The sequence below is a fragment of the Musca vetustissima genome, unplaced genomic scaffold, assembly GCF_032173495.1.
Source record: "Musca vetustissima isolate MV318-11 ecotype Yass unplaced genomic scaffold, APGP_CSIRO_Mvet_v1 utg21362, whole genome shotgun sequence".
Classification (NCBI taxonomy): domain Eukaryota; kingdom Metazoa; phylum Arthropoda; class Insecta; order Diptera; family Muscidae; genus Musca; species Musca vetustissima.
Window position 1 is genome coordinate 168289 of NW_026879706.1, and position 65038 is coordinate 233326.

Genomic DNA, 65038 nt, shown 5'->3' on the forward strand with positions numbered 1-65038 from the left:
TTTTAGGGGTCCCTATATGGCGTGGATTTTTTAAAGAATAGATTTTAGGGGTCCATATAAGGCGTGGATTTTTTAAAGAATAGATTTTAGGGGTCCATATAAGGCGTGGATTTTTTAAAGAATAGATTTTAGGGGTCCATATAAGGCGTGGATTTTTTAAAGAATAGATTTTAGGGGTCCATATAAGGCGTGGATTTTTTAAAGAATAGATTTTAGGGGTCTATGTAGGGGTCCATATAAGGCGTGGATTTTTTAAAGAATAGATTTTAGGCGTCCATATAAGGCGTGGATTTTTTAAAGAATAGATTTTAGGGGTCCCTATATGGCGTGGATTTTTTAAAGAATAGATTTTAGGGGTCCATATAAGGCGTGGATTTTTTAAAGATAGATTTTAGGGGTCCATATAAGGCGTGGATTTTTTAAAGAATAGATTTTAGGGGTCCATATAAGGCGTGGATTTTTTAAAGAATAGATTTTAGGGGTCCATATAAGGCGTGGATTTTTTAAAGAATAGATTTTAGGGGTCTATCCATCCATATAAGGCGTGGATTTTTTAAAGAATAGATTTTAGGCGTCCATATAAGGCGTGGATTTTTTAAAGAATAGATTTTAGGGGTCCCTATATGGCGTGGATTTTTTAAAGAATAGATTTTAGGGGTCCATATAAGGCGTGGATTTTTTAAAGATAGATTTTAGGGGTCCATATAAGGCGTGGATTTTTTATTTTAAAGAATAGATTTTAGGGGTCCATATAAGGCGTGGATTTTTTAAAGAATAGATTTTAGGGGTCCATATAAAGCGTGGATTTTTTAAAGAATAGATTTTAGGGGTCCATATAAGGCGTGGATTTTTTAAAGACTATTTTTAGGGGTCCATATAAGGCGTGGATTTTTTAAAGAATAGATTTTAGGGGTCCATATAAGGCGTGGATTTTTTAAAGAATAGATTTTAGGGGTCCATATAAGGCGTGGATTTTTTAAAGAATAGATTTTAGGGGTCCATATAAGGCGTGGATTTTTTAAAGAATAGATTTTAGGGGTCCATATAAGGCGTGGATTTTTTAAAGAATAGATTTTAGGGGTCCATATAAGGCGTGGATTTATTAAAGAAAAAATTCTAAGGGTCCATATAAGGCGTGGATTTATTAAAGAAAAAATTCTAAGGGTCCATATAAGGCGTGGATTTATTAAAGAAAAAATTCTAAGGGTCCATATAAGGCGTGGATTTATTAAAGAAAAAATTCTAAGGGTCCATATAAGGCGTGGATTTTTTAAAGACTATTTTTAGGGGTCTATGTAAGGCGTTGATTTTTTAAAGAATAGATTTTAGGGGTCCATATAAGGCGTGGATTTTTTAAAGAATAGATTTTAGGGGTCTATGTAGGGGTCCATATAAGGCGTTGATTTTTTAAAGACTATTTTTAGGGGTCTATGTAAGGCGTGGATTTTTTAAAGACTATTTTTAGGGGTCTATGTAAGGCGTGGATTTTTTAAAGACTATTTTTAGGGGTCTATGTAAGGCGTGGATTTTTTAAAGAATAGATTTTAGGGGGTCTATATAAGGCATGGATTTTTTAAAGACTATTTTTAGGAATCTATATAAGGCCTGCATTTTTTAAAGATTTTTTTTAGGGTCTTCATTTTTATTTTTTTTTTACATTCCCCCAAGTCACTAACCACCTTTAGTTTTATCGTTTCTCCCCTTATCGCCGATTATTAATAGGCATATTTCACCTTATGATCTCCTATAATAACTATTACACTTAACACCTTAATACCATCAAAAATTTATGGACCATATTAACTTCTTAAGTGGCCCGGCCCATAAAAAAACATAGTAACAAACAAAAGCCCTTAATCGGCGATAGCTGATATCGATAAGGTTCCAATCTAAGGAAGTAATAAAAATACACCTGCTTCTCACGTGTGTATGTCTCCATCACATGTTCGTCTGATAAGCGGAATTAAAAATGTCCCGCAGTAATAAAAAATGATTATCAAAATACTATCGACATAATTGTGGGTGGGTAGGTCTTAGTACCCTCCATTTGTCATACAATCTAAATTGAAATTGAAACGTTATACAAACAGATAAATTTATCTTTGCTTTGACCCCAAAACAACAACAAAAACATATGTTCATGGTTGTTGTAGTTGTTGTCATTTCAATGACCATGTACCCACAAAATATCTCGATGTTTATTTGGTTTATTTACCAGCCCCCAAATGAGCATCAATGTCAGGTATTAAATTAAACCTCTCTGGAAAAAATGTAATGCGGCGGATTATATTTGTGTTTGTGTATTATATACAAACACACACAAATATTAGATTGTCAATATGTCTGCAGGGATGTGATATGCCATTAAGGATATTAGGGTGGTGTGATATTCGGAAAAATATGTTTTAAAAAATCCACGCCTTATATAGACCCCTAAAAATATGTTTTAAAAAATCCACGCCTTATATAGACCCCTAAAATGTATGCTTTAAAAAATCCACGCCTTATATAGACCCCTAAAAAATATGTTTTAAAAAATCCACGCCTTATATAGATCCCTAAAAATATGTATTAAAAACTTCACACCTTATATAGACCCCTAAAAATATGTTTTAAAAAATCCTCGCCTTATATAGACCCCTAAAATGTATGCTTTAAAAAATCCACGCCTTATATAGACCCCTAAAAATATGTTTCAAAAAATCCACGCTTTATATAGACCCCTAAAATGTATGCTTTAAAAAATCCACACCTTATAAGGACCCCTAAAAATATGTTTTAAAAAATCCACGCCTTATATAGATCCCTAAAAATATATGCTTTAAAAAATCCAGGCCTTATATAGACCCCTAAAAATATGTTTTAAAAAATCCACGCCTTATATAGACCCCTAAAAATATGTTTTAAAAAATCCACGCCTTATATAGACCCCTAAAATGTATGCTTTAAAAAATCCACGCCTTATATAGACCCCTAAAAATATGTTTTAAAAAATCCACGCCTTATATAGACCCCTAAAAATATTTTTTAAAAAATCCACGCCTTATATAGACCCCTAAAAAAATGTTTTAAAAAATCCACGCCTTATATAGACGCCTAAAAAATGTTTTAAAAAATCCACGCCTTATATAGACCCTTAAAAATATGTTTTAAAAAATCCACGCCTTATATAGACCCCTAAAAATATGTTTTAAAAAATCCACGCCTTATATAGACCCCTAAAAATATGTTTTAAAAAATCCACGCCTTCTATAGACCCCTAAATATCTGTTTTAAAAAATCCACGCCTTATATAGACCCCTAAAAATATGTTTTAAAAAATCCCCGCCTTATAAAGACCCCTAAAAATAGGCTTTAAAAATCCACGCCTTATATAGACCCCTAAAAATAGGCTTTAAAAATCCACGCCTTATATAGACCCCTAAAAATATGTTTTAAAAAATCCACGCCTTATATAGACCCCTAAAAATATGTTTTAAAAAATCCACGCCTTATATAGACCCCTAAAAATATGTTTTAAAAAATCCACGCCTTATATAGACCCCTAAAATGTATGCTTTAAAAAATCCACGCCTTCTATAGACCCCTAAAAATATGTTTTAAAAAATCCACCCCTAAAAATACGTTTTAAAAAAATCCAGGAGGACCCTGAAAATTATTTTTTTTTAATTTTTGTCCTGTTAACAACATAACCTCCAATGTTATTAACATTGCGACCCCTGTTAAATAACATCAAGTTTGGCGAACTTTTACGCACCTTTTAATTTAGCCTCTCTCTCTCTCTCTTAATTGCAATAATCGCTTATAATTATTGTTGTTGTTGTGTGTATTACATTACCCCAGTCGGAACGACCCATCAACCTACATACCGAACTTTTCATGTAATCCACGTTTATGTCTATTTGTCTAACTGACTGTATGTCGGTCTCTTCGACATTATAATGTGGTAACATTGACCAATTACTGTAAATTAGCTTGAATACCATCACCACCCATGGCTATCTTCAGCAGCGACTAATAATGGTGGGCATTAGACACGTAACGACACGCTGTAACACGTTCCTCGTGAGCGACTCAACATTAAGTTGAGTCAGACAGACATGGTTGTGGTGGGTTCATTCAAAAACCACATTTGTTGTTGTTGTTTTTATTATTCTGACTTCTGTGGTGCCTCGGTAACTAAATGGTCGTTAGGGAGGGTATTTGCGGAGGTCCTCGGCGATCATGTGGCTTTTCTCTCTCCAACCAGCCAGCCAGGCATTTAAGGTTAAATTGCCGTTTTATGAGTGGGTGGGGTCTTTGAATTTAATTGCCGGCTGCGGCAGCTTCTGGGGGGTCACCAACAATAACAAACTGTAGGTAGTAGTGATAGCTTAGTTCGTGCAGCTTAAAATGTTTTGTTTTCCCACAGCGATAATAAAGATGTTAGTTAACATAGTTGTGTTGTTGTTTTTTTTTTTTCATTTTTTTATTTAAATATAATTTTGTTATATCAACAAATTTTATTTCATATCTTCATTAAATTCAATTCATGGACTTTCCGCATTTTTAAATTTTCCGCCCCATGGCTACTCCCATTGTTTACCTCTGAGGTAAATATCAACTTAAAATTTTATTTACTAAAAATTAACAAACAAATACTATATAGAATTTGCGATGTTATATTCAATTGATTGGGAGGGTTCTCAAATCAAATATCTGCACAGAAGTTGAAAATTTTGTTTGGGCTTTTGAAATGGATTTAAACAATAAAATACACGGAGAGAAATTCTGGCAATAAATAGAAAAGATATATAAATTATGATGATTTTCCAGGTGTTATTTTCCGAGGATAGATTATATATTCGGAAATCTTGTGGTCGGTGACCTATAATGAAATTTTGTGGAAAATATTTTTTTCATTGGCATCATCCGCCTAAAATGGTGACCAGCATGTCATATTGGCCCTAAATCAATATAACCCAAAAAAGTATTAATAAGGTCTTAATACTTTAAGAAGCCTACATTGGACCATATATTTCATTGCTAAGTTTTGTATTATAAGCTTACTTTTGGTCGGAGACCTCTAGTGAAATTTGATGGAGAATATATTTTCCATTAACTCCAAGTCTCTAAAATAAACTACCACATTTAGATGATATATGTGTTATATATATTTTGTTGATATGTGTTATATATACAGATTCCTTGTGGTCGGCAGACCTCAGTAAAATTTTATGGAGAATATTTTTGTCATTGTAAGTAATTCCATAAAATCAACTACAGTGGGACTAATTGGCACAAAATCAAAATAACCCAAAAAAGAAATAGAAAAGTGTTATATTTTTGGAGACCTATATTATATCTCATATTTTCTTAATCTATATCATGCATGCAGATTTTTTGTGGTCCATGACCTATAGTAAAATTTGATGGAGAATATTTTTTTCATTGACAAAAACTCTCTAAAGTGGACTACAGTGGGCCATTTTAAACCATTATCAAAATAACCCACAAAAGGGGTATAAAAGTTATATATTTTTAGTGGACAACAATAGACCCTATATTTTACCGATATATTTGATATATTCAGATTTCTTGTGGTCCATGACCTATACTTAAATTTGATAAGGAATATATTTTTCTTTGGTTTCATCCCGCCAAAATGACCTGCAATGGGTCATCTTGGCCCTAAATTGAAATAACCCTAAAAAGTAGTCGTAAAATAATATATATTTTAGAAGCCTACATTGAACCTTATATATTCTTGATATATGTTTAATATTCCGATTTCTTGTGGTCCATGACCCATAGTAAAATTTAATGGAGAATATTTTTTACATTGACAAAAACTCTCTAAAGTGGACTACAGTGGGCCATTTTAAACTAAAAATTAAAATAACCCACAAAAGGCGTATAAAAGTGATATATTTTTTATTGGGAAACATTAGACCCTATATTTTACTGATATATTTAATATATTCAGATTTCTTTTGGTCGGTGACCCACAGTGAAATTTGATAAGGAATATATTTTTCTTTGGTTTCATCCCTCCAAAATGACCTGCAATGGATCATTTTGGCTTTAAATTGAAATAAACCTAAAAAGTAGTAGTAAATTAACATATATATTTTGAAAGACTACATTGAACCTCATATTTTCTTGAATTATGTTGCATATTCCGATTTCTTGTGGTCCATGACCCATAGTGAATTTTTGTGGAGAATATTTTTTCCATTAACACCATGTTCCTAAAATACCCAGGAACGGGTCGTTTTAGCCTTAAATCAAACCTACCCAGAAAATAACGTATACAATATTTTCTATTTAAATACCTAAAATGTTAACCGATATTTTACAGTTATAGGCTCTATATATACAAATGTATGTCACTCGATGATTTATAGTAAAATTTTCTGGAGAACATTTTTTTTCGATTGACATCACTTTTCCAAAATCATCCAAAGATGGTATTTTTAGCCTTAAATCAAAATGTACTCAAAAAAATTCAATAAATAGTCTTTATTTTTATATCGAGATTTGTACCGATATTTTTATCGATAAATACTATATATACCGATTTCTTGTGTTCGGTGACCAATAGTGAAATTTGATGTAGAATATGTTTTCCCTTAACATCATTCCTCTAAAATGTCGCACAATGGGACATTTAGGTCCTAAATCAAGATAAACATTTAAAATAAATTACTAAATACTTTTTATGTTTAACTAATTGTGTACCGATATTTAAACGATAAATACTATATATACCGATATCTTGTGTTCGGTGATCTACCGTGAAATTTTCTGTAGAATAATTTTTCCTTTGACATCATTACTCTAAAATAATGCACAGTGGGAGATTTTGGCCTTCAATCAAAATTAACCTTTCGATTATTTTAATAAATACTCGTTATTCATAAATACATATTAGCACCGATATTTTAACGATAAATACTATATATACCGATTTTTTGTGTTCAGCAACCCATAGTGAAATTTGCTTTAGAATAATTTATCCCTCGACATTAATCTTCTAAAGATACTCGAAGTGGATCATTTTGGCATAACATCGATATTAACCATTAAATTAATTAAATCATTCATATATCGACATCCAAACCGATATTTTAACGTTAAATACCATCCGATCCGATTTCTTCAGTTCAGCGACCCATAGTGAAAGTTTCTGCTGAATAATTGTTCTTTTAATATCATTCCTCTAGAATCTCGCACAATGGGATATTTTTGCCTTTAATCAAAATTAAGCCGATTTTTTTAATATTTTATTTATTAAACTATTATATATACCGATTTCTTGTGTTCGGCGACTCTTAGTAGAATTTGATGGCAATAATTTCTTCCCTTGACATAATTCCCCTAAAACCTTGCTCAGTAGGACATTTTGGCCTTTAATTAATATTAGCCTTTAAATTATTTGAATAAATATTCTCTATTTATTTGTCTATATTTGCACCGATATTTTAACAAGATTTATTATATATACCGATTTCTTGTGTTCGAAGGCCTATAGTGAAATTTGATATAGAATAATTTATTCCTTGATGCCAACCTCCTAAATTGAGTGTAAGCCCTTCAAAATCCCTTCTCTTTAGAGGTATTGCTCTGCAGACTATTTTAGTTCTATTATTACACTTAATATGGTACTAAAAAAGGTACCGAATATTTTTATAACACACTTCTACATAATTCTACACTTTGGTACGTGCTTATAACAGTAAATGTGCAAATTAATAACATGGCCATGATAGGCCAACACAGAGAACCAGAAAATTAAAAAATAGTCTTTTCTTGCATATATTTCAAGTTTTCAGATGGGCTTGCTTCGATACAGTCACCTCTCAATATACTGATTTTTTTTTGTTTTTTGGTTCGGTTACTTATATGGATGTTACCCATTCATTGGTGAAGACATTCAGAAGTTATTGCCTATAGAGTTCCCTTAAAGGATCTTGTGTCTTTGGAATGCCCTTAGAATGGGGTTTCCATTGGAGCAGCCTTAGAAGGGTCTTCTATCTATTTCAGAAGAATCTCTTCTATCTACAGAAGACCTTCTAAAGGATCTTCTATCAATAAAACAGTACTTGAAGACTTTCTTTATTTATGAAAAACATCGATGGGTTGGAAGACCCCTTGAACAATTAAAGCCCTCTTGAAGGGCCTTTTAACTATTGAATACCACCCGAGGAGTAGAGTTCCCAAAAGTTCTTCTACCTACAAAAGACCTCTTGAAATGTATTCTGTTTTTCAGCAGATGGTTCCCCGAAGGGTCTTCTAAACAGAATGCCTTCTAAAGAGTATCATAACTATAACAGACCTTGAAGGATCTTCTGTCTTTGGAAGACACCTAGAAGAAATTTTTCCTTGGAGCTGCCTTAGAAGGGTATACACATCTATTTCAGAAGACCCTTTTCTAAATATAGAACACCTCTGAAATAATCGTCTATCAATAAAGGAGTACTTGAGGACCTTTTTTATTTATAAAAAAACTCGAAGGGTTGGAAAACACCTTGAACAATTGAAGCCCTCTTAAAGAGCCTTCTAACAATTGAATATCGCCTGAGTAGTAGAATTTTTGAAGGTTCTTCTACCTTTTATAGACCTCTTGAATTGTATTTTTACTTTAATAGAAGGTTCTCTGAGGGGTTTTCTAAGCAGAAAGCCTTCTAAATGGGTATCGTAAATATAATAGACACCGTGAAGGATCTTCTGTCTTTGGAAGACGCCTAGAAGTAGTTTTTTCTGGGAGCTGCCTGAGAAGGGTATTCCATCTGTTTCAGAAGACTCTCTTCTAAATAAAGGACACCTCTGAAGGGATCCTGTAACAATAAAATAATACTTATGGACTTTTTTATTTTAAAAAAATCTGGAAGGGTTGGAAACCCCCCTTAAACAGTTGAAGACCTCTTGAAGGGCCTTCTGGTTATTGAATACCGCCTGAAGAGTACAATTACTGAAAGTTCTTCTACCATGAATTGTATTCTTACTTCAATAGAAGGTTCTCTGAGGGGTTTTCTAAGCAGAAAGCCTTCTAAAAAGGTATCGTAGCTATAATAGACCCCTTGACAATACAACAAACACCAGAACATCCTTTGAAGAACCTTCCATTTTCAAAAGAATTCTATCTTCAGAAGGTTCTCTGAGAGGTCTTCTAAGCAGAAGGCCTTCTAAAGGGTATCTAAACTATAACAGACTCCTTGACAATTCAACAAACACCAACACACCATTTGAAGAACTTTCTACCTTCAAAATAATTGGCTTCTAACTCTGGAATACATCTAAAGAACCATCATCTATCTATAGCAGGTCCCACGATCAACCTTCTGTCAATAGAAGAACCCCCAAATGGCCTTCTAAGAAAATGCCTTAAGAAGTTTCCTATATAGATATCATCTATATAGATATCATTTTGAAGACATACCTAACGACCCCTAGAAAATCTCTATACCTAAAAGATTTGTATTTCTAGAAGTAGAATATTTGTAGAATATTATTTAAGGAATCTCCTAACTATTAATATCATCTTGAAGGCGAACCTACAAGTAGGACACCCTTGTGTGGCCTTCTATCCCTAGAAGATTTGCATATCTAAAAGAGCCCACAAATGGCCTTCTAAGAAGATAACTTAAGGATTTCATCTTGAAGACATCAGGGGTCTTCAATTCCTAGAAAATCTCTATTTCGAAAAGAGTTATGCTCCTTAAGGGGCCTTATAACTATAAATATAATCTTGAAGGCGAACCTAGAAGGGTCTGAAAGGTCCCTTAGAAGGGTCCTCGATATACAGCAGATCCCTTGAAGTATCTTCTGTTTATAGCAGAACCCTAGAACGGTTTCCTTAGTAAAGAGTGATTTGTTAAGAGCTTGATAACTTTTTTTTTAAAAAAATGCATAAAATTTGCAAAATCTCATCGGTCCTTTATTTGAAACATTAGATTGGTCCATGACATTTACTTTTTGAAGATAATTTTATTTAAATGTTGACCGCGGCTGCGTCTTAGGTCGTCCATTCGGAAAGTCCAATTTTTGGCAACTTTTTCGAGCACTTCGGCCGGAATAGCCCGAATTTCTTCGGAAATGTTGTCTTCCAAAGCTGGAATAGTTGCTGGCTTATTTCTGTAGACTTTAGACTTGACGTTGCCCCACAAAAAATAGTCTAAAGGCGTCAAATCGCATGATCTTGGTGGCCAACTTACCGGTCCATTTCTTGAGATGAATTGTTCTCCGAAGTTTTCCCTCAAAATGGCCATAGAATCGCGAGCTGTGTGGCATGTAGCGCCATCTTGTTGAAACCACATGTCAACCAAGTTCAGTTCTTCCATTTTTGGCAACAAAAAGTTTGTTAGCATCGAACGATAGCGATCGCCATTCACCGTAACGTTGCGTCCAACAGCATCTTTGAAAAAATACGGTCCAATGATTCCACCAGCGTACAAACCACACCAAACAGTGCATTTTTCGGGATGATGCGGCAATTTTGCTTATTTACGTAGCCATTCAACCAGAAATGAGCCTCATCGCTGAACAAAATTTGTCGATAAAAAAGCGGATTTTCTGCCAACTTTTCTAGGGCCCATTCACTGAAAATTCGACGTTGTGGCAGATCGTTCGGCTTCAGTTCTTGCACGAGCTGTATTTTATACGGTTTTACACCAAGATCTTTGCGTAAAATCTTCCATGTGGTCGAATAACACAAACCCAATTGCTGCGAACGGCGACGAATCGACATTTCACGGTCTTCAGGAACACTTAAACAGACGCAATATTCTCTTTGTACGCATTCGTGTGGTTGGTTTAATGTCCAATAAAGTAAACTGAGTGCGAAACTTGGTCACAATCGCATTAATTGTTTGCTCATCTTATTAGACCATAAATCGGACGTAAAGCGCGAAACACTTGAACCGAACACTGATTTTGGTAATAAAATTCAATGATTTTCAAGCGTTGCTCGTTAGTAAGTCTATTCATGATGAAATGTCAAAGCATACTGAGCATCTTTCTCTTTGACACCATGTCTAAAATCCCACGTGATCTGTCAAATACTAATGCATGAAAATCCTAACCTCAAAAAAATCACCCTTTATAAAAGATTCGTTATAGAGCCTTCGCATTATAACAAATCATAATGAAGGCTAACCCTTGAATCTCTTTTTCCTAGAAGATCTCTTCATCTGCCTATAGAAAATTAATGAGGGGTCTTCAGTGTATATGAGACCCACTAAAATGTCTTCGAAATTTAGAAGAGCATATTGAATGTCTTCTATCATTGTGTTTATAAGACCCCTCAATGTGCCCTCTTGAGGGTGGAATTTTTTTGGAACAATTTTCATTGTTTCCGAATAAATTTCGAAATTTCTTTGTTTTGTCGACAACAACAACATCCAAAATGAATTATCTGTGAAATCAAATCAATTTTCCTATTTTTGTTCTTCACGGTAATGAGGTGGAAAATTATTATAATGAGGCTATTGATCTCACCACCCTGGTAGGATCTTTTGTGTTTAAAAGACCCCTCAAAGTGCCTTCCGTCTATAGAATACCCCATGAGAGATCTTCTGTCCACAGAACACCCCTTTTTCTTCTTTGAAACTCATTTTCCAAATTTATTTCAAATTTTCTTTGTTTTCTCGATAACAATAACAACAACATCCACAATAAATTATCTACGAAATCAAATCAATTTAGTTCGTTTTTTTTTCAAAAAAATTAGGTGGAAAATTATTCTAATGAGGTTATTGACTTCTCCGTAAAAAATCTATTAATTTCCAGAATTTTGTCACTCTACCCTCTTCACCACCCTCTTCAAATACCTTTTATTTCTATTCCTAAAAAGATTTTAATATTTTACGAAATGAAAAATGAAAATTATGACAAAGAGGTATTTGACCTCTGTAAAGAAAATTTGTCCACTCAACTGAGAGTAAAAGTAAAATTTTCTCTCAGTGTAACTGAGAGGACTTTGATTTGGATTTTTTGGCCACTGCTGGCTGACTGGCTAGCTAGGTGACTGGCAGACTTGTTGGCTTGCTGGCTGGAATGATTTATGCAATGGTCACACAAAGAGACTTTGATTCGCCAAAAAAATAACAAAAAAAAAACAACAACATTTGTTGTTATAATGGATTTGTACCACATGGGGTAGAATACAATATAGATGTGGTAGACAGTGGAACAAGAATATAATGAAGAACCAATATCGTATTTTTAGAATAAGTCTTTGGGATCTGTTCATTATTTAAGATCAAAATTTGAAGTCGAATAGAATATGGAACCAGTCTATTGTAAATCATTATTGAACAGGTCTATTGTAAATATCAAACTCTTACGATCGCTAAAACACAACCATGCATTTAAAATATAATTAAGAACAACGGATGATATAATAAAATAAGACGCTATTCACTATACGGTGGTATAACAAAAAATATATTTTTTTTAAATCGCAACTATTTTTTTATAATTGGGTTCCACGGTTTATTTGTTGAACACCCCCACACTCACACTCATATAAGTGCTTCTTCTTCATTTCTATACAAGTAAATCAAACCAAAAAACCAAAACAAAATAATAAAATAAAAAAATTAAAACACACAATACATTTCAGAATACACAAGTTGCCTGTTGTTGCTGTTTTTGTTGTTGTTTTTATTTTTTGTTGTTTGCTGCACGACTTTTAAGTCAAAATGTTGAAACAGTTGAAATTAGTATTAGACAAATAAAGCTGTTAAGCGGTTTAACTTTTCACAAGAATCCAAAAAAAAAAAAATAGAAAACGCCAAATACAAGGATATTTAAATAAAAAAAAAAATTAAAGAATATTTTTTTGGAAAGGAAAAATATTTGAAGATGAAAAATATTAAAAATGAAGATGAAGATAAAAAAATAAAAATATAAAATAAAAATAATTTTTATTAATTTAGAATAAAACAAAAGAAAAATCGATTACTATTAAATATAATTTAAAATAAAAAACAATTCATTTGAAAAAAATATATAAAAATGTGACAGAAAAATTAACTAAATTATTTAAAAAATTCGAGTTTAAAAAATAATCCAACAATAAATATAAAAAATAACTTTTTAATATACATACAATAATAAATGGAAAAATTTAAAAATAAAAACCAAAAACAAACTGCTGTTTAAACCCCAAAACTTTATTTGTAATAATTAAAAATATTAGAAAAAGATCGCAGATCAACAAATTAAAAAATATATATAAAACAAAAATTATTTAATAATTTTTTTTATAATAAAAACATTTGATTTCTATATAAACACTTAAAAAGGAAATATTTCCAAGAAAAATATTGTGGATGGATTAAATTAATAAATAGTACATACTAAACAGAAAAAAGACAACATATCTTAAAAGGACATTTTAAAAATTACAAAAAAAAATACAACAGCAACAAAATATTCTGTTAACAAATATATATATATATATATATATACATACAAAAAGATAACATTTCAGGATATAAGGAAATATTTAACAAACAATTTTATAAAATAAAAATATTAAAAAAAAAAATTTAAAAAAATATATAAAAATTAAAAAAAAAAAAAAAAACCCAAAAACTTTAATAAAGACTTATAAAAACAAATATCATTATTAAATAATAAAACAAACATTCATAAAATAGAAATTAAACATTAAATTCGAGAAAAATATATGTAAAAAGTTTAATAGGAAAATATTTGTTTTTTTATAGAAATGTTAAAAAAGTGAACAAAGAAATTTTAATAAAAATTAAAAATAAAAATGTGATAAACATAAATTTCCAAAAAAAAAAAAAAATTAAAATGTTTTTATAAAACGAAACATTTATTAAAAACATAAAATTTTCACAAAAAAAATCAAAGTCAAATATTTAATTTTGGAAATAAAACGATACAAGCAATATAAACATATATAAACTAATGTGTTAAAAAACATAATTTTAAAACAAAAAATTAAAATAAAAAAAGTATTTATCCAAATTTAAGAAAAAACTAACTTTAATATATATTTTTAAAAATATAAAAGAAAACAAGGAAATAAAGAACAAATAACTTAAAAAAAACAAATTTTAATTAAATTGAAATATATATAAAAAAAATTAAAATAAATATATATATATATATATATATATTTTTTTAAAGTAAACCAATTATTTTTAAACACAAAAAAATCAAAACAATATTTTCAAATATAAAATTATAAACATTCATATATTATACATATTAAAATAAAAAATAAATAAAAATAATTAAAAAAATCATATTATAAAAAATTAAAAGGTCCAAAACAAATAAAAAAATATTTATCCATTTAAAAAATTTTTTCACAAAAAAAAAAAATTTAATAAAAAAAAAATGAAAATATTAAAAATATATTAAAGAAAACAAGGAAATAAAGAACAAATTTTTTGATATAATTAATATATATATATATATTAAAAAAAAAATTTTAATTAAATTGAAATATAAAAAATTAATTTTTTTAAAGTAAATCAATTATTTTTAAACACAAAACAAATCAAAACAACATTTTTAAATATAAAAAATATAAAATTGTAAACATTTAAATAATAAATACATTAAAATATTATTATTAATATATATTAAAAGAATATATATATATATATATATATATATAATAAAAAATAATTAAAAAAATATTAAAGGCAATTAAAAAATTAATAAAATACACTATTTTCTAAAGTTATATTAAATTAAAAACGACAATAAAATACAAAACTTTTAAAAAAATTTTTAATCTTCTAATAAAAATAGTAAAATATTAAATATTAAAATATATAAAAATTTTCATATTTTTTTATATTAAAAGGGTAAAAAATTTGATATTTAATAAAATAAATATAATGTATATATTATTTTTAATTTCAATATAAAAAATTTTCAAATTAATGTTTTTTTTTAAATTTCAAAATAAAAATAATTTATTATATATTTCAAAAACAAATCATTAACAAATAAAGCTTTACAATAATTTAATAGTCTATAAAATTTTAAAATTATATATTTTTTAATAATTTCAAAAGAAATGAGAAAAAATATTTAATTCTATATATAATTTGTTCATTGAAAAAATAAGAAATATTAATAAAATTTTAAAATATTTTATGATAATATACAAATAATAAAAAAAATTCAAATTAATATTTTTAAACAATAAAAAAAACTATATATTAAATAAAATTTATCAAAATTATAAAATTGGTCTAAATAATTTAATGAAAAAAAATAAATTGAAAAAATTATAAAATTATCTAAACATAAAACAAACATTAAAATAATAACAAAATCGAAAATTTAAAAAATAAATATTAGGAAATTTATATACAATATATTTATTTTTTTAAATATAATTTAATTTATATTAAAAAAAAAAAAAAGAAAAATACATTTTATTATATATTTATGTAATTTAAAAAAATAGTATATAATTAAAAAAAAACAAATTAATTAAATGAATTATCAATAAGATTATATACATACAAATTTAATTATACAAATCATATTTTTTGTTGGAAAAGTAAATTTATAAATAAAATTAATAATTAAAAAAGTTATTTTAATTAATTATATTAAAATTAAAAACAAAAACATATATACAAAAAAACTTTTTTTTATTATTTAATTTTATTAATTAAATATTTAAAGAAAATATTAAATATTTTAAGTAAATGAAAAACAATTTATAAAGTAATTAATTTAATTAAAATTGATTATTGTTAAGTTAAATATAAATAAAAATATATTATATTTAAAATAATAAAAAATAATATATTTTATTTAATATATAAATATAATATTATAAATTTAAAGAATTTTATTCAGATTAGAAGAATTTTTAAAAATTATTCCCCATAATTTAATAAATTTAAATTAATATCGAAATTCCTCGAAAGTAATATAAAAACAATCTATTTAATAATTAAGAAACAAATTCAAAACAATTTGTTGTATTTCAATTATTGTGATTAGCAAGCACTTCTCAAGCACTCCATCGTAAATCATTCAAACTAATCAACGATATTTATTACCTTCCCAACGAGATAAGCTTTGAAAGTACCAAACACTTGAGAAAAAATATTTTCGAAGTCCAGCAGTCATCATCAGTTTACCGGTACCGCTCGCAAAGTAAACCACGACGATCACGGCGTTCATCATGTCGCTCAAAGGCAAATTGTTGCCAATGAAATTATTGCTGCTATCATGGGGTACCCTGAGCATTATGGCCACCCTGCCAACGGCCACCAAATGTGATACCTCGTATTACGAAAAATATTATTCAGCCCGACGATTTTTACCCCTAAAGAAACCCTCCCTGGTGGAGGTCCACTTCCAACTGCAACTGCAGGATGAAAAATTACAGGAATTTGAAAAAATGGCCGTTGTGGGTGATATTGACCAGCTCGGCTCATGGAAGGCCAGCAAGGCAGTGGTGATGAATAAAACTTTGGATTTTGGTAAATGGGAAGCGGTGCTGCAGATTCCTGTCAATACCTCTTTCAATTATCGTTATTTTGTGGCGGCTCAGGATAAGAATACGGGCGATTTGCAAATTCGTCGTTGGGAATCGGCATTAAATGCCAGGCCACTGAGTGTTACCACCACGGCGGTAAATCAAACGGATAATTTTGGTTATATTGGTGCGGGGGCCTCGAAGGAGTTACAACGTGGTTGGTTGAATTCCGGCCATATTGTGCAATTTAAATTGTTCCGTAACCCTCTGCTCCTCAATGAATCCCTGGCCGGAGAGGATCAACAATTGAGAATTAAATTAACTCCCGTGGATCCTGAATGGCGCACCGCCATTTCACCCTCCGCTCGAGCCTACACAGAATATGTACGCATGGAATATGGTAATAGCTTCTTGAGAAGCCAACCCGAACATGGTGTCCAGTATAAGGAGGATGGTATCATAATGTTCCACAGCACTGTGGCGGATTTGTCGAAAGTCGGATATCTTTTCCAAATCTTTGTGGAGGATATTGAAAATGATTTGTATCGCCTGGTGGGTTATCAATATTTGGAACCAAAACTACTGGAAAATACCGATGGTGCCATTGAGCTGAATTTGGTATCTCCAACCTGGATGAATGCCATCGGCACGTTGAAGTTGCAATATGTCATTGTAAATCCCTCTCCGAATTCCAGTGTAGATTTCCGTACCTCCTTTGTGGAATATTGGCGGGATAATTGGACTCATCTTGAGGCAGGACATCGGGGTTTGGGAAAATCCTTGAAGGAAACCACAAATGCTGCTCCTCTCATTGAAAACACAGTGGCCACCATGATTGCCACCGGTGATTTGGGCGCGGATTTGGTAGAATTTGATGTCCAGTTGACCAAGGATCTCGTGCCGATTATCTATCACGACTTCTCGGTCTATGTATGCATTGAATCCAAAACCCCCACCAGCAAAGATGACCTTACCGAAGTTCTCATCAAGGATGTCACCTATGAACAGTTGAAGGACTTAACCACCTATCAGGTGATTGGATCGAAAATCATTGAATACCCCTCCCACAACTCGGTAAAGGATGAAAATCAACGTCTCTTCCCCACGTTCGAAGATTTCCTAACGAAAATCAATAAATCCGTAGGTTTCGATATTGAAATCAAATGGCCTCAGCTGAAAAGTAATGGCGTGTGGGAGAGTATCCAAACCATTGATAAGAATATCTATATCGATCGTATCCTCGATGTGATGATGCAACATGGTTGTGGTCGTTTCTCCTTCTTTACCTCATTCGATGCGGATATCTGTACCATGTTACGTTACAAACAAAATATGTACCCGGTAATGTTCCTCTCCTCCAGCAAGGAAGCCAATTTTGTTGATCCCCGTTCGGATACCATTTATGATTCCGTGAATAATGCCCAAGCCTTTGAATTGGCTGGTATTGTACCCAATGCTGTTTTCATCAAAACTAATCCCGCCTGGATCGATGTGGCCAAGGCCCAACAAAAGAAAGTCTTCCTATGGGGTGGTGACCTGAAGGATCGTGAATCGATTGATTGGTTTTTGTCACAAAATCCCACAGGGGTTATTTATGATCGTATGGATCTCTATTTGACTCCCAATCGTACAAGTGCCTTTGAAAAGGAGGAAGATCTGCCGGAGTTCTTTGAGCTGCAGTGTTCCACAGCTGCGGGGCAAGGTAGTGGTGAAAATGCCACCATAACACAAATTTTAAGTAATGTTAATATGTTGTAAACTTTGTAGTCAATCATGTGAAATATGAAATATATTTTTAATAAAATGATAAGCAAAAAATCAAAGGTTCTTCGAAGAGTTACGGATTTTTGTTGGGAGGAGACTAATGGTGGAATTTTGTGGAGAATATTTTTTACTTCAACGAAGTTCCGCTAAAACGAAGTTAAATGACCAAATTTGGCCTTTTCTGGTATATAGTACTAAAATCGACCAAAAAATATTTTTACCATTGGTACCCTATTTTTGGACCCCAAAAGTAGGGGTTTTTGTAGAGTTACGGATTTTTGTTGAGAGGCGACCCATAGTGAAATTTTGTGGAGAATATTTTTTACTTTGACGAAGTTCCGCTAAAATGAAGTTAAATCAGGAATTTTGACCTTTTCTGGGATATAGTACTAAAATCGACCAAAAAATATTTTTTCAAATTGGTACCCTATTTTTGGACCCCAAAAGTAAGGGTTTTTGTAGAGTAACAGATTTTTGTTGTGTGGAGACTTATAGTGACATTTTGTGGAGAATATTTTTTACATTGACGAAATTCCGCTAAAACGAAGTTGAAGTGGTTATTTTGGCATTTTTTTGGAGAAGGCACCAAAAATCGACCAAAAAATATGTTTTCATACTTTGAATATTTTGTTAACCCCAAAAGTAAGGTTTTTTGGAGACTTACAAATTTCAGTTATGTGTAGACTAATAGTGAAATTTTGTGGAGAATATTTCTTTCTTTGGCATCAGTCCGCTAAAACGATGTTAAAGGTTGAAAATTGGCATATTATGAAAATTAACCAAAAATCGTTGAAAAAAACTCTTTTCGGAGAGAATATTTTTTGGACCCCAAATGTAAGGTTTTTTGGAGAGTTACAAATGTACTTTGTGTGGAGACTTATTGTGGAATATTGTGAAGAATATTTTACTCTTTGAAAAAATTCCGCTAGAACGAAGTTAAAGGGATGTTTTGGTATTCTCTAGGAAAAAGTACAATAATCGACTAAAAACATTTCTCAAAGCAACTATACTTTTGGTTAGACCCCAAAAGTAAGGTTATTTGTAGAGTTATACATTTCTTTTGCGAGGAGACTTATTGTGAAATTGTATGGAGAATATTCCCTACTTTGGCATAATTCCCCTAAAATAAAGTCAAAGGAGGAAATTTGGCCTTTTCTGGAATATAGTACTAAAATCGACCGCACAATTTTATTCGTATTGTAACCATATTTTTTGGACCCCAAAAGTAAGGGTTTTTGTAGAGTTACAGAATTTTTGTTCTGTGGAGACTTATAATGAAATTTTGTGGAAAATATTTTTTACCTTCGCATAATTTCACTAAAACCAACTTTAAGGGGTAAATATGGGCCTTTTTGAGGAAAAGTGCACAAATCGAATATATATTTATATATTTTTCATGAAGACAATATTTTGTGGACCCCACAAATACAAATTTTCGTAGAGTTACATGTTTCCTTTGTTAGGAGACTTATAATGAAATTTTATGAAGAATATTTCTTACTTTGACATAATTCCGCTAAACCCACGTTTAAGCGGAAAATTTGGTATTTTTGGGATAAAATAAAAAATCGACCAAAAACATTGAACAAAGCGACCTTATTTTTTGGGACATAAATAATCACGTTTTCACGCAGAGTTACAGATTTCATTTGCGAGGAGACTTGTAGCGGAATTTTGTGGAGAATATTTCATACTTTAACATAATCCCGCTAGAATGAAGTTAAAGGCCATATTTTGGCATTTTCAAAGACCAAATCATGACCAAAACATGCTTTTCACAGCAACAATATTTTGTGGACCCCTAAAATACAGATATTTGTAGAGTTACAGATTTTTGTTGTGTGGAGACTTACCGTGAAATTTTGTGGAGAATATTTTACACATTCACAACTTTTCGCTAAAATGAAGTTAAAAGTGGAAATTTTGGTTTCTCTGGAAAATAGTACAAAAACCGACCAAAAATATTTTTCAAAGCGAGACCATATTTTTGGTCACAATCAATCATGTTTTCTTGTAGAGTTACACATTTATTTTGTTTGGAGACTTATTGTAGAATTTTGTGTAGAATATTTCATACTTTGACATATTTCCGCTAAAATGAAGTCAAAGTGGGAAATTTGGATTTGGTTGGGATTTACAAAAATCGACCAAAAAAATATTTTTCACATCCAGAATATTTTATGGACCCCAAAAATAATGTTGTTTGTAGAGTTACAAGTTTTTGTTGTGTGGAGATTTATAGTGAAATTTTGTAGAGAATATTTCATACTTTGACATCAGTCCACTAAAATGAATTTTAAGGCGAAATTTTTAAGTTTTTCTGGGATATAGTACAAAAATCTGCATCATCAACAAAATTTTTCCCAGCGACAATAATTTTTTGACGCCCAACGATATTTAATGGCACCAAAGGCCATTAGGTCCACATTAAAGATATAATGTTCTGTAAGAAAACCCCTTTCTATAGCAAACCATAAGGTACAGGCCAATCGTTTGGGGATTCTCTGGGAAAAAAATTCCCGTTTCGTTGAGTAAAATGTGATATATTTTTTAAATTTCCTGTCAAATGGCGCCCAACGTGTGGCCAAATGAAGTGGCACCAACGCAAATTTTCCTTTTCTGCAAAAATGTTCTCACAAATTTTAAACAAATTACCGTTTTGTAGTTAAAATATCAGAAAATTGAAATGGCGCCCAACATGGGGCCAAATAAAATCTCACGAAGTGGCACAAAAGCAAAATTTTAATTTTCCGCTAAATTGTTCTCACACATTTTAAACAAATTACATTTTTTTGTCATTAAAATATCAGAAAATTGAAATGGCGCCCAACATGGGGCCACCTAAAATCTCACGAATTATACATTTTTCATTACCTTCAACCGTAAAACTCAACAAACTACGACATTTTTCGCCATCAACATGTCAGAAAATATAAATGGCGCCCAACGTGTACAATTCAACTGGGGCGAGAAATACCACTTTTCTCATCAAGAAATATAGCGTAGCACAGATTAGAAAAAGTCTGAATTTTTGCCACCATAACATTAGTTAAATAAAATGGCGCCCAACGTGGGTCAAATAACACAAGAAATAAAAAACGGTTCAAAATTTCTTAAGAATTATTTTCCCAAACTGTAGAGGCCCACAAATTATAAAAAAAATCTATACTTTTCACTTCCAAATATCAGTGAAATTAAATGGCGCCCAACGTCAATTCGTGAGTGAGTCAAATTCAAGTGAAAGCAAAAATACAAGTTTTCCTATCCCTAACTTTAAAACACACACACAAATCATAAAACTTTCCCATTTTGTACCACTAGAAAATCACAAAACAACAATGGCGCCCAACGTGGATCAATTCAAATCAGTATCAAAAATATCACCTTTCTTATCCCCACATGTATTGGTATACAGATTATAAAATTTTCAGCATTTCTCGCCACCAAAACATCAGTTAAATTAAATGGCGCCCAACGTGGGTCAAGTCAAATGACACAAAAAATAAAAAAAAAAACGATCCAAATATTCTTAAATTTTTTCCCAATCTGTACAAGCCCACAAATAAAAAAATATACTTTTCGGCAACAAAACAACAATGGCGCCCAACGTGGATCAATTCAAATAGAACCCAAAATATCTCATTTTTTATCCGCAAACTTAACAACTCTTAAATTATTATTTATTTTAGATTTCTTTACACCAAAATATCAGAAAAAAATGGCGCCCAACGTGAACCAACTTATATGGCAACAGAAATAGACTTTTCCATATCCTCAAAACTTTTGGAAACTATCTAACATCTGAAATTATTACAATTATAAATTTCTTATAACCAAAAAATCAGAAAATTAAAATGGCGCCCAACATCGACCAATTTATATGGCACCATAAATACATTTTTCCATAATATCAAACCTATTAGAACCTCTCTAACATCTTGTGTCACTTTCTGAAACATCTGAAATTATTACAATTATACATTTCATATAATCAAAATATCAGAAAAATGGCGCCCAACATGGACAAATTAGTATGGCACCAGAAATAGACTTTTCCATAGCCTCAAACCTATTTGAACCTCTCTAACATCTTATGTCTCTTTCTCTTTATTTTCACCTTACAGCGCCAGCTAATGGAGGCCTATATCCGACAGAAGCGGGCTTCACCGGGCATGGTACAGGCCAGCGATTTACAAATTAACCGTCCGATATCGGCATTACGAACATCAGGTCATAACGCCCGTGAACTACATGCCTACGATGGACCAATGCAATTTATTAGCTCCGCACAAAATCCAGACCAATTAATCAATAATACGAAGGTGGATATAATCAGTTCGCCAACAACAACAACAGCTGTAACAACGACGACGACAATGGTCAATAGTTCCGTAAAATATGCCAATAATTCAAATCATCATCATAGTCGAACACCGAAACGTACAAATCTCAATGTGGATGAGGGTAAGTGACGGAACGAGAAAAGAAAAAAATGGGGAGGTGTTCTAATATTAATTTTTTGTATTCTCCAGATCTCATAGAAGAAATTTCCACGCAAGACCTGGAGGATGAGGAAAGCACACCCATCGTCGTGACAACGGAGTCCAATCAAGGCCACTTACTTAGCAGTTCAACAAATTCCGCCTCTTCCCAACCGGGTAGACAAAGTAGATCACGACAGCAGTCTTTCGATGGCACCCTCGACGAAGAAGATTATGCCAATCGTAATAATATCGCCCTGGCCGCTCCCATTATGCCAGCCAAGTCGCCAACATCCACCACAGCCAATTCACCACATTGCAAAGCGAATGCACCGGCAAATGGCCAACAGCCCGATAATGGTGAACCATGTGAGCCGGAGGGTGATATTATAGGGAATATTGAACAATTTGTAATGCAACCAGCACCGCAGGGAGTGCTGTACAAATGTCGTATTACCCGTGATCGTAAGGGTATGGATAGGGGTCTCTTTCCGATTTATTATCTACATTTGGAGCGGGACTATGGCAAGAAGATTTTCCTTTTGGGTGGCCGTAAACGTAAGAAGAGTAAGACGTCGAATTATATCATCAGCTGTGATCCCACCGATTTATCGCGAAATGCGGAGGGTTATTGCGGAAAATTGCGCTCCAATGTTTTTGGCACATCGTTTACGGTCTATGATAGTGGGAGTAAGGATAATACCGAAAATCCTAGGCTAGATTTGGCCGTGGTAATATATGTAAGTGGATTTCTCTTGTTTGGATTATTATATTTGAAATGGCGCCCAACGTGGAACCAAAGCAAATGACACAAAAAATATTTTATGTCTTATCCCAAACTGTAAAAGGCCACAAAATATAAGAATTCTTAAATTTTGCTATTAAATATGAAGAAAATTGAAATGGCGCCCAACGTGGAACTATTTCAAATGGCACCAAAAAATATTTTTTCCTACACTTTACCGTAAAGGCTTCCAAATTATAAAAATGCTAAAATTTCCCCGCCTAAAACTTCAATGAAATCAATTGGCGCCCAACGTGGGACCAAATATTAGAAATGAAGTACAATGTGGAACATTCGGAAATTAAATGTTTTTTTCTTATCCAAACTGTAAAAGGACAAAAAGTATAAGAATTCTTAATTTTTCACCACTAAATATAAAAAAAATTGGAATGGCGCCCAACGTGGTACTATTTCAAATGGTACCAAAAAAAATAGTTTTCCTACCCTTTACTGTAAAAGCGCACAAATTATAAAAATACGACATTTTCTCCCCTAAAGCCTCAGTGAAATCAATTGGCGCCCAACGTGGGGCCAAATAGAATCGCAGGAAAACACATTTTTCCTATTCCTAATTATTAAGGCCCACAAACTCTACAATTTTGCCACTAAAACATCAGTGAAGTTAATTGGCGCCCAACGTGGAATCAAATCAAATAACCCCAAAACTAAATGTTTTCATATCCCTAACTGTAAAGTTTTCATATCCCCAACTTTAAATTCCCACAAATTATAAAAAATGCTACATTTTTGCTATTTAACTCTCAGTGCAATCAAATGGCGCCCAACGTGGGTCCAAGTCATATTAAGCAAAAAATTCATTTTTTTTCTTTTCCTAAGTGTAAAGACCCACAAATTAAAAAATCGCATAATTTCGCACTAAAACATCAATGAAATGAAATGGCGCCCAACGTGGGGCAAAATCAAAATTTTAGATTATAGCATTTTATTCACTCCCTTTCTCTCCCTACCCAGGACACCAACATTTTAGGCTTCAAAGGACCACGAAATATGACTGTTATACTGCCGGGCATGACGGAAGATGATCAACGTGTCAAAATCAGTTCCGCCGATCCCAAACAACAGGGTATTATGGATTTGTGGAAAAGCAAGGTAGGGTCGAATGACATACAACTTATTACAGATTTCCAATCTAATGATTTTTTCTTTTTATTTCTTGCACCAGCATTTGGACAACATCGTTGAGCTGCACAACAAAACACCCGTCTGGAACGATGAAACCCAATCGTATGTTCTCAATTTTCATGGTCGTGTTACCCAGGCATCGGTGAAAAATTTCCAATTGGTACATGATTCCGATCCCGAGTACATTGTAATGCAATTCGGTCGCACTTCGGAGGATGTTTTTACCATGGACTATCGTTATCCACTGTGTGCCATGCAAGCATTTGCCATTGCCTTGAGCAGTTTTGATGGTAAAATAGCATGCGAGTGAATGGGGGAGGAAAATCGTGTGGACGATGAACAGCAAGAACAAGAAGAAAACCCGAGCTTATATTTTTCGAAGTCTAAACGTCAGAGATCACGAAGATCGTAGAATTTAAGAACATTTTTGTAGATGTGTTTTTTACTTTTTTTACTTTTTCCTTAGTATAAACTGCTGCAGGATGCGAAGTTTATGTTCGAAGTCTGATTGTTGTTTTTAGAGATTTTTTTATTATTTGTTATTGTTATTTCTTTTTGTAAATATTTTGTAAGGCTTCATTCGTATATCGTATAGAATTAATAGCTAGTCTTTAATAGTTCATAAAAAATCGCAAGAGAAATACTGAAGAGGTCCAAGAGAACCTTAGTGGAAATCAGGAAAAGATCTCAGATATTAAGGAAGATAAGAACGTGCCTATGGTTGGAATGTCGTATATAGAACGAAGCTTAGCTGAGATATTCGTCAGATTATTTTCTTTATGCATGCATTTTGTCCTGAACTTGCTTGGAAATACCGTAGATTTCTCAAGTAGCTCCGAAGTCCCATGTTATGAGATCTATGGTGTCCGATGCCTTCAGCAGGCAATTTAAGATCTCAATCTCCAAAGATCTCAAATTGAAGAATGTCTCATTTTTTCATCACCTTCACTTGGTCTTTTCCCATAAAGAAACTACGACGTTCCCTATAGCAGGGTGATTCTTCATCTGCAAATATCTCGAATATCCATTCTGTCTTGAACTCACTAACCCTGCCTGTCTGCTTTCCTCGTCAGCTTCAGTTTGATTTCGTCCCATGGGAGAGACATACAATGCCGATGCAATATTTACCATCAGCCAGTTTCTTACAAAATTGTACCTTCTGATATATACAGGGTCTCGCTTCAGCAGGTGAATAGCCTTCGGAGGATTTTTTGTTCAGGAAATATCATCTTCCTGGACCACTTTTTTGAGGAGAGTCCAGAGCCGATTGACTTCTCTATTGAAAAAGCATCTCATCTCAAGATTTTATGAATACATTCTGTTTTGAACTCACTGTCCCGCCATCTAAGATCAATGCTTTTTGAAGTTGATTTCCTCCCATTGGGAGACAATCCCTTCTCCTAACATTTTTAGGACTTCGATATTCAATGGCGATGCAATATTTGCAATCACTCAGTTTCCGACAAAGTTGTAACTTCTGAATTCTACAGGGTGTCGCTTCAGCAGGTGAATACCCTTCGGAGGAATTTTTCTTCAAGAAATATCATCTTCGAAATCATCTGATCTCAAAATTTCGTGCATATATTCTGTTGTGAACTCACTGTCCCGCCATCTAAGATCAATGCTTTCTGATATTTAGTAATGTCTGCTTTCCTCGTCAGCTTCAGTTTGATTTCCACCCATGGGAAGACAATCTCTCCTGCTAACATCTTTGGAATTCGACATGCGATTGCGATGCAAAATTTACAATCAGTCAGTTTTCTATAAAGTTGTACCTTCTAATTTCTACAGGGTCTCAGTTCAGCAGGAAATATCATCTTCGTTTAACCCTTTTTCGGAAGAGCCATCACCGATGGCCTTCTCTATTGGAAAGTCATCTCATCCCACAATATCGCGCATATATATAATGTTGTGAACTCACTGTCCCGCCATATATGATCAATGTTTTATGAAGTTATGCGACGTCTGATTTCCTCGTCAACTTCAGTTCGATTTCCTGCAATGGGGAGGCAACCCCTTCTATTTAGTTCTTAAGGAATTCTTTATGCGATAGTGAGCCTTAAATCACGCCACTTTTCTCATCAGCATCAGATTGATTTCCTGTCCCCATTCTTTACCAGATTCATTCTGATTTCCTACCACGGGTTGACAATTTTATCAACTTCTTTTTGAAGACTTCGATATACGGAGGAGTTGATATTTTTAATTTCTTCAAATAAAAACAATTTTGACTGTACACAAAACAAAAATAAATTATCACTCTAAGCGGTGGATCACTCGGCTCATGGGTCGATGAAGAAGGCAGCTGTAAGGTACTTTAATTAATTTTAGAGAGCTGCTATTCTCCTCGGATGATATGTTCTTCAGGAAGAGCAATCGTTATTGCATCTGTTCTTGAAAATAGTCATCTCCAAAGATAACTAAAACGAAGAATTTGATTTATTTATTATTACCTTACCTTATCAGATTCTAGAGTTGGGTAATCTTGTTTTCGCGTCACAAAAGGGACTAGTTCCAGAGTTCCTTTTAGTTCAACCCTTCACTGGTACATTGATCAGTTAATTCAGATGAATGAAAGTGCCGGACCTAGTATCAATCGTTCCTTTTGGAGAATAGTTCTTTTGATCTAATTACGGATGTTTTCAGGAATTTCTCTTGAGAATAGTCATCTTTAAACTTCTCCAGACTTCGATTACATTCGAAGACATTCATTTATTTTAGAGTTTTCGAATTAACTGCTATGGTTCCTTTCTACTCTAGTAGTTCTCTCCTCTCACTCTTGCTCAAAAACTGTTAGTCATAAGTTCCCCAATATGCCTCTCAATAAAAATATATATTATTTATTTATCTATTTATTAATTGTAAAACTAATTTAAGCCTAAATACACCAAATAAATTGGTTTCAAAATAATCACAACTAAAAGGCCTACTTTGCAGAACAAACTAAAAAAAAATATTATATTTATAAATGTTATTTTTTATGAAGAAGAAAATATTGTATTATTTTTTTTTGAAACAAAAAGAAATTATTTTCAGACCAGTTGCCTTAACTATTTTGCATAGAATTAAAAATCCAACTATTAAAAAACCAAACTTAAATAGAAATCAGTGTACAAAGAACCAAAAAATTTAAAATCAAAATTTAATGAAAATCTTCATAAATGTTATTATTAAATTTAACAATTAAATTAAACAAAAATAATATTAATAAGTAATTTATCCCTAAAGAAAGTGGATAGAAATGGGTGTGCTGATCTTAACCCTCTTTCCATATTTCTGTAGATACGAAACCCCCAAACCTTATATCGGTTGTAGATTCTAGCATTTTTTGTATTAATCCGTACCAAAGTATAATAATTTTTGGCATTCCGAATATTCGAATATAGAAATTGCTCCACTACCATATTCTCTACCAGTAGGCTCTATTCTAAAAACGTTAAGAGCATTTCTTCACGACATTAAAACCGATAACTTGAAATCTTTCAATTAGGTAATCGGCAGAAATAGATGGCAGTCGAAATATTTTGATTGCTCAATAGCTTCCAAAATTATCAATTGCTGGACCCATTGTCAATGTCCTCATTTTCATCCTACATGAATAAAGTCTCATAAGGATTGGACTTTATACTAAACATATATCCCTGTTTAAACGACATGTACATTAGAACTTTTTTAAGGCTTAATCTACTTTAAGAGGATTTATTTGACAAATATGTAATGGAATTGACAATTAAAAACCTACTGGGTTAACTTAATCCGGTACAATGTAAACGTACGTATTAACTAAACTATTTTTGTCGGGTTAACCTCCTCTATGAAGATTTATTTGACATACATACAGGGTGAGATGAAACAACTGCAACCAACTTCAGACTGCTGTCATTTCTAAGCCACTCGTCCGACAGCTGTTAAAATTATTCCAGTGACAGCTAATTATATTGTTTACAAGCGTACAAAAGCATTTTGGTGAGAATTTTCCAGAAAAAAAGTTATTCGTGATGGAATACAAGCGTGATAGTGTGATTTCTGGAAAACCACAAGTGGCTATCGTTAGAGCACTCCAGCATTTAAATGTGTATAAATCGTTTGTGTCTAGTACCTATACGTAGTTAAGCGTAAAATCGACTTTTTGACTTTTCGATTTTTAGACTTCTCGATTTTTGCCTTTGACTAAAAAGTCTACTTTTCGATCTCTCGATTTTGTCAAACCTGATCAAAATCGATTTTCGTCTTTTACCGATTAATGCAAAATCATCTATAAATTGATTTTTGTATGCATTTTTGTAAACAGATAAAAAAAAGTTCTGGAATGTGTAATTTTTGGGCAATTTGAACTTCATGATAATAAAACAAGTAATTATGAAGAAAATCGAAAGTCGATCTTAAGTTTGCGATTTTCTCAAAGATCAAAAGTCGACTTTTAGACTTTTCCAAGATCTATTAATAAGGTCACCAAGATAGCAATCGAAGTCGGAAAACAGCTGCTTTTTCTCAAGTCTAATGTCAAAAATTTCGACTTTGTTTACGTTTTCATAATGGAAGTCAATTCACAATAATGCATTTAGACAGCAAACTTGAGAGGTATCGATAATCAGCTGGTCTCCCTTGGTGACCTTATTTATAGGCCATGGACTTTTCCAAACAAAAAGTCGAGTAGTCGAAAGTCGATTTACTAATCCCAACTCGTACCGTCGTTCGTTATAGTGATACTTGTAGCATAGCCCGACGTCAAGGAAGTGGACGGAAGAAAACAGCAACATCAGCCGCAATAGCTCGAAAAATAAAGAAGTGACTTGGTAGAAACCTGCGTCGCTGTGGCCGAAAAATTGATCGTGTTCTCAACCTATCGCAATATTTCAATTGGCAAATATTGAAAAATGAGTTCGGGGTAAAGCCATTGAAATTCCAAAAAGTGCAAGAAATTACATCGCAACAAAAAGAAAATAGACTCAAAAGAGCTAAAGAGTTGCTTCGCTTGGCCGAAGGTGGTGAACTCCGATGAGGGAACATTTTTTGTCCAGCAGTTTGTAAACAAACAAACCATCGGCTGTTATGGCGGCCAATGCCAATGGAGATCAATTCGAACAAATCTAAACTTATTCTAAAATTTGATGCTATTTCCGACATTTTTTGCTTTCATTCAGTTTGGTTGCAGTTTTTTTTTTATCTCACCCTGTATATGTAATGGAATTGACAATTTAGGTCTACTGGATTTAATGAATCCGGTACAATGTAAACGTACTATTAATCTACTTTATGAGGATTTAAACTCACTTAACGAAATACAGTACAATGTAAACGTACTATTAGATATTTTTTTTGGCTTTTATTTATCGCCCACGACATTCCTATCCACTTTGTAAAAGTCCCATAAATTACTTGCTACTTATAGGGTGTCATTAGATCGATTAATGGAAGCTTAATGCTTAATAGCATTGCTATCGTTTGGATAATTGATAGCACTTTGACAGTTAATCAAGACATCAGCTGCGCTAAATGGACTACCTATTCATTGTGCCATGATTGATAGATTAGCCAATTTTCTAATTATGGCAATGCTCTTAAGTGATGCCAACCAATAATACAACTCTGGTAGCCATATTGCATTACTATTAACCCTTTCAGTGTCAAAAAAAATTTGTCGGAATAAAAATCTAAAATGTTGTATTTAAGATCATATAAAGGCACAGAGTTAAGAAAAAATAACCATTTTCATTTTAATCCTCGGTCAGGTTCGTCTGTCTTTCAGCAAAAACATAGGATAACCGAAAAATAGCAAAGAAAGAGAGTACTTTTAAATGTCGAATATATACGACAAAAACACTGAAAGGGTTAAATATCTGCTCATAATTTGTTATACATTTTAATCATAATACAAAAAAACCATATTAAATACATATATACAAATTCATATTTATATATAAGAAATATTTTTCTAGTCATTTAGTAAAAAAATTAAATATATTTAAAACAAGATTTTTCTAAAATACAAAAAAAAAATAATAAATGTAATTTTCGAATCATAAACATTAAAGAAATTAAAAAATAAGAAATTGAAAGAAAAAATTCTTGAAAACTTGCTCACCGACAACATGGAGAAGGGGAAGGTCAATGGAGGACGATATTACTAAAAATTACTGGCATTATTAGAGAGTGGACTTGACTAAATTTTTAAGTATGGCAATGCTATTCAAGCATTGGCATCATTGGAGGCCCTGACCCGTCTCTCAAATGGCCTTTCAACTCTCCAAAACTACATACCAAAAAAGAAAAACAACAGAGACTTAGCACAAAAATGTATTTTTTATTTAAAAAAAAAAACTTTATCATTAAAAAAAAAACAACAACAAATTTAGCTCATCATCTACTGTAAACCAAAAAAGAAATGCTCAACGTATAATCAAAAATCAAATGGAAATTTGTTAACATTAATTATGTTATCTATGGAAAAAATTAAAAAAAAATTGAAACTCATTTATGTACCAAAATTTAGAAAATCGAATTAAATGATTCCGACACTAAAAGGCGTAATGATTTAGTTCGAATTGCCAACATAAAGTTCCATATATTTTTCCGACATTAATAATGGTAATACTCTTAATACTGGTAATGCTCTTGAATAAAGCGCCGCATTACGCCTTCATTGTGGTCCTTATCATCTTATTAAAAAATAACAAAAAATCCTCTAGGTACGCTTTGTCATAACAAAAAAAAATTGAAAATCAAATTGTCTCAATATTTTTTTGTATGTATTGAAAATTTTTTGAAATAATAGTATTAAGACAAAAAAGGAAAAAAAACGAAGTAAACAAATAAAAAAGTAAAAACTTGCGGCTGTTTTTTTTAATATTTTTTAAGTACAGCCTAAAGATCGACAATATTGGTCGCTATAAGCTATATTAAATAATGTGCAGAATTTTTTTCAGGACATTTGGACATAGTCATTAAAAAAAACATATATCTAACGTTATATACGATTTTGACTGCAATATCAGGTCCGACGTCGCATTTTCAACCCGCTCTTTTAACTTTCCTCTTCATAAAGGTTTGCCATTTCATCATACAAAGAAATTGTTATAATTTATAACGAAATTCCGAGTCAGTGGTCAGAGCGTTGCATCAAATTTATGTTCGTCACAATTATCCTAGCAGATCGTCTAGTGGAAAATTTTGAATCCGGAGGCACAGTACAAAATATGCCCTTCACCGAGAGACAAAATATGCGCTGGCGCTGAGGCTCTGGAAGGAGCATTTTGAAAAGCTTCTGGCATCAAATAGTGGCGTTGAAGAAGATACCCCAGAACCAATAAGAGATGACGGTATAGAATGTATACCAACTAGACAAGATGAGGTCATAAATGCAATTAATCGGCTCGAGAACCAGCCGAACTATTCAAGACTTGTGGTCAGATGCTGGTCAGGAGCAAGCACCAGCTGATTAGTACAATTTGGCTAGAGGAATGCATGCCCAATGATTGGAACTTCAGCACCCTGTGTCCCGTGCACAAAACAGGAGACAAGACGATATGTGTCAACTATAGAGGAATTAGCCTTCTTCCCATCGCATATAAAGTGCTATCCAGTGTGCTGTGTGAACGATTGCAGCCAATGGTCAATGTCATTATTGGACCATACCAATGCGGCTTCAGACCTGACAAATCCACCATTGACCAGATTTTCACTCTGCGCCAAATCCTGGAAAAGACCCACGAAAAAACACATCGACACATACCACCTATTCGTCGACTATAAAGCCGCAATCGACACCCCTATCCGTTCAGAGGTGTTTAAAGCTATGTCTACGTTCGGCATTCCTGCAAAATTAATACGGCTATACAGGTTAACTTTAAGTGGCACCAGGTCAGCAGTTAAAGTCGGAAAGGACCTATCGGAGCCCTTCAATACCGAACGAGGATAAGACAAGGTTATAGTTTGTCGTGTTTTTAACATCCTGCTGGAAAAGGTCATACGAGACGCAAAGGTTAACAGAAATGGCACTCTGTATACCAAACAACACATGTTACTCGCCTACGCCGATGACATCAATATATCAAATTGAGAAAGAGTCTGCCAAAGTGGGTCTGGCAGTAAACGGCGAGAAGACCAAGCTGATGGTATAGTCAAAGATTTTATATACCTTGGCACCGCCATAAACAAAACGAATGACATCAATTTTGAAATTCGGAGAAGAATTATGATGGACAACAGATGCTACTATGGTCTAAGTAAGCAGTTTAGAAACAAGGCCACCTCCCGTCAGACCAAACTCACACTTTACAAGACGCTGATACTACCCGTGCTGTTATATGGATCTGAAGCATGGGTAATTGTGCAACCAGATGAGGCAGCTCTTGGGGTGTTTGAAAGAAAATTTCTCCAAAAGATCTACGGGCCGATCTACGTCGACGGTGAATATCGACGTCGAATTAACCACGAGCTTTACAATTTATATTGTAAGGTGTCTAGGCGATGTTGTGCGAATGAATGAGAATGCCCCAGCTCAAAAGGCATATAAAAGCGAGCCTACTGATTGTTCCCGTAGAAGGGGAAGGCCACGAATCAGATGGAAAGACCAAGTAGAAAACAATCCCTTGGAATGTGGTCTTTCAAATTGAAGGAGATGCGCACAAGACCGACGCGCTTAGAAATCTTTTCTAAGCGCGGCTTATGGAACAACCGTTCGTAACAACCCAGCTAAGTTGTAATGAGACAAATAAATGTCCGTAGTATCAAGAACATTGCTGCCGCTTAGGCTTCCTATCATTTCAAGCCTCAATGTGTCTCTCAATGCTCCGGACACAATGGTCGCGTTGAATTTTCCATCACATTATATATTAGCAATAATAAAAAATGCGATCACACGCGACGATTCTAGCAGATGGCACAATTGAACGTCTAGTGGAATTTTTTGAATCCGCAGGTACAGTACAAAATGTTCCCTTGACCGAGAGACAATGAAGTACACTTAATGTCGAGTATATCGCTGTCGCGGAAAGTCTAAATTTTGTCTCTTACACGCCATTTTGAGCCTTGGACATCTGTGGGTAGCCGCATGATCATAAGCACCCTATGTTCCTCAATTATGCCCAGCAACTACTTGAAACTTTATCGGAATTTCAATGTAAAATCATCTTCAGCGATGGTGCGGCTTTTTTGTGGCTGAATTGATTTCTTCTCAGTTACTGAGGAGTCATTTTTTTCTATTGAAAAACATCTAGAAAAAAATTCTTCATTTTTTTCTATTAAAAAAAATTTCAGTAAATTTTATGGAAAAATTTCTCAGTAACTGAGGGATCCTGTTTTCTATAAAAAATTCACCAGAAACTGAGGAGTCATTTTTTTATAGTAAAAAATTTCTTAGTGACTGAGGAGTCCCTTTTTATTAAAAAAAAAAATCCTTAGTATTTGTACCGTAGAAAAATTTCCTCAGTAACTAAGGACTCCTTTCTATAGAAAATTATTCCTTATTGGCTAAATATTTTTTTCCTGTAAAAAAAGTCCACAGTAACTAATGACTCCTTTCTTACTGTAGAAAAAATCCTCAGTGAGGAGTTTTTTTTTTTCTTTAGAAAAAAGTTCTTCAATGACTGAGGATTTTTTTTTTCTGCTGGAGGAAAGAAATTCCCCTGTAGAAAAATAATTCCTCAGTGACTGAAAAAAAATCTCGGTAACTGAGGAGTCCTTTTTTATATACCAACAAATTCCTGAGTGTCTGAGAAGTTATTTTTTCTACAGAAAAAAATTCTTCAGTGACTGAGAATCATTTTTCCTATAGAAAGAAATTCTCATTGATAGAGGAGTCCTTTTTCCTTAGAAAAAAAATCGTCAGTGACTAAGGAGTCGATTTTTTTTCTTCTAAACCACAATACTTACCATAAAATTTAAACACATTTCTTTAATTTTTCAGCCCCGTGTGTGTTTTACGCCCTCCTAAAAGTATGCCACAAAAAATAATAACAACATTGTTTTCTTTCGGTTTATATTATTATTTATTATTCATTTATGTTGTGTTGTTTGTTGTTATTATTAATATTAATATTATTGTATATAAGTACATTGTTTTTTTTTAAGGTAGAATAAAGGTATTGTTGTTTTTTATGTTTATATATTTTTTTTATTACACATTCATATATAGATTTATTGTTATTATCAATACAAAGGTAAGTGTGAGGTTATGTGATGAAAAAGGGAAGTGTTATATTTTGTGTGTGTGTGTCCATAAATTTTATTTTGCATATTAATACATAATTTCGGTTTTTTGTTGTTATTGGGTGTTAAATATTGTGTGTAGCTTTTTGTATGCATAATTTTATTTATTTTTATTGTATACTTTAGGGCTGTATTAAAAAAAATCATAATCATCATAAAAAACAATATTTACATGACATGGTTTTTTTATTATAAAATATTAATATGTGTATATTTGTTAAATTTTTTCCATTTTTTTTATTTGAAAGAGTATTAACAGCATTTTGTGCACGATTTGCAAGAATTAAATTTTGCTTGGTTGTGTGTGTGTGGGTGTTTTTATTTTTTTATTTTATACATTCATTTAACAATATTAATTGCATATTAATTAGTTGTATATATAATGTTTTTTTTTTGTTTTTTTTTTTATTATATTTCATTAAAGTATATTGTTCGGTCTTTAATATCTTTAGATAGAGAGTGCGAGTATAAAAAATTGTGTGAGTTATTTTTTCAATTGTCTAGATGTTTATTTGTTTTTTTTTTTAAATTTATTTATGTTAATTTATTAGAAACGTTTGTTTTATTGGGGATTATAAAACAATTGTAATCATTTTTTTTTTCTTTAAATAATATATAAATGCTTGAACAGATCAGCAGTATTATGTATTAAATTTCCGACGATGGACCTCCCTGGAATAACTCATAATATTACTAGAACCTTCAGAGATGGGCTAATATGCGTTAAAATCGCAAACAACTAGCAGTATTATTTTCTATAGAGCAAGGACGCCGTTGATGTTCTTCGTTCCACGGTTCGAAGGGAACCGATCATTTTATGTTGTAATATTTTCTTAACTCTAAACCCGGATATCGAAACCTAAAACTATACTTTCTTTTACAAGTGCAGGCATTAGGGCGGGCCAATATGTATGGAGCCGAAAAAATCGTTTAAATCCAGCCTCTAGAATGAATCTATGGACAATTCTAAACAACTTTGGTGAAGGAACCATAGGTCTATCTCGATTTCCGAGTCGCCCACTTTTCAAGAAATTATTTTTTCCAGTTTCATTTAAAATTCGATTTTTTTTTTATCAATTTTACCGAAAAACTTGTAAATAGTTATAATATGTATGAAACTCCCTCTGGCGGTGGTTATAGGTAAACACCAGAAATGAATTTCTCGACCCCAAAACCCCCCCATATACACATAAAAAGATAATATAACGACAAATCATAGAATTATTCTAGGGGCTGGATTTAATCGACAAAACATTTAGCACGCCCCCGATGCCTGCATCCATTGTATTTTTAAATAGATTTGGGTTAGGAGACATTTATGACCCACCCCATTTTATGATTACAATAAATTGATCTGGCTCTAAAAATTTTAGAGAACAATTTTTTTTAATGAGAAGGTGTCAGGATTTTTATAAAGTCTTAACATTGTTTTTACCGATGTTTAAATAGATTTGGGTTAGGAGACATTTATGACCCTCAACAAAAATTCTTTAATGAAAAGTATTCAGAATTTTTTTTTTAAAAATTGTCACATTCTTATACAGATGACGTATCCCGTAGATTCCAAATATGAGGAGTTTTGGATAGTTTTCAAGTCGACAAAACTTTTTCAGGACCTTCATAGACGTTTGAATTTATGTCCACATTTTTTAGGAGAGATTTAAGAGAGATTAAACGGCATAAGAGATCCGATAATATTATGAGTATATGTAAAATAGGTATAAGTAAATAGACTTTCGATTAATCGACTTCTTGTATTGAAAAGTCAAAAAGTCGAAGTCGACTTTTGATCTTTGAGGAAATTGCAAAGCCGACAATACAAGGTAGGCTTTTTATTTTCTTCATAAATACTTGATTTATTATCACAAAGCCCAAATTGCCCAAAAATTACACATTCCAGAACTTTATTTTACCTGTTGAGAGTAATTCAGATCGAAAAGTCGACTTTTTAGTCAAAGGCTAAAATCGAATTTTTGATCAGAGGCAAAATTCGAAAATTTCTAAAAGTAAAAAATAAAATACATTTTTAAATTCCACATATTAATACTTTAAAAGAACTGCGGGATGAAATGTTAATTTTCCCATGATGAACCGACCTCGTCTGGAGCTACTCATAATTATCATACATTATTGGGAACTCTGTGAAATCTTTGGAATATTTTTATAGGTATATTTATAGGTAACGTATTCGAACCTATGACATTTTTTCGGACCTCTTTAAGGAGCTCACAATAAAATATTTGCTTGCGGCAACCTACATCCCCGTTATGGTATCTCAAAAAGCCGCCATTCTACAAACCTTGAAAAATTGAAAAAAATATTACTATCTATCATTGACTGAGTTCGATAACAAAACCCCTATAACGGGGACAGTTTTATATGGGGGAATTTGGAGGACCATCTTTGAAATCTCTTGAAACCAACTCATGGCCCTTTCTAGAACAGCTCATATTAAATTAGGACTCTGAAGAAATATTCGAACCTATGACGAACGAAGGATCTTCTTTTTGTAAAAAAAATACATTTATATACGATTCAAAAAACGTAAGTTTTTCCTTCTTCTTTCTGTTCTCATCAACTGAGCATTCAATGATTATTTGAGACCCATAAAAGGCTATTTGCAACTCATATAAAAACATTTCATGAGCCCCATAAGCCTCTCCCTGTTATTGGATCATCTACAGGGTTTAATATTCTGTTGATAGTCAAACGGTTCTTAAGTTCATTAAATCCTGCAACATCAAGTCTCAGGTGTTCCTTGAGTGTAGAACAGTTTTGGAAGCACTAACAAATAACCCATTTTTCTTTAATGAACACTGCTATATTAGGGTCTTTACCATCAAATGGGACAATGATGTTACGGACTACTACAGACTCTGTGACAACGAATAGGAGAGGAAGACAATCGACGTCGCTGTCCATCTTTGGCTGGCACACGGCATATATTTCTGGGTGTTCACTAATCTAATCGTCATAATCATAATTGGATTTCTATCTAAATTTACCTTTATTTTTTCTTTCTCCAAAGAAATCACTCCGACCTATAATACCATTTGAATTCGCCAAATAATGGATGTCGAAGCAGACCTCCGCTTTAGTTTATAAAGACGTCCGGCCATCAACTCCGACCTATATATAACATGTACTTTCAACTAGTCTATTCAAAATCCCTAATTCCTACACTCACATATACGAGAAATGCAGATCGCCTATAGAATCCATGCTTTGACCTTCATCCCTAATGACTTCCAGGCTTCAGGTATTCTATTAATACTCCCTACCCTCAGATCTACTATAAAGACTCCCAACTCTCAGATTATTTTCAGTTTGGTTCCCTGCCTTCTGCTTCCCCCCAAAAGACACTTCAGCTCGCCTCAAATGACTCCCTGATCTAGCAGCAGGATCCAATTTATTCAATATTTAGATCATAAAATAGTACATTCCCAAAATAAATTCAGAAAATTCCAAAAAATATCATCGATTCAGTAAACACATCGAATTTCTGCAAAAAAAATCTTTTACATACATCGGCTCTATAAATATTACCTCATCTCTCAAATAATTAGTATTTCCAAAACTATTCTACTCTCAATGACGAACTCAAACTTTATGCAACAGGATTTGATGGCTTTAGGAGCCGCTTGAATATACACAAAGATAATTCAAAGATGTCTGCATCCAGACTTTTATCAATTCCGCTGGCTTTCAAATCGCCAATAATCTAAACTGTAAGTGTAATGGCTTTCACAGCCCCAGTACATTCTTCCATCTTGGAACCTGGCATCTGCATAAAAAGCCGCACTATCCAGAGGAGGGTTACTACGGTTCCAGTCGTCTCTACTAAGAATAAGGACATCTACATCGCCAAATCTCAGAAGTGGTAATGTATTTTCGCAGAGTTTTAAACGTTGTTTTGACTTTGATATCTGACTCGTTGAGGATACATCCATGCTGATAGGCACAATTGCACCAACGATTCTGTTCATGCAGACTTGTGTCACTACGACACTTAATGTTGAGACCCAGAGCTTGGGTGTGATCCTCACGGCCCCACTTGTAGGAATCGATTCTGCTCTTTGCACCTTTATAAAAAATTCGAACCGTCCAGAGGAGGGTTACTACCTTTCCTGTCGTCTCCACTAGAGATAACGACATATACAAGAAATCAAATTTCAGAACTGGTGATAAACAGTCGCTCAGTCCGATTTTATACCTGGTTTGTTCAGGATACACCTATGCCCATAGACCCAATTGCGCCCAAAATTATGTTCATGCAGTCTTAGGCCCCAAATTCTGCCTGACACATTGCACCTTGTTTGCACATTGTCTATTTAGACCTCGATAATACCAAAAATTTAAGAGGTCCGATAAAAAAAATAGATCAGATGAATATATAAGGCCTTTATTATTTTTTACTAGTATTCCCAATCAGGAATCCGAGTTTCGCAAATTCAAAAACCATTTATTATGGAGCTTATAAATGACTATCGTGAATACACTACAAGAAATCCAATCCAATTTCTTATCCAGGTTTTTTTTAAATTAATTTATAAATTAAAAAAATAATTTGATAATTAATATCGCTACTGTTGCGTATGATTCCATCAATACCATCTATCGATAAACTAAAATTCAAATCACTTTTACTGAATAGTAAAAGAAGTTATATTTTTTAACACATATATTTGGTTGGTTATTAAAAAATAATAATAAATTCAGTGCATATTTAAATTATATATATTTTCTTTATTTATACAAATTACAATATTATTTATTTTCATATTTAATTTTATTTCTTATATCTAATAATTTTTTTAATATATGGCAGTTTTATCCATTTCCCTTGGTTTCAAACGTAAACGCAAATAAAAAAGAAATGAAAACATATTTTTTAATTCAATTTTACTTTAGAAACCACGAAATAGATAACCCCGTCAATGTATTCATATATCTATATTGAATATTTATTTTAAATGGAAGTTAACTAGGTGTTTTTTTAAGATTTATTTATTTGATTTAAAAAAGTACAAAAACTGAGACTTTTTAAACAGTAAAAAATTAATTTAAATATGTATATTTGTGGTATTTTTTTGTTTTTATAAAATATATTTATTTATATAAATGCCATATATATTGAAGTGTACAACATCATATTTCAAAATTATTATCTAAATATGTTATTTAATAAGAAAAGAAAAATAATTGTATACATTGTTTAATATAAAAAAATCAATAAAAAGTTGTAAATATTCGAGGAAGAGAAGAAAATGTGCTGTAAATTATATTTTAGGGGACAGAGGGAGGACATTTTTGTTTCCCTATTTCTTGAAACATGGTGAATTCAAAATATAGGATACAGTTGGTAAGATTTCTAAAATATTATATATATATATATATATATATTAAATAATATGATAATATATTTTGTAGCCGGAATAAATCAGAAATACGAAGTCTTAAGAACCACATACGGCTGCATTTTGTATAGACTTAGAGGAAATTCTATTTATGTGCTGAAGTATCCCAAATGTTATCCTGGACGGTCCATCTAAAGGCATCGCTATAAACGTTCAAGGGATTATCAATAAAAAGTTGTAAAAGGGATTATTATTATCCTTTTGATAATCCCTTGAACGTTTATAGCGATGCCTTTAGATGGTCCGTCCAGGATAACATATATATATATATATATATATATATTCGGAAATACAAATACCTCGTCTTAATATTTTGAACTATGTCTTGGCCTTTAGCACAACTGAGGACTCCTTGTCACAGGCCGTTTATTAAAACTTCCTGTTACAGATTGTCAATGAAGACTTTGTAACCTCATATTTTCTTAAAGGATTCTCTGATTTCAGTTTGTCTATTTAGACCTCCTATGCGAGTTGTTTCTTGACTTTAGCACGTCTATAAAGACTCCTTGCCTTCCCCTCGCTACAAAGTACTACCTGTCTATAGCTCGGAATGAATCGTAAAAACAAATACCTCGTCTTCCGCACGTTTATAAACGAAGTAATAAAGTTTGGACCTAATTTCCTGAAATGGCATATTAAAGACTGATACCTTAAATCCGTGTATAAATATATCTCAAGATAGAAAATCTTTATAAATGAATTGAAGGTACGGGGACTCTTGACCACAACTGAGGACTCCTTGTCACAAACAGTTTATTGAAATATTCTGTTACAGATTGTCAATGAAGGCTTGGTAACCTCATATTTTCTTTAAAGTTACTGTGATTTCAGTTTGTCTATTTATACCTACTATGTCAGTTGTTTCCTGACTTTATCTCGTCTATAAAGACTCCTTGCCTTCCTCTCGCCACAAAGTACTACCTGTCTATAGATCTTGTATAAGACTCCCTGTCTTCCACTCGCCTATAAAAACTTCCAGATTTTTTTTTATAAAGATCGATATAACCTGCTGCTCCGCTTGTTGATTAAGTTCTCTTCTAGACTCCCTGCTTTCAAAATGCTTATAAAGACTTGCTGCCTACATTTCTACGACTCGCTGCTGTTTAGAATCCCTACTCCGCTATTGTCTAAAATATTAGCATTTTCAGTTTGTCTATTAAAACTCCCTAAACAGTTTTACTATTTTCCTATATTCAGTTGGCATACGTCTTCTTGCTTTATAAAAATTACTTGCTAGTCTATGAAAATTCCTTAACCTCAAATACTTTTCAGTTTGGATCCCGAACTTCTGCTGGCCTATAAATACCCCCAGATTTCAGCTTCTTTATAAACAACTTCATATCTTATGTTTGCCTATAAAAATGCCAGCTTTACCTCGTCTCCAAAGTTTCCCGGCCTTTAGCCCGTCCATGAAAACTACCCCATATTCTAAAGAATCCTATTGACAATTTTTTACTCCCTGAAATCTCTAAAATATTGAAAAATATATTTTTCCTATTTTAATTTATTTTAATAATTTTTTCTGATTTGGAGAAAATTACTGAGATTTATTTTGAAATCCATAACCTAACCTAAAATATATTAATAATTATTAATTATTAAAGTATTACAATTCCTATGCTATTATTCCACTGCTGAGATTTATTTTTAAAACATACTTAGAGCTGCTAACTAAAATAACATGTACTATTGACGTTAAAGTATGATTGAAGAATCTAAATTGAGTTCCTCTGAAATTTTTTACTTGACTGAATGTCTGCAAAAATTCTAAATTAGTTAATTCTTTAAAATAGAATGAAACTTAAGGAAAATGTTCAAGGAAAACATTATTTAATTTTTTAATTTGCTGGGGTTATTTTTTTCTTTAATGGGATTTTATGGAAATTCGAACTGACATAATTAAATATTATTATTTCATTTCTGAGAATTATTTTTGTTTCTAAATTAAATTTTATTATTAATATGCCACTACTTGAATTTGATGACCGCCTAAACTAAAAAAAACATATACTATTAAAATTACAATTTTTCCACTGCTGAGATTTATTTTTAAAATAATTATAAGATAATAAACTATTAATAAATTACAATACTGCGATTTTTTAATAGAAAAGTAAAGTTATATAAATTATTATTTTTTTTAATTCAAATCCTTTCAACCAACAAAATTTTTTATGATAAATATTTATTTAATAAAGTATAATTCTATATAATGCTATATAAAATCAAATTATTCCATTGCTGAGATTTATTTAAAAAGAATTGAAAATTAAGCATTAAAAAATTGTAAATTCAAACTTTTAATCAAATGTAATTATTCCACTATTATTATTCCCATGATAGATAATTAAAAATTTGGAAAAAAAATTAACTTCTAATGCATTCTTTTAATTTTGAGGAAAATAAAGTTCTTTAAAGTTATTGTGATATTATAAATCTTAACCTAACTAATATATATATAATCTATCAAATTGATTATTCCACTGCTGAAATTTATTTTTAAAATCAAAAACTAAACTATTTTTTTTAATTTAACTCATTTTATTCAATATAGAAATTTTGATGACCAAATACTAAAACTAATAAAATCAATATGCTATTTAAAAACAAATTATTCCACTGCTGAGATTTATTTTCAAAAAAATAGGACTATTTCTAACTATAACTAAAAAATAACTATATATAAAACTATTAATTTGATTATTCCACTGCTGAGATTTATTTTTAAAATACAGATGTATTCATTTAATTAAATGCTTTATCCACTACTAAAGTTTGATGACAGAAAACTAATAAGAATGTTAACCTAATAAACATTGTAACCTAATAAAATGACATTTAAAATCAAATTATTCCACTGCTGAGATTTATTTTTAAAAGGTAAAGTATATACTACAATTTCTGATCAAATATAATTAATTAAGGGCTTATAATAAGACTAATTTTTTATTTAAATCGTTTGATAACACTAAACTAATAATATCTAAAATAATGTCATTCAAAATAAAATTATTCCACTGCTGAGATTTATTTTTAAAATACAAAAATATATATTTTTTAATTTAAATCATTTTATCCACTACTGAAATTTGATGACAGAATACTAATAAGGAAACTTAACCTAATAAAATGCTATTTTAAATCAAATTATTCCACTGCTGAGATTTATTTTTAAAATTAAAAGAATCTAAAAAGTAAAACATCTACAATAAATTTTCTTATAAAAAATAATTATTTCACTGCTAATAGCTAACTAAACTAGATTTTATTTAACTCATTTTATCCACTACTGACATTTTGATACTAATCTAATAAAATTTAATACAATGCTATTTCAAATCAAATTATTCCACTGCTGAGATTTGATGACAAAATACTAAACCAATAAAGAAAACTAATCTAAAAAATTACATTTAAAACAAATTTTCTGTTGCTGAAATTTATCTAAACAAAAAATAAACATATATATAAAACTAGTAATTAGATTATTCCAGTGCTGATATTTATTTTTAAAACACAAAAATCTAAACTATAGTTTTTTAATTTAAATCATTTTATCCACTACTGAAATTTGATGACAGAATACTAATAAAAAAACTTAACCTAAGAAAATGCTATTTCAAATCAAATTATTCCACTGCTGAGATTTATTTTTAATATAAATGTAACCTATACTCTTTTTAATTTAAATCATTTTATCCACTACTGAAATTTGATGACAGAATACTAGTAAAAAAACTTAACCTAAGAAAATGCTATTTCAAACTAAATTATTCCACTGCTGAGATTTATTTTTAATTTAAATCATTTTATCCACTACTGAAATTTGATGACAGAATACTAATAATAAATACGTAACCTAAGAAAATGCTATTTCAAACTAAATTATTCCACTGCTGAGATTTATTTTTAAAAACTATGTGAAGTATATTTATTATAATACTTTTTTATTTATTTCAGAAAATTTTTTATAGACTGGTAATCGGAATTATGATTTTTACTCAAAACTACTGGAATTAGTTTATAAATCCCAAAATTTTATCACGCTTCTGAAGTAATGAAATTTCTCAAATTCTGTTTATTCCTATAAATATTTCAAATTTTTTGAATTATTGATAAACGATTCGGAATAATAGTGGAATAATTATAGGAATGCCTTCAAAAATATGTAAATATTAACTAAATTAAATTTTGAAAGAACTAAAGAAAACCACACTATTTTAAAACGAATTATTCCACTTCTGAGATTCTGATGACAGACTTCTCGCAGATATATACCAACTTCCGAATTTTTTAAAACTAATAGATTTTTTGTATATAAAATCACAAAATATTATTACGCTTCTGAATTATTGATGACTGTTAAAGTTATTTGAAATAGATTGTGACGTATACGGAATTAATAGTGGAAAATTTGTTGAGATGTATGAAATAATAAAAAATTATATAATAAATGTACTTTAAATAAAATTTTAATTTAATTGGTATACTATTATTCTGGTTTTATTTTTTAATTAATATATATATATTTTTTTTTGTTATTATCACAAAATATTATTACGCTTCTGAATTACTGATGACTATTAATGATGATATTTAAATAAATAAGTATTGAAAAAATATAGAGGAATAATTATGTTAAATGATAAAAAAAACTTCTTACAACTAAATTCTACAAGATGCTGCAAATTCCAATTCTACTAAAGGGCTATTCATTCCATTCAGACTTAAAATAGAAAACCGAATTTATGTGTCGATTTGAATTTTAATTCTGAATGCAATTATAGCTTCCCTTATACAGTCTAACCACAATACAGCATCTTGTAGATATATCCCAACTTCTGATTTACTTAAAACTAATTGATTTTTGTTTATAAAATCACAAAATATTATTACGCTTCTGAATTATTGATGACTGTCAAAGGTTATATTGCAATATAAAGGAATTATTAGTATAATAAATAATGTAAATGAAATAAATATATAATTAAAAGCTAAAAAAGGAGCAATAACTAAATATTTCCTAAAACTATGTTCACAAGATGCTGCATTACAATTCTACAGGGTATCCCCTGACATTTAATAATTACAAATACATATTTTAATTGTAAAATTCTGTAATGAGGATGCTATGGAGACTCGTGCTTCTAAAAAAAGGACGCTTTCTTCAAATAATAAGTCCGCCTCGCAACTAAGCTCGCGACATCGCCATATATTCAAACTGTAATACAGCATCTCGTAGATATATCCCAACATCTGATTTACTTAAAACTAATCGATTTGTTGTTGTTTATAAAATCACAAAATATTATTACGCTTCTGAATTATTGATGACTGTAAAAGTGAACGGCATAATGGAATTAATAGTGGAATAATTATGGGAAAAATATTAAAATAAATCTAATTAAAATATATGATTAATTCCACTACGCCGTCATTGTTATAAATAACTTAAATATGAAATTCTAAATGCTAAATATATCCCAACTTCCGAATTTTCTAGAACTAATTGATTTTTGTTTATAAAATCACAAAATATTATTACGCTTCTGAATTATGGATGGCTGTTAAAGTGTATTGAAAAGTTTGAGACTACATAATGGAATTAATAGTGGAATAATTATTGAAAAAGTAGTGAAATAAATCTAGCTGAAATATATGCTTAATTCCATTATGTTGTCTCCTTATAAAAAACTTAAATATAAAATTCTTAAACCTAAATATATCCCAACTTCTGATTTATTAAAAACTAATTGATTTTTGTTGTTTATAAAATCACAAAATATTATTACGCTTCTGAATTATTGATGACTGTTAAAATTTGGTAATGATGGAATGGAAATTGTGACATAATGGAATCAGTAGAGGAAGAATTATAGAATATAAAAAAGGAAGTTTACTAAATTAAATTTTAATTCTCATTATGTCACCCACTCTATGTTAGAAAATATACTTTTACTACTATACTTCTAAAAACTAATCTCACAAGATGCTACATTTCAATTATATTAAAGAGTTTTGAATAAAGCAAAAACAGCTGCCGGAAATAAATTTATAATGTCAACTACGCTTTTTAGTTCAAGTTTTTGATTCCGACAGCAATTAGAGATTTTAAAATCGACGAGAGAGGAATTATGTCGTCTGGAACAGTCACAAATTTCCACGATAAAAGGACATAGTTACTTAGTATATTAGAAGGAGTAAGGAACATTGATTTGAATAAAAGAGCGAAAGAAGAAGGGCTATGTAATGAACGAAGAGCTTGGTTTTGTGACGATATTATGTGGTAATATCTATCGAAAACCAAGTCCTTCGTTCATTACATAGTTCTTATTTATTCTCTTCCTCCAACATCAAAGTTTCGTACTCCCCTGAATATGGTATGAACAAATTATCTCATTTTCTTGCATGAAAAAGGACTTCAATTTCAAAGCCTGTTCTTACAATTTAAAAATACCTCTTTTAGTATATTCGAAATGTAACATCTTGTGTATATATCCCAACTTCTGATTTCCTTATAATTAATAGCTTTTTATTGTTTATAAAATCACAAAATATTATTACGCTTCTGAATTATTGATGACTGATTATCTACCTTCACTTTGTTATAAATAATGGAATGATTTAAAAAAATCACAAACTATTATTACATTTAATTTGGAATGGTTATCTCAAGGAAAATAATCATATGAAACTAAGAAAAACTTTTAAAAGTTCTAAAATCTTTGGAGAATAAATAAAACCCTTATGAGAAAAGTCTGTATCTCAAAATGGAAATAATGGAGGTTAAACAATACCAAATGGATTCAATCTACAGATTTGGCAATCGCTAACTATATCAAACCAGCTACTTGCAACGATTTTCGAAATATTGAGACGTTTTTCAAAGAAAGAGCCGGTGAATTGTGGCACAAAGAACCTAGATAAAATTTGTCAAGATCCATTTGGCCAATTCGGTCAGTCGAGAGAACAAACTCACTGTTAAACCTAACCAAAACTTAAATAAGAGTAATTGCGGGAGTTATATATGGACCTTCTGTTATATCAGGGTATACACCATAAAATGAAAAGATTATGTAATGGAATACTGCAGACTCTGTGGGAATGACAAGGTGACGATCAAGCGTCTCTCATGTGGCTGTCCAGTTTTGGCCTGCAGACGGCACAGATTAGTGGGTGTTTAATTTTCACTATGTCTAGCATTCTACTCGGTAATTTAGCCCGCCTTTATCTACAATAGAAATATAAAGTGGCTGGAACAGCGCAATCTGAAAACGTAGACCGTTTATCCTAACTTCTATTTTATCTGCTTCTTTTCTTCCCTTTTCATCTAAAGCAACTTCCATCTACTTTTCTTTTTCCGAGTGGCTCAGCCACAGTTAGTTACTGTTCATATCCTAGTCTTGGCATTCCAGCTCGCCTATAAGTTTTCTCTGATTCAGAACGTCTATAAGAACAACCTGCCTTCAATTTTGCATAAAGAATCTTAGCCTACAGAGCGCATTCCTTCATCACGTCTGTAAAGAGTCTCTAACCTTCAGTTCGTCTATAAAAACTACCTTCTTCAATTCGTCTGAAAAGACTTCATGCCTTCCGCTCGCCTATGAAAATTTCCTGCCGTCAGCTCAACTATGAAGACTCCCTGCCGTAATCTCGTCCATAAAGACTCCATATCTTCCGCTCGCCAATAAAAAAAACGTCTGTTTTGAGCTCGTCTATGAAAGACTCCTTGACTTCAGCTCGTCTATAAAGACTCCCTGCCTTCAGCTTGTCTATAAAGATTACCTGCCTTCACAGCTCGTCTATAAAGACTCCCTGCTTTCAGCTCGTCTATAAAGATTACCTGCCTTCACAGCTCGTCTATAAAGACTCCCTGCCTTCAGCTCGTCTATAAAGACTTCCTTCCACTCGTCTATAAAGACTCAATTCAGCTCGTCTATAAAAATGTCCTATTTCAGTTCGTCTATAAAGACTCCCTTCAGTCCCTCTACAGAGATTCCCTCCAGCTCGTCTGCAGTGATTCTCTTCAGCTCGCTCTCCTATAAAGAAGCCTTCATCTCATCTTAAAGATTGCATTCAGCTCGCCTACAGAGACTACCGTCAGCTCGCATATAGAGACTCCCTTCAGTCTAAAAAGATGGCCTACCTTCAGCTCGTTTATAAAGACTCCTGCTTCAGCTCTCTATAAAGACTCCCTGACTTCAGATCTATGAAGGCTGCATGCCTTCAACATATACTTTTCTTTCGGATCAATAAAGACCCACTTCAGCTCATTTACAATAAATCCCATTTCGGTTTCCTGTAACCATCTTTTGGTCGTCCTCCGAAGTCCTTTAAATCAAAATAATTTACAGCACATTTTCTTTTCCTTTTTTTGGGGGATGGTGGTTAACAATATTAAAAAAGAGTTGATGATAAACTAAACTCAAAAAATTATTCTAGAGATTCCAAAAACACTTACCCACAGCCTTTTTACAAAATGGTATTTTTGGTTGTTCTTGTTGTTGTTAGTATATTACAATAATTACTTGAGGAGAAATGTATTACTGCTGTTCTCGATTACCTCCTTGCAAAAAGAGAGGGAGAGAGAGGGAGAGCTCGAACAGTTCCATTTAATCCTTTAATATGAACGGGAATGCTGCTATGTATGATGGGTAGTAGATTGTGAAGTTGTAGGTGATGATGATTTTGATGTAGTTGCTGTTGTTGTTGTGGATTTATTAGATGTTTTACGCTGTTGTTGTTGCTTGTTGTTATTCGTATTCTTGCCTAAATTAGTATCTGGAGTTTGACTCGATGTTGTTGAGGTTGTTTTTGTTGTCGTTGATGATGATGTTGTTGCTGTTGATTTTGATGATGAGGAGGAAGGAGGAAATTCTTTTGGATTGAAATCAGCCAAGGCAAGTTGTTTTTCAGGTGATTGATCAGGTAACTTGTTGATTTTTTGCAAACGTTGTTCGACAATTTGCAAATGACGCAGTATATATTCTTCTCCCGGTGCCAACTGATGGGCATAACGTAGACATTGCTGGGCCTTTAGCATGTGTTTACGTTCCACGAAGACCACACACAGATTGTGTAGGCCCTGTATATTATGGGGATCCAATTTCAATATGGAGCGATAACAAATTTCAGCAGCATCTAAATCTTTCATGTGATTTATGTAGATGTCTCCCAAGAGTATTAGACCCTTAATGTGATCGGGATGATGGCGTATTAATTGATTAAGAAATGGTACAGCATCCAAAGGGCGATTGGCATCAGCCAATAGCAGAGCCAAATTGAAGAGAGCACTACGAAAATCTTCTTTCAAATGTATGGCCCGCTTGAAATATTGTTCCGCAGCTTCGAAATCCATTTCATCCATGGCCAACATACCCAAATTAAAATAGACCTTTTCATTGTCGCCATTTTTTTGTAAGATTTTGTGTAACCTTTCCCGCGATAGTTGTCTAGCTTCAGGACCACCCATTTCTTGTAAGAGAATTGCCGAATTCAGTAAGGCCTGTTCATGTTCCGGATATAATTCGAGAGCCTTATTGAAATAAACATTGGCCTGGGCACTTTTACCCTGCTCTAGGAATACCACGCCTAAATTATAATAAATATCCGCATTTTCACTGTCATAAAGCAAGGCCTTTTCATACACCTCTTGAGCCTGCAGGGTGCGATTGAGTTTCATTAGAATATCACCACGATTTATATAGGCCTGGACATAATCTGCACGCATGCTAATCGCTTGACGGTATAGGAAATCAGCCTCCTCTAAACGGGTTTGATTGCGTGCAATTAAATTTGCCAAATTTATGAAAACATTCAAATGATTTGGGGCAATGCGGGCCTGATAACTTTCTCCCGGTTTGATGCGTGGAAATAGCGACTTTGCTTTCAGATATGCCTTCTCAGCTTCATCATACATTTTCAAATTGTTGTATGTCCTACCCACATTAATATGGGCCCCAATGTCATCGGGTTGTATGTGTACCGCTTGTTGGAAATACAATAAAGCCTCCTGGAATCGCCCTTCATTTTCCAGTGCATGACCGACATTATTAAATAGCTTAGCATTGCGATCGTTGACATGTACCCCCGACATAAACAATGAATATTCATTAATCCAATCTTTGTTACGTTGATAAGTTTTGGCGCTATGTGTCAGCAGCAGGGCCACCAAGGATAATTTCCATATAAATTGCCATCGCTGAGGAGATTTCGTCTCCACCAGTGACTCCTTAATTCTTTCATAACCATAGGCTATCAGCAGACAGAAACCCATTGAAGGCATATATAAGATACGTTCGGCCACCACAAAACCAACGGGAAAGAATAGATTCGAGGCTGGCAGGAATGGCAAAATTATCCAAGCCAAACACATAATTAGCATGCGGGAATGTTGTAGACTTTTACTGCGACATGCTGTCCAAATTAGGGCAGCCAAAGAGGCAAAGGTTATTAGCGTGGCCACATTACGTATATCACCAAAGCCCTCTATCAGGGGTACAGTACCTGGAATAAACAGAAAATTGATTAGAAATTTTCCTTAAAGATCTTCATAAAAAATAAATTCAAAACGAGTCTCTGAGGTTTTCTTCTTTGAAATCTTAAAAATGTTTGAAATTCCTATCTTAATAAAATTTTCAAAATAACTCCATTACAAGTTATGAAAATCAGAGACCTCAAAGTTTTTCTTTCTTTGTCGACCACAAATACCTTTTACATTCCAAAATTTGCTACACGAAACCTCTTAAATTTTTTAAATAAAAATTTTCAGAATTCTTTTAAACTCATCAAAAAAAATCCACAGAGAACTAAGACGTGAAAAAAACGTTTCTCTCCTGGCGAATTCAAACGCCAACTGAAAAACGATGTCCAAAAACCCAATCTTTCCTTCCTTTACTGAATTCAGGTAAAAATCTCATCATGCCACCCTTAGTGAATTAAAAATCATACAGGTATTGAAAGAGAAGGCATACTGAAACAGAGAGAGAGAAAGGGAAAGAGGATCATAAATCTTGCCAGGGGTGAGTAGCTGAAGCCATTAACAGATTTAATTAGAGCACAAGAGGATATTGATGAATTTTAGGCAATTAGGGGTTAGTCTCACACGTTCTCTTCTCATTTAACGCAATAGGTGTGCTATGAACAGCTGTAGTGAAGAAAAATGCATTTCGAATTCAAAGAAAAAAAAAATCCGCTTATTTTTGATTACAAGAAATTCCAGAAAACACCTGATCCTGAGTTCAAGGCAAGACTAATGGATTATGCCATAACATCTGCCTGCCTTCGGATAAATGCCTATAGCATTGGAGAATATGAGATTGCATTCTAAGAAAGCATGGTAATATAGCAGGGTGAGACTAGGGACATTATTTCCTTTTTCAAAATGGAGAAGTGGATTTAAAAAATATAGTTATTTTCGAGTGAATTTCAAGGCGTAATTAAAAAAATAAAATAAAATTTTGAGAGCCTGTGAGGCCGAGATTTTTATTATTTTTTTTATACCAATTGATTTTAAAGCCTCCAGCATAGACTTATGTTCGGCAAGGGCCACACAGATACTGTCTGTATATTCTTTTGGACCAGTATATTGTGGAGGTTTTGCGCCAGCCTATCAGGACAGAACATTTTCAAAAAGACTTTTTTTCAGAGAAAATCGTTGACAATTTATGAAAATAACGTAGGAATTGTTGGAACTTCAACTGGTGTTTACGTTCCGACATAGACAGCACATAGTTGGTTTTCGGCCCTGTATAATGGTGGAGATCCAATTTCAATAAGGAACGATAGCAGATTTTAGCAGCATCTAAATCTTTCATGTGATTTTTATAGATATCCGACAAGAGTATTAACCCGTTAATGTGATCGGGATGATGGCGTATTTATTGATTAAGAAATGGTACAGCGTCCATAGAGGCGATTGGATCAGCCAGCAATAATATCGGGCTACATTCGAATAAATACCCATAGCTTTGGAGAAAATCTGGTAGCATGGTAGTATAACAGGTTAAGAATAGGGAATCTTTGCCATTTCAAAACGAGGATGGGACATAAGGAAAATAGTTCTTCTTTTGAGTGAATATCGAGTGGCAATCCGTGCCAATTGATTGGCATTGAACGTAGCCATTGCTGAGCCCTCAACAGGTGTTTACGTTCCGACAATGACAAAATAAATATTGTGTAGGCCCTACTGTATATTGTGGAGATGCAATTTCAATATGGAACTATAGCAGATTTCAGCAGCATCTAAATCTGTCAAGTGTTTTATGTAGATATCTCCCAGGAGTATCAAACCTTTAATGGTCCGGATAATGGCGTATTAATGGATTAAGAAATGGTTCAATGGTATGAAAGCATGGTGTAAAGAAGGATGATAATAGGGATTCTCAACCCAAAATTCAAAGAAAAATTTAATTAAAAATTATTTTTCGATGGACTGTCAAGTCCGGGCATTATCTAAAATAATATTTCTTTTAGAGACAATGGATTCCAATTGATCTTTACATTCACTACTATTTATCAATGAAGAACTGTTGGCCTCTAATATTCCAGGAGGTAGGAGGATTTGACACTCAATTCGTTTGAAAACCCCAATCAGAAATCCCAAATTCCCAAATTAAAGAGGGTACACTTATATGGGGGTTACGAAGAAATATGAACCAATATTTAAAATTTTTGTTCGGAAGATTTGCTAACCTAAGACATTACAAAACGTGGACCGATATTGATAATTGTTGGTAGAAACAATTGCTAGTCAATGTGGATTCAAAAGATAAAACTTCTGGATGAAAACCTTACCCAAAATCCCCAAAATATCGAATAACGGGATATATTAGGTTGTCCCATAAGTTTCTTTCCTTTTCATACCGATTTGCATATCTCATCTTGATCAAATGCCTATGTACCATTGTCTTGGGAATGTTAGTGTCATCCACTATCTCGTGCACACTATATCGCGGATTTTCAGCCATCGCAGTCTTGATAAGGTCCGCATCCATCGTTACTGGGCAGCCGATGCGGTCTTCATCATGCAAATAAAAATTGCCGACTCTAAACGTCTTAAACCAATTGCGGACGGTCCTAATGGTCGTAGTACCACTCCCGTAAACGTTGCAAATCTCGTCTGCAGTGTCCTTTGCACTATTGCCTTTTTTAAAGCAATAAAGCATAACATGCCGTAAATGTTTCTTTTGGTTCTCCATATTGAACGGGGCAGAAAAAATTGTAAAAGAGGCTTTGTCACCAACGAAACGTGATTTCTATTGCCTGTTCGATGAATATTTCGAAGGAAGGAGGAGGGTATTAAAAATACTCAATAGGTAGATGTCTTTCCCTTGCAAATACTCTCTGCAAAGGCTTAATTTTTAAAGGATTTGATTTTAATTTTTGTTTTCTTTGTGGGTATTCTGTCTGTTTCATCGCAACAATTTGTCGTCCAAATTGTTCAGTTTCCAACGTTTCCTCCAAAAATTAAACTTGGTAAAACACCAAAGGCCCTATTGGGTAAAACTATATGTCATGTATAAGGGTGAGCCAATTGTCTGAACCTGAAATTTTTGGCACATACTACTAAATAGGTTTTTATTTTAATTGGTTGGTCCATATATAATTTCATTCATCAAAATTGTAAACACCTTTTTTAAATTAGTCTCCTCCTTAAAGTATGCAACAATTTTTTAAAATTTCAAATTATTTTGCATTCTATTTTCCATTTACTTTCTAGTTTTTTGATCCGATAAACGAATAAAATATGAAATATGCCCTCTCTATTCTAACTTCAGCTTGCCTAAATTATTATATTTAAATATTCGGCGGGCAAAACATATCCCTGTTTTTACTTTGTCTTCAGTTTGGTATTGAAAACTCTTCGCATAAACCAATAATTATATGTAAATACCTATTAAAACCCCCATCTCCTAAAAGTATGCTACAAATTTTACAATTTCCTTTTATTTTTATACTTTTTTCTTTTTATACTTTTTTCTTTCTCCTAAACTATGAGGTATTTGAAAAGACGTTTTCGGCATGTTTAAATATTCAGCGGACGAAACATAAATACATATTTACTTCATTTGTCCCCAATATAAAATATAACCAATAATTGTAAGGTCTCTATTTAAATCAATCTCCTAAAAATATGCTACAATTTTTATAATTCCCTATTATTTTAATACTTTTCCCTGCGCCCTGTTTTCCAATTGTTTTCCTTGCATTTCCGATCATAATGACAAATTATGAAATATATGGCAAGCGCCTCCTCCTCCTCTGCCTCTCTCCCTATGTTCATTCCTTTGTTCGTTGCTTGCCCCACACACACACTTACCCATAGTCCAATCACAGCATAAATCACATGGAAATAACAGGAGCCAAGAATTCAAATAAATCAAATAACTATAGGTGAGCTGTCGTACTGGAGCATCTGCAGCCGAAGCCGGATTATCGAAACGTGTAAATACAGGTAGTTGAGAGCCCATAACATAGACACGACCGACCAAGAGGCATAGCGTTATGGAAACTAAAAATGTTAAACGTTTCAGTAAGGCGGAACTCCATGTTATGGGAGGGAGTGGTGGTGATAGAGAGCCTGAGTTAAATGCAGTTGTTGATGTTGCTGTTGGCGAGTCCAGTGAATTTTCCGCGGAAGATGTTGCAATATTGCCGTTCGAATTTAAACTAAGGACTGCTGCATTTTTACCAGCCTTATTTGTAGGTGATGCTGATGATGACGACGATGCAGATGAGCGTTCTTCGAATAGATTCAGCAATGTCGACCACAGCTGGAGAGGATGTATGCGCTGTACCACAAAGAGTTCATATGTTACACAAATACCTGCTATGGTAATGCCCTGTTCCTTGCATAACATTGAGGCCAGCAGACACAGCGAAAAATTGAGAAATAACATTGGCCATTGAGTTGTTGAACATTTGTTGAGTAGTTTAACAGATTTTTGTAATTTCGAAGAAGGAGATTGAACTGGATTCTTAACAGCCTTGGCATAGCACAGAAATGCTAACAGGAAAAATATCGAAGATAATAATTCAGCACGACCTACCACACCAGTTACCGCTTCACTGTGTATGGGATGTACGGCAAAGAGCAGCGAACTTATGAAGGAGGTATTTTGAGCAAATTGTTGGCGTTGGGTACATTGCATTAGCAGGAGACGGCTAACACGCCGCCATATGAGACACACTGCAATGTGCAGTAGAATGTTGACAGCATGATAGCCATACGGTTGCAGTTCATGCAGCCAATAGTTAAAACGAAATGTTAAAACGGTTAGCGGGCGATAGGATTTATGAGAGTGTTCCTTGCGCATTGGTGTACCCCAGAAATCATTGAGAAATATTTGACGTAGAGGGCTGGTGGGTCGTAAATCCTTATTGTCTCGTATTGCACTGATATCATCGAATACCAGACCACATTGTGTTGAATTGTAATAGCAGACGAGACATAAGCCGACTATGGAAAGTAATTGAAAGAGATTTGTGGAAGTGAAAGGGGTGCTACCAGTCGTGGATTTTGCAGCAGAGGAGAGGGAGGTGGTGTTGCTGCAACTGCTGTTATTTATTTGTGTTGCAGCAATTTTATGGCTGTCACGATATCCTGCTGCAGACCCATTTGTTGTTGTTGCTGCTACTGTTTCTGTTGTAGTAAAGGACGTTGCATTACTGGCATGGCTGTTGTTGTTGCTGTTGCTGGCATGCATAACATGACTGCTGCTACTGGCTGTGGTGCTTTTGGTTTTATTGACACCATTTGTGTGTATAACTAAAACTGTCATTGTTGTTGTTGCTGTTCGTTCGTTTTTTGTATATATATACTGATGATATTGTTATTGCAGAATTCTTAGCTGGCTGGCTGGTTTACTGGCTGACTGTTTGGTTGACTGACTATTTTGTTGTCCTGCTGTTTTTGTTGTTGTGATTCGTTGGCTTTGCCTTAATATTTTGTGTATACAAAATGACTACAATAATAAAAACAATGATAATAATATGATGCTCCTGCTGGTGCTAGCGTCTGTCGTTGCTGTTACTCCCTTGAGTATGTTGTTCGGAACGTGTAAGTATTTTGTTGTTACTTTATATATATGATGATGCCAGAGAGGGAGGATGATGATGTGTTTGTGTCAGTCTGCTTCTTTTTCGGTGAGGGTGTCAGTTAGCAGCTTTATGTGTTCTTAACTATTGAACTTTTGACACGAATTTTTCACCTCCGGTTTGACTTTCAGTCAATTTTTTCCATATATACACACAACAGATTTCTTCTTCCAGGACAATGACTGTCAATTTGAAGGGGAAAGGGAAAGATGTTAAATTTTTTTTACTTAATTTCGTGTATATTTTTGTGTAATTGTTTCTTTCTTCGCTCTCACATTGACCTTCAAAAAAATCCGGGGGAAATACTGGTGCAAAGTAATAAACTTTTTGGATGGCTGGCTGTATTTTTTTAGGGAGTGTCAATTACAAAATAAAGGCAATGAAATCCTTGCGCTTCGTTGCAATCTTTTTAGGGGGTTTTTCGCTCTCTCGTTTACTTTTAAGTTTTAAAAACTCGTCCTTGTTTTAAATTACTTAGAGTATTGAGTCATATGCAGGTAGTTGTTGTTGTTGTTCTTGGTAATAATTTTATCCTGAGCGCCTTTGCACAAAAATAAATTAAATTTTAAAAATGCTGTTTATTTTCCTTTGGAATCAAGGAAGATCGGTTGTTATTGAGTCAGGTTAATTGGTTGTTCTGCGTTCTATTTGATTTCAATATTATTTTATTTAATAGCAACTTGTTCTTCTTCTTCTATTTTTTAATATCGAACTTGTTCTTCCTTCTCTATTTTTCTTTCAATTTTTATATTTTCTCGCTCCTCTTTAATATTGATATTTAATTTTCATTTCTTTTGTTTTTATTGTTCATCATATTTCCTTGTTGGTTTTTTATAGGTGGTTTGGTTTTTTATTCTCTTTTCTTCCATGTAAAGCACTTCCTTTCAAATATATGTATGTGCATACATATTAATCAGTTTTTAATACGTCGATTTATATCTACATGACAAAATATGATCATCACCATCACCATCGTGTATAGTAATATTGACCATCATCATCCTGGCCATGATGTTGTCCCATTGGTTTGTTGTATCTGTAAATAAATGGGGGAAAAATGTATTCAGGATTAAAATAGTTGTTCATATATAATGCCATCACGACCACACACAGCAGGCAGCAAGCATGTTAAATCTTTTGGAAAATACAGAGGATTTTTTTTTTTTTTGAAAAGAGGATTTATTTGTGGAATTCAAAGTTAATATTTATTAATTACACTGGGTAACAAAAAATAATTACAAGGGAAAAAATAAGAAGCTTTGGAAAAGACTCCGAGGTGCTATATGGATATGCCACTTGATCATCTAAAAGAAGGCCCAAATATTTTCAATGGGAAGACTCCAAGTTATTCTATAGTGATAAAAGAATGAGATAACCTTTAGGCAACTGGGGAACATTATATGTCTACTATGGAAAGACCCGTAGATCATTAAAAAAATTCCAAACATTTTTATGGAAGACCTACTGTTCTCTAAGTATAATTAGAACTGTGACATTTTGAGAATTTATAGATCTTATATGAGAAGATTAAAAATGTTTTCAACGAAAAGCCCCATAGGTCTTCAAGACAGAGGGATCTACAAATCCGAAACGACCCAAGTCTTACTAGGCCAAGGTCTCTCACCTCAGCCCATTGTGTAAAAGCAATAGGGCTGCTACAACAACAACAACATAGGTATTCTATAAGAAAAAATCATCAATATAAGAAGATCAATTCGTTTTTTATGATAAAATCAATTCTTATTCTATGATACGACCAAAGCAAGTCCTCTATATATTCTATAGGAAAGCACACAGGGAAGACCTAAAGATCTCCTATTGGATGATTTATTGAACATCTACAAGAACACCTTTGACTTTCAATAAGAACCTTAGGTCTTTTATTAGAAGCCACCTTTTCTTCTTATGACTTCTAGGAGAAGACATATTGGTCTGCTCTTTTAAAACTTATTGAAGGATAAGAGGTCTATCTATGAGAAGACCCCTCGATCATCTACAAGAAGACAACTTGGTTCTATAAATTGAATTATTGGACTACTTTGAGTAAAATATATGGTCTCCTATTCGAAAACCCAATGGTCTTCTATGAGTTGACATTTTGGCCGTATAAAAGAGAAATTTTTGGTCTTCCATAAGAAGGAGATCTTTCCTGTCTTTCATAGGAAGATCGTTCCATCTTCTATAAAATGTCATTTCTGTATTACAAAAGGACACGATTTGGCCTTGAAGTTTGTAGAGGATTTTTTTATTGGAAATAAGTCACATTTTAGTCCTCTGAGGACCTAAAGGGCCAAATTATAACCACGTTGTTTCGGAAAATGCGGCTATTCTCTGAGAACCCGATAAGCTAACTTGTAGGTATTTCCTTTGGAAAATTACGTTAGGACCTTACAAATATATGAAAGAGGTCGATATACTTCTGAAAATGTCGTTCAAGATTTTTTTATTTCCTGTGTATTCGAAATACCACTTCAGTTGGACAATTGGATTATTAGGATCATCAAAATATTGAAAATTATACAGGAATTATTAGGATCATCGCATTATTAGGATCATCAAAATATTGAAAATTATACAAGAACTTTATAGGCGAAATAAGTCGGTCAAAAGGTTTTTATTATCTGAGAAACCTCGGAAAATGAGACATGGACCAACTTTGAAAAATTGTCAGAAAATTCTTCATCCGCCGAGAAACCAAAAATCTCAAGTGTAGGCATTTCGTTTGGAAAATGAGATTAGGGCCTTCCAATATATACAAGAGTTCGGTATCCTTCTGAAAAATATCGGTCAAGAGGTTGTTCTTCTTATCTTTGAATTCGAAATGCTAAATTCCATTAGACAAAATTGCAGTTGGGTCCGTCAAGAGGTTTTTTATCATCTGAAGTGCTAAATTATAACCACTTCGTTTCGGAAAATTAAGCTAAATACTACACTTCGTAGTAAATTTTCAACATGGGACCTATCAAAATTCTAGAATTAGTCTGCATACTTCTGACAATGTCATTCAGGAGATTTTTTCCTTTCTGGGAATTCGAAATCCAAGTTCGACAGAAAAACATTGTTGTTAGTACCTTCGAAATGCGGAAAATTGTACGTAACCTATATATGGGAAATAAGTCGCAACGGGACCTTTATATAAATAAGTCAGAACTTGGATTTACATTGAAAACTTTCTGCCAGAGAGTCTATTATTTTTATATTATCGGCTTGGACCTTCAGATTTATTATTCCAAAGCCCTGGTGAGAGAAATAGAGATTTTTCAAAATTGCAGTTAGAACCTTAAAAAATGCCGAAAATTGTATCGATGTTTTATATAGGAAACAGATCAGAACATGTACCTATATTGAATAATATCTGGTCGAAGCAACTTGAGTTGGAATATGCGGCTTCGATCTTCAGATTTCTTGTTCCAAAGCCCTGGTGAGAGAAATACTTCTTCGTTGAGATTTTTCAAAATTGCAGTTGGAAACCAAAGCGAAAACGGAAAAAAGAACTTAATCACTTGGTACATATTTGTGTTTTGAATTGAATTTAACCAAAAACACACCATGAATTTCAATTGAATTTTGATGCACAGAAATATGTATATCATCTTTGTAGTTTCAATTGCCCCACAATTCCACCTCCTCCTCCCCTCTCTTATAACTCTGAATATTGATTTTAAAATTTACTTTTATTACATTAAACAAATTTTTAAAGGCCAACAACTTTCAATTATATCCCCAGAGGCTGCAATATGAAAGTACAAAGGAAAATACTGGCCCCAAAAGTTGACCACATATCTTGCCCTTTGTGAAATGGAGAAAACATTAAAATTATGCGGTATATTTTTTGGGGGAGAGAAAGTAAAACTAAAAAGTCATAACTCAGTGAAGCGAAAGGAAAACACACACAAAAACTCTTTTTGTTGGAAAGTTTCCAAAAAATACAAGAAAAAATCCCTACAAATATTTATTAGACTTAGTGGCCTTGAGGAGAATACAAAGAAAAGAAAACGAAGCGTTGACAATGTGTAAATTGTTTATTTGCATTTCAAAATAGAATATGAATAGTAATAATAATATTATTTATAAGGAATATATGTAAATCTGTGCAATTTATATTTTTAGGTTAAGTGGTCAAGTTGTAATGAAAATGTGTATAACTTGCCGGTCGGTCGGTCATCTCTCTCTGTCTCTATACAAATAACAAAAAAATGGTTCATAATGTTATGCAGCAGCTAAGCTGTGGCAAGTAATAACTACTGCTGCTGCAGTAGTAAAGACAAATGGAAGTAAAAAGAAAAACAAAAAATTAAAATAATCAATAACTAACCTCATTTCGAGGGAAAAAAGGCATTAAAATGCAGCCATAGAAAAAAAATTGAAAACAATTTCTTTAAAAATTAATTTATTTTTCAAATTTAATTGCCCCAAAAAGACCCGGTGACACTATTGGCCATAAACAAAACGGGTCATGGAACAAAGTAACCATAAATTTGCAAAAGCCAGTCAAACACCCACCATAACACATAGCTAAGGCAGTCAACCACTCCCTAACATCCTTTATTCTACACACAATTTGTAAAGAGTCCATCACTTTACCCTCCAAATGGAAAATTTGTAATGACATTTTAAAATAAATAATTCAATTTCTAAACTTACCGCAATCGATATAAATTCTATATGTATTTGAATTACTAAAATCAATTTCCGTCTAAATTCTATTGAATATCAGGAGGAGCAGGAATATTTTGCTTTTTTTCGACTCAGCTGTAGATAGTATAGAGCACACACTTTTGCAATATGCAACAAAGTAAATAGGGAAACAAACTACAACTGAAATGCTGTATTTAAAACTGAAAACTTACTGGTTGTTGGTTGGCATGATGGTAGACGACGACAGCGGCGACGACACCGACAACGACAACATAGACGACGATTGCGATAGCAATGAGACTACAACGACGACGACAACGCCAACAAATTGCAGCAGTAAATGTAGCTGGCTGACTGGTAGCCTGTGTCTGTTGGGGCTTGGCTGGGTTACACATGCCATGTCATGCAATGCCGGGCCATGCCGCCTCTTCTACATGCCTCGCTTTGTGTGGGGAAAATCGTCGTAGCATGAGAAGGAATGTATGTAATGCACACATTGCTGCTGCTACTGCCGTTCGACCAAAACAAGAAAAAACACACGACAAGAAAAGGGCATAATGAAATTGCAAAAAAACGAAACGAGAAGAAGAATTTAAAGTACAAAAAAAAATATAACAAACGCATGCACCAACCATTCGCCCAACCGACAAACGTTCAAAACCAAACGGAAAACCCAAAAAAGAAAACCCAGAGACTGATTTGTAGGCAGCACAGTATGGCAAGATATATCTTCGTTTGTCAAAATAATTGTAAGGAGCTGGAAATCCGATCCAATGTTATGTCAAAAACGGATGCACTTTAAAAAAATCTGCCAAGGTCGTCTGCTACCCCAGATAACCAATTTTCACTTATAAATTAAGGCAAAGTCCTTAAAAATACCTTAAAAGCTTTTCATTGACAGTTTGACAAACTGTCAATGAAAAGCTTTTTTAGGACCTTCCAATATTTAAAAGAGGTCGGTATCCTTCTAAAAAAATATCGATCAAAACAACTTTTCGAACTGGCAAATTCTATTAGACAAAATTGCAGTTAGGACCTTGAAAATATTTTAACTTTACAGGACCTTTATATGGGAAACAAGTCATATGGAATAACATTGACAAATTGCTAGGAAATGTTTCATCCTCTGAAAACCAAAAAAAGCTAAATTTTAGGCAATTCGTTTGGAAAATGTGGTTAGGATCATTCCAAAATATAAATGAGATCGGTGGTAACCTTCAAAAAATGTGGATCACGAGGTTTTTCTTTTCTGTTTCGAAGTGGCAAATTCAATTAGACAAAATTGCAATTAGAACCTTCAAAATATTGAAAATTCACAGGACCTTTATATGGGAAACAAATCGGCCAAGAGGTTTTTTATCATCTGAGAACCTAAAATTATAACAACTTTGTTTCGGATAATGAGGCTAAAATAAGACCAACATTGAAAAATTGTTGTATCCTCTGAGAACCCAAAAGTCTTAATTATGGATATCTTGTTGGGAAAATGAGATTAGGTCCTTCGAACTCTTTTCTATAGTTCGGTATCCTTCTAAAAAATATCGGTAAAGAGGTTGTTCTTATCTGTGAATTCCAAATGCCAAATTCCATTATTAAAAGTTGCAGTTAGGACCTTTAAAAATTAAAAATTGTACAGAAAATGCATATGGGAAACCAGACGGTCAAGAGGTTGTTATCCTCAGAGAACCTATAGTCTCAAATTATAACCACATCTTTTTGTAAAATGCGGCTAAAATAGGACAGGATCAACATTGAAAAACGAAACCAATATTAAAACTTAATAATTGCAAAAAATCGATCGCAACACTTATATGCGGGACTATGTCAAAAATAGGCCCAATATTTCAAATTATCATGGAGAAAGTCTGCCACAGAAATACCCAAATGTTCTCATATCGCTTGAAAAATGCGGATATGACCTTTAAAACGCCTAAAATTGATGGGGCCCTAAAGATTTGACAGGATTCTCAATTGACACTACCGACGAGTTAAAAGATGTACTTCGTGCATCCAACGACAACGTGGGTCTCTTAGCAGGAGGTTGTTGCTCGTTCTCTTCACAATCTCTTCACAGCCGCGGAGTGTGGTCTAGATTTTTCTCCCTGAGTTGCAACTTCGGCAGAGGTTGACCCAGCTGACGCAGGCAGCTGCTTCGCGCTCGCTACCTTTGGTTAACCAACATAGGATAGTTCCTGGAGAACTTCCGAATGAATTTGAGATTCCTCTTGATCAGAAGGAACTACTTATCCCTTATCGAGTCTCTATCCGGCCGATAAACCGATTAGAGTAGTTAACGGATATACCTTCTTGTCAGAGATCTCTTTCCCATTGGCTCGTTTAGTGGTTCCCTCTTCTTACAATTCACGCATCTTTACGATGCGAAGCCATAAGTCCCACACTCCATTTCGATTATCAATGATGATGAAATAAGGATCCTCTTCCTCGTCACGTACTCATCACCACATCACCTGAGAAGACTCACCTTTATTCGGAAGAATCACCAGAATAGCTACTGTATTTGTCACAGTAATTTCCATGACGTCTTCCTCGTCCAGGGTCAAGGGTGAGTCGTCCTAGAGTTGATTCGGGATGCTCTCCTTACTCGGCAACTAAGCCTGAACAAACTTGTTGAGTCGCCCAGGTATCAACAAGGCTCCATTCTAATACAATCTGACTGGCAACCGTAGAACACTGATGGGCACAGCTACCCAAAGAATAATATTGGGTTTCCAAATATCCGCAACCTGTGGACGCGTTCGTTAGCCTTTGGCGAGCAGAGCTGAATGCCTATATGTAGACGTGTAAATCTGTATAATGTCGATCTGAAAATGTGGTTAAATATCTTCCTTGAAATATTGGATCTTCTCTGTAAAATGGATTATTTTTAAATTTATGGGCTCTTGGCCATTTCCACTGATACTCTCTCCCAGGACCAGCTGATTGTCCCCGACAGTTTATTTTATATTCACAGCTATACAAATAATAATATTGGCCTTCCCACTATCCGCAACACATGGACGCGTTCGTTAGCCTTTGGGGAGCAGAGTTGAATGACTATATGTAGACGTGTAAATCCGTATAAAGTCGATCTGAAAACGTGGTTCAATATTTGCCCTGAAATGTTTGATCTTCTCTGGCAAAGAAATAGTTTTTAAATTTATTTTAACTTCTTCAGATCCACTGTCAAAACAAATTCTGTCATACAGATTGAATGAATGCTTGCATAAATTTTTCAAGAATTTGTATTTTTCCCTATTGAAATATGCAAAGGGTGTAGAGCGGAAGGAGTGTACGAGAGGTGTTAGCGCGAATGCAAAAAGGCATAAAATAAAGGATATGGCAGAGCAAATAAAGTTGACTTGTTAAGGGTTTTACTGTACTTGCAGCTGCTGCAGCAACACAGTTTAGGGCTCTTATGGAGAAAACAAAATGCAAAAAAAGAAAAACACAAAAAAACGTCAACGAAAATTTAAGGACCTGTCATCGTCGCCATAACAAAAGTACCCACGTACAACTCATACTGCCTTCATTCAGCAGCAACAAGGACACAGGATTACATATTTTTTTGTGGCTCCTTTTAGAAAATCAACAATTCAACACGAATGTTCTTGTTGTTTTATGACATTTTTCCAAAGGAGGAGTCTTAAGGTTACAGGATAAGCATACAACACAAAAAACAACAACAACAATAAAAACACTTGCTGTTGCTCTTGTGTTTACTCTTGAAAAAAAGAAAAGAAAAACACTAAATTTGTTCCTTGCCATTGTTTGGAACCTAACAAGAAATGCAATCATCCAGGATAATAATAAGAAAAAGAACAACAACACCAACAAAAACAATTATTGCCAACAAGTAGAAAAAAAAAATCAAGAAAAGATGTTGTGGTCGTTAACCTCGAAATTTACAGCAACAGAGAAAAGAAGAAGAATGGGACTACATCGTCTTGTTACAAAACAACAAGAAAAAAAAACAATAACAATGAGCGAATTTACAAAACAATAACAATGCCAACAAAAAAGGAAAAGACGA

The 65038-nt window shown here is 32.9% G+C and overlaps 3 protein-coding genes and 1 long non-coding RNA gene across 4 annotated transcripts; 2 read left to right on the forward strand and 2 right to left on the reverse strand.

The window, feature by feature from the left end:
* Positions 1-16172: 16172 nt before the first annotated feature.
* On the forward strand, positions 16173-18232 carry LOC133324804 (glycerophosphocholine phosphodiesterase GPCPD1). The gene has a single exon (XM_061533641.1). The coding sequence runs from the start codon at positions 16178-16180 to the stop codon at positions 18230-18232; it is 2055 nt and encodes a 684-aa protein (XP_061389625.1). The 5' UTR covers positions 16173-16177.
* A 4133-nt stretch (positions 18233-22365) lies between these two features.
* On the forward strand, positions 22366-24976 carry LOC133324805 (protein king tubby). Its single transcript, XM_061533642.1, has 4 exons — positions 22366-22629; positions 22725-23459; positions 24476-24613; positions 24687-24976. The coding sequence occupies exons 1-4, from the start codon at positions 22372-22374 to the stop codon at positions 24954-24956; spliced, it is 1401 nt and encodes a 466-aa protein (XP_061389626.1). The 5' UTR covers positions 22366-22371; the 3' UTR covers positions 24957-24976.
* Positions 24977-28478: 3502 nt separating this feature from the next.
* On the reverse strand, positions 28479-29679 carry LOC133324802 (uncharacterized). The gene is made up of 2 exons (XR_009754139.1): positions 29336-29679; positions 28479-28745 (listed from the first exon to the last, which is right to left on the reverse strand). It is a non-coding gene; the product is annotated as an uncharacterized LOC133324802 (long non-coding RNA).
* A 19234-nt stretch (positions 29680-48913) lies between these two features.
* Positions 48914-56054, reverse strand: LOC133324807 (protein O-mannosyl-transferase Tmtc3). The gene is made up of 3 exons (XM_061533643.1): positions 54965-56054; positions 54593-54880; positions 48914-50778 (listed from the first exon to the last, which is right to left on the reverse strand). Exons 1-3 carry the CDS (start codon positions 56052-56054, stop codon positions 48914-48916), a joined length of 3243 nt encoding a protein of 1080 aa, XP_061389627.1.
* Between the last annotated feature and the right edge of the window lie 8984 nt (positions 56055-65038).

What these genes read in the sequence shown, in the direction of transcription:
- LOC133324807 (XM_061533643.1), bottom strand. Translation starts at nt 56,054, where the DNA reads ATGACAGTTTTAGTTATACACACAAATGGTGTCAATAAAACCAAAAGC. An exon ending in ATCACCTACAAATAAGGCTG is followed by an intron (nt 54,881 to 54,964) that starts GTAAAAATGCAG and finishes ACTCGCCAACAG; the next exon opens with CAACATCAACAACTGCATTT. An exon ending in ATGCTGTGATTGGACTATGG is followed by an intron (nt 50,779 to 54,592) that starts GTAAGTGTGTGT and finishes TGTTTATTCCAG; the next exon opens with GTACTGTACCCCTGATAGAG.
- LOC133324805 (XM_061533642.1), top strand. Translation starts at nt 22,372, where the DNA reads ATGGAGGCCTATATCCGACAGAAGCGGGCTTCACCGGGCATGGTACAG. An exon ending in ATTTGGCCGTGGTAATATAT is followed by an intron (nt 23,460 to 24,475) that starts GTAAGTGGATTT and finishes CTCCCTACCCAG; the next exon opens with GACACCAACATTTTAGGCTT. An exon ending in TGGATTTGTGGAAAAGCAAG is followed by an intron (nt 24,614 to 24,686) that starts GTAGGGTCGAAT and finishes TTCTTGCACCAG; the next exon opens with CATTTGGACAACATCGTTGA.
- LOC133324804 (XM_061533641.1), top strand. Translation starts at nt 16,178, where the DNA reads ATGTCGCTCAAAGGCAAATTGTTGCCAATGAAATTATTGCTGCTATCA.